The sequence below is a fragment of the Cupressus sempervirens genome, chromosome 3, assembly GCF_028749045.1.
Source record: "Cupressus sempervirens isolate cs-2001-9-10 chromosome 3, ASM2874904v1, whole genome shotgun sequence".
In the NCBI taxonomy this organism is placed as follows: Eukaryota; Viridiplantae; Streptophyta; class Pinopsida; order Cupressales; family Cupressaceae; genus Cupressus; species Cupressus sempervirens.
The window spans coordinates 99292384-99364472 of NC_143120.1; the positions used below are offsets into that span (position 1 = coordinate 99292384).

The window sequence follows — 72089 nt, forward strand, 5'->3', positions numbered from 1 at the left end:
AAGAACGAAAGAAAACTTCATAGCAAGTGTATCTTCTTATAGCATTACCATGATAAAAGAGTAGTTTATTCTGAGCAAGTTGTTCAATAAAGCCAGCCTAATTCTACAAATTCAAATCACACAAAATATTAGTTCACCAAAATTCAGATCAATTTTTTTTTAACACATATAATGTCTAGGTATAGAGATGATGAAAGTTGAAGTATTTAAAAATGCAGAACCAACTGCTGTTCTATACGCATTGACATCTTGAATCATGTGAAAATCAGCAAATTCTGTGTACAATTTAGCATTCCACCCCTGAAACATCTTAAAGAAAACAGTGTTCCAAGCTGAAAGCTCATTTAGATGAAGTATTATTTGTAGAGTGAAAACTATAAAAAGTATTTGGCATTTTACTTACATATGAGTAACTTCAAAGTTGTTAGAATATATTCCAAATGTAGAATTTCATGAGCATGATATTGTCCTGCTAACCATAATAAGATGTAGCATGGTTATATCATGACCAAGTTGCTTCCATGACCTGCAATCTTTCTGGATATGAATGAACGGGTAAAAAGATCAAAACTGACTCAACCAACAACAGTTATGTCAACGATATCTTGCCCCATGCATTTGAAATGATGTACCAGCTAGGTCTCCCTTCTCTTCCTATGCTGTGGGGCAGATGGTCCTTCTTGTTCCTTCTCAATCCCTCCGGATGGTTCCTCATCCTTATCAATATGGCTGGGCTGTTTAGCAGTACCTTCTTTTTCACCCTCGAAAGAGGCCTGCAAAGAAAGATTCAGCACCAGACTGAGAAATGTCTATTTAACTATCCAGCCCAAGTATTTGAAGAATCTGAAAACACTAAAAAGAGCAACTTACAGAGAGAATTTTCTTTCCTCCAAAAATAATCTTCTGGATAACCATGATGACAGCTCCAAAAATGGACACAAAGATACCAATTGTCAAATTAGGGGCTTTCTCACCCTCCTGAATCAAATCCTGAAAGAGCAAAAGCAAAGAATTCACCCTAGAAGTGAAGTCATTTGAAGAATGAAAGAACCAATCTAAAAAGTCCCTCCAAAGCAGAAACAGATCTGAGTTATTTGAGCTATAATAAAATGTGTTCATGTGGACCTTGTTTGAACTTTTGAACAAAGTGAAGAAAAACTTCATAGTGACAAGGGTTGAGCATACCACGAAACAAAAAAATCGTATTTGATGAGCAACGATATGTCTTCGAAAAACATTTTAAGAATCCTGATTCAATTTCTTTACTCTAGAACCTTTCAATTCCAAGCTTCCATGCATTTTCTCAAAGGTAATTTTAATTTATCAACCAATTGTAAATAAAAATTACTCCTAGATTTTACAGGAGAGGTAAATGAATCAGATGTCATTCCTAATGCAGCTCAATTTCTAGGACACATTATCAATAAGGGGAATGATGTGCACTTCTTTTTTATCCTCAAATTGGCACAAATTAATTAATTATCCCACATCTATTTTCAAGATTGCCTTGACCAATGAAGATACAAAAAGCCTTTCTAGCAGTTGCTACAGGGTTAAAAGTATTCACAAACTGACTTCATACAAAGTTACAAACCATATTTCGCAGCAGCTAAAAACCCCAAGTTCCAATAAAGATCAAATCTTCTTTTTATTCTCAACTTAGTTGTGGGCATGAGTTGCAGTCCTGCATTTTTTAACACATGGATGGAAGGGATTTCCTAGGAATGTCATGAGACAGAAAGAAGTTTGTTAGAAGCGACATTATACAAATTTGCAACTCTTTTAAGACAAATTTCTACACAAAGTAAACTGCTGCAGTCACTAAAAGCTTATTGATTATATCATGTAGCACAAAATATATAGTTTTACAATATAATAAAATGCTGATGTTTAATCCTTCACATTTGAAAAAAAAGGTATCAGTTCTGCATCATCTATCAGTGTGCTAACTACTGGGGGACCTGGTACAACAAGAAGCTCTCTGCAGTCCTCCATTGATGCACTCATCTCATCTGTAGCTACTACACTCATATCAAGGATGGATGTTACTGCATCCTCAGCACATCCATCATCCCTATCCATGGAAGTAAACACACCACCAACCACCACTATATGTAGCTGTACTAGATCTGAAGCCAATGTACATTATACACGCTCCAACTCCAGGGTAACCTCAGTCAACTGCAACTGCACCTCCTGGAGAGCCAACTTAGTGCTCTCCAACACGCCAAAAGTCATCTTAAGCTCATGGGTAAGCTCAAACACCTCCTTCTCTTTCCCTAATGATATCTCATAACAAGTACTACCCCAATCAAGAAGGTAATCCTTGTCAGATACCAACTCTAAACAGTTAGGTTTCAAGATCCCAACAGTCTCTCGAAGTGAATGAATCTCTGCTAGTGGAAAGCAACTAACATTGTGCTCCTCTGACATAGGAGCACCCCAACCAAATACAACTAACATCTACCAAATAGCATCATAATGCACAAGAGTTGAGAAGATATCACTATCGCTCACCTTCAGTTGTTTGGTCACATTATGTCTTCATACTTTGGCTCCTACGTAAGCTCTCTCACTCACTAACTGCACTGTGATAGGAAATTGTATCCCCACTGCTCACTCATGATTACTCTTCTCATGTGCACTAACAACCTCACACATGTCCACCAACAAGGCAACTAGGTACCTCTACCAATGCCTCCTCTAAAGAAGTGGAAACTACTGCTATATCAAACTCCTCATATGTCTCTACTTCCCCCTCATCTATAAGTCGCTGTAAATCACGATATTGGGACCTATCATCATCCAACATCTAATACGATATACCGGGCTCGCTGCAGCATGAATCATCATCACATGAAACATTAGAGGTTCCCCACGTCACTAGCATCAACACCATCCAACTTGTTGGTTTCCAAAACCGCTGGTTGCAATCCTACAAGTCTCACCAACTCAATGTTGGGATATCTAACCAGTTAAGGCCAACTTGACGGAACTAAATAATGTAATCTAAGTTCCTTGCGCTTCTGGCTCTACAATGCCAAGGCAGGTGCACCTGATCTTAAACTAGTCACTTGAATCCAAGATTACATAAAGCAGATATGTTTAAATGCAATAAGAGTCTCCAATAATGGCAAGAGATTCTAGGAAACTTCTAACTTGCTCAAATAAGTATAATTTGAATGATGACTTCAAAATATGATTACTTCAAACTTGTGAACGCTGAAATAAGAGAAAAGTTAATGATTAAATAAATTTTAGAATGTTTGAAATGATCATATTTTGAAGTCATCGTTCAAGTTATAATTATTTGAGCAAGTTAGAAGTTTCTTAGAGACTCTTGGCATTACTGGAGACTCTTATTGCATTTAAACCTATCTACTTTATGTAATCTTGGATTCAAGTGATTGGTTCAAGAGCAGGTGCACCCACCTTGGCCTTGCAGAGCTAGAAGCGCAGGGAACTCGGATTGCATTATTCAATTCTGTCAAGTTGACCATAACCGGTTCGATATCCCAGCATCAAGTTGGCAAGACTCATAGGATTCCAATCAGCAATTTTGGAAACCAACAGATTGGCGACTCTACTAGGGGACAGTTGCAAGTAAGCTTTGCAAATCTCTTACCTCAGACCAGTATAGAGATTTGTTTAATCACAAACTATGTAAGTTTTTCAAAATCATTCTTTTACATTAAAAGTTTAAAGTCATTTGTGGCACGCTCTGCTAAGGAAGTACCTAGATGTTTATTTTATTTTTTCCCTAAGAGGGTGGTGACTATTGTGCATTATTCAATCTATTTTATATTGAGGAATTAACCATTGCTCTTAAGGTTTATGTGAGCACGAAGATCAATAAATCTACGAAGATTTGCACAATTAACCATCGAGAGAAAACCAAGAAAGAAGAAGAATAAAAAGCAAAGATCAAAGATGCTTTATACAGGTCACAGAGATCTTCACAAAAGGACTAACAGACAAAATGAAAGAAATAGATCAAATCCTGGAAGCGAAGAAGAAAATTTCAACCGATTTTTCCAAATCCCTAGAGTTGATGAAGAATCACACTACAAAATAACTCAATTAGATGATGACAAGAATCAGGTGGAGTTACTGCAGTGGGATGCAATCATAAAAAAATGGCTGAAACAACTAATCGTAGCAATGCAATATTAGCAAAAGTTCTTTAGATGCAGCTGGATGATATCTTGGAAAAGATAGGTATTGTTGACCTTATGGCCAGACTAGTTGTCAATCAATGTCAAAACACTTAGTCCTTTGGTTGGTTACATTGTTGCCAAGCACCACAGAGTAAACCTTGCAGACAATTTAAACTGAGCTAGTCATGGGAAGTTAACCAAGTAGAGCATAAAGTAGTGTTGACCGAGCTGCAATTGTAACCGAGTTGTTGTAGTGTCAACTAAGCTCTTCAATGCTAACTGAGTCATCAATGTTAACCGAGTTCCACAACAACTCCTGAGTGATCAATGTGGACCAAGCACCAATGTCAACTGAGTGCCAGAGATTGCCGAGTTCATTGTGTTGTCGAGTATCAGTATATATCACTCGAGTGATCTTTTGAACCTAAGTGTTAGCACTGAGCTGACAAGGTGAAGATTGTTCAATATGGTATTGTACCCAACTTCGGAAAGTAATTATTTGGATTGGTATAAATGTGAGTTATCTTGTCAAATCCAAATGAGTATATTAAAAAAACATGTGTAAGAAGTGAAAAGTAGTGAATATGAAGATGTGTTAATGTTTGGTAGCTTCAATTGGATAAACTCATAAGACTAAACTGAAGTTACATATAAATTATATATACTAAATATGCGATATTTATATATGCTCAAATATATGTGTGTATAGTCAATAATAAACTATTATATTAATTAAATGTTAATGAATAGACATGCCCCATGAAGGGACATGTCGATCCATATTTTATCTAATATAAGAGAGATGGTTGTCATTTGGAAAGTATATACCTTACGGGCAATGCAATTACATTTGCAGCGATCCTCATAAAATCCAACATGGTATTAGAGCCAACTGCTAATGTAGGAATCATATACAAGCAATGGAATAGAAAAATCAGATCAAGTCTATTTGTTGACACTCAATAAAAGAGAATGCAATCTGCGATGATATTGAAATTATAAGTAACAAGACACACAATTCAATAGGCACTAAATGATCATTAAGGGAAAAGGAAACAAACTATTGTAAGGAGCGAAGAATATACAGTCAATGTTGCATCTGTAAGGAGGATATATATATATATATATATATATATGTTTTTTTTGGATTGGAAAAGCTCTAGTTATGACTATTGTAGGCCATGAGATGAATGAGCACAATCAAAGCGACTTGTTTTAATAGACAATAAGTATCATACATGCAGCGATATAAAGAATGCACATAGGTTGTAACAAAAGAAGATCTTCTCCCAATTTATTGGTATAGCGACATTCTTGTGGCGGGTATATAATATGCCAGGTTGGACGCATTACTTTTTTGAAAAAACCTAATTGTTGGTGTTCAGAAAAAGAAAAGAAAAAAGGACCAAATAGTGTGTATGAAGACTAATAAAGTGCACGATAACATTCCATATTACATTAAGGTTAGTGGACATGGAATCGAAGAAATTTGTAAACTCCAAGGGGATGATACAATTTATAACATTTGGAAACCATAAGAATAAATTATTAAGAAAGGACAAAGTTAAAGGTCAAGTCCTATTGGTGGTAGGACCCTTAATTCAAAGCTCAGGGATATTCACCTGTCAAGGGTCAACATTGATATATAATAAACTAATTTCAGGAAAAGGAGGGAGATTGAGATTCTGAAGGCGCTTGACATTTCTTTAGAAGGATACCTTAAAAGAGCAGATAGAGAATATGGTTCAGTCAACTTTTAGTGATCTTGGTCGTATTGATTCAAAGGGAGTAGACCACATTGAGATGGATTCTCCAATGATCTATAAATTGTAATAGTCAAGAGGACTCCAATTCATGAATATTCTTGATAACTATATGGGCCTACCCTATATCATGAGGAAGTGACGACTTTCAAATGATTATCACTTGTATTTGCAAAAATTATTGAAAGGTGACAATCTTACAATAACTTGATTTTCTATTATGATGGATATCTTATATGCCTATGCACCTATGCAGATCATGATAGATTATACTTTGCATGGTGGATGTTCATATGGTAAGCGTTATGAGAATGTCTGTACACATACCTTATGAACATTTTGAGTACCTAGTGAATGTTATGTAAATCGATGTTCAAGAGGCCATTACAGTACTTGGTGAATATCAAATGAGTTGACATTCAAGAGGCCATTACTCATAGTACTTGGTGAATATCTTGCAACTTAACATTCAAGAAGCCATTGCTCCAGGAGTACACAGTGAATGTGAAATGAGTTGACATTTAGGAGGCCATTGCTCCCAATATCATTATTATTGCATTGAGGTAATATATCATCATGCGTTTATCCTCCCTAGCTAAGAGGGGGTTTTAATGTTTGGTAGCTTCAGTTTGATAAACTCATGAGACTAAATTGAAGTTACATATATATTATATATATTAAATATTTGACATTTATATATGCTCAAATATGTGTATAGTTAATAATAAACTATTATATTAATTAATTGTTGATGAATAGACACGCCCCATGAAAGGACATGTCTATCCATATTTTATCTAATATAAGAGAGGTGGTTGTCATTTGGAAAGTATATACCTTATGGGCAATGCAATTACATTTGCAGCGATCCTCAAAAAATCCAACAAGATGAAGATTGACTAAAGGCTAGAAATAGTATAAGAGGAAAAGTAGAGTCCCGTCCATCACATTCGGGTGATCATTCTACATTAAAAGAATCTCATTCAGCAAACCGAGTTGCATAGCAGAGATCAGCTATTGGTTCATCCTAACAAGTGCATCAGTCAAATCCTCTAACAAGGTGGACTTAACAGTCTTATGCAAAATCTCCTAACTGAGTACATACTTCATTGTATTGTATAAATCCTTTTACAAGATGGACCTAACGGTCCTTAATGCTCCTAACAGGGCAAATCACCAGAAGTGATCAATTGTAAGCCTTATCAAACCAACTTTATACTACAGTACTAAAGCTTATGAGTATCATCCCCACCCCAATTTTACTTTCTATTTGGAAGGTCATAGGTTATCAAATATTGTGTCAAGTGTTATGAATGTTTTATTGCTTTCAATCTTTCATACATGCAATTAGATCAGATTAGTTTATAAAGGATTCGATAGTGAATTGAAGTAAAAGTTTTATTGGTTCCTGATTCCCGCACCCCCTCCCCTTAGTCACCTAGCCTAGTCTACATTTTCAACAAGGAATATCAATAGAGAATATTATCTCTCCAAAAAGAAAAGCAAGCAATTAGGAAAGGTTGGATAGGTGTAGAGAAGAAAGAACAAAGCAACTCCAAGAAGAGGTGAACACATCATCAAAATATAACCCACCTCATAGGAAAAACTTGGACTCACAATTTGCTACCAGCTATGTAAACCCATTGTATGATAATAGACAAATTAAAAATCAAAATAGCAGTCTTGCAAGACATCAGAACAACAATCACTATGTTGAGAATTCAAGATAGCATACTAAAGGTATCTGATAGAATACTGCAAATCTCTGGCAGCCCTATGGTGTAAATCAAAACAATAGAAATATCAACCAAAATAACCAAGGTTATGCAACACAAAATCAGGGGATAAGAAATCAAGCTATGAGACTACCTATGGTCATTGAAAGGTATCGACAGCTTGATTTTCATGGAATAAGAGGATATCCCAACCCAGTCTCCAACAATTTGAGAACTGCTATTCCAAAGTTTTTTGGGAACGGAGTGGAATCTACCAAGCAACACGTCATTAACTTAAAAAATACAATTGAAGATTTTGAAGACCATGAGGATGTCTTCATGAAGCTTTTTGTCCAATCCTTGACAAAGGACACAATTGAATGGTACAGGAGTCTCCTAGATAGGTCTATAACCGAATGGTGTGACTATGTTGATCAGTTCATAGAGCAATTCAAGGATCATAATGATACATCTTTTGCTTTGCACGAATTAACAAGTATCAGGAAGAATGCCAATGAATCAATTTTTGAATTTAACAAAAGATTTAATAAAGTATTAAACAGAATTCCAAGAGAAACTAGACCAGTTGATTCTTTTCTGATTGATTTCTATCTAAGTGCATTTGACAGCAAGACACATTATGAGATAAGATCTCATAAGCCAGGTTTCTTACCACATGGTTTCAAAGTGGCTATGACAACAGAAAACAACAAAAAAGCGGCTGGCAAGGTATATAAGAGAGATGATGCGAAAGTTATATAATCCTAAAGCACTTAAGAAAGATGAATTAAAAGAAATTATGGATATGCTTAAGGACATAAAGATGAAACAAAGCAGGAATGACAAGCCACTTTTTCAAAGAGATAATAGACCAAGATTGCAGGATATGCCATATACATCACAGCCGTTGAGCACGCCAAACAATCATATCAGTGAAGAAACAAAACTTCAAGTACAAATCAAAGTAATTCTGCTAGTATGTTCACAAAGAATTTACAACACGAAGAGGTGTCTAAGAAGAATGGTATCACAATCAAGCCAAACAAGCAGAGACTAATCAGCCTCCTAATTTGACCAAATAGTTGACCAAGGATAATGGTAAGCAGGTATCTGATTGTCATATTTTTATTAATCATGCATTATCTCAGTGAAAAATTGTTGTTCCACTAATAGAGATGATGAAATTTCCTAACTACAAAGAGGAAACTATGAATATTTTATCTAGCATAGAAGATGTTAGTAATGAGAATGAATCAAGAGATAGTGAAAATCCTCCAATTGTATATTTAGGAACAACACTAAATAAGAATTCAAATCAAGTTGATCCACTCTATTTGACTTTTTTGATTAATAACAAGTTAGTTAAAAATTGTATGATTGATTCAGGTGCGACAGTTAATATTATGTATGCCTATGTTATGAAAAAAATTGGTCTTAAAGTAGATATGCCTTATGGGAAATGTTATGCCAAGGACAACAGATCAATTCCAGTAGTAGGTATTATAAAAATTGAATTTCGTTTTCCTGCATTCCCTCAAATATCATACAAGACTAACATTACTGTAGTTGAGATTTTGGTGAGTTATGGTATGTTATTATCTCAGCAATGGTCAAACTTGGTAGGTGGTCATGTGTAGCTCAATCTATCTTATGCTACTATACCAGTGGGAGGTAAGGAAATCAGGATTGAAAGAGAACCACGGTCATACCACCTAATCGAAAAGATTATAACCCAGATTCTGAAGTTAACTTCTGCCAGTTCGATATGGACAATTGTGTATCCAAACCAGTTTTTAAGGAACTAATCCCATTAAAATGTATGTGCAGAAAGATTATGATAGCATTTGGTAGATGTACTTTGACAAGGCTTGTAGTAAAGAGGGTAATGGAGCTGGTGTTATATTCGTTTCACCATCAGGTAAAACATTTAAATATTCATTTCTGCTTAACTTTGAATGCACAAACAATATTGCAAAATATGAAACTTTAATCATTATCTTAATGTTACTAAAGTTTATGGGATAAAGTTGTTTTCTATTTTAGGGGATTCCGATTCAATCGTATCTCAAATTAGGCACAAATTTGCAACTAGAAAACCAAATTTGAAACAATATAGAAATTATGTGTGGGATTTGATAGAATATTTTGATGCATTTTCTATTAAATGGATAGATAGGTCAAATAACTATTTGGCCGACATAATGGAAAATCTTGCAATTAAGCAAATTGATCTCCCACTTGATGAGGTTGTGCAGGTAGAAATGAAGAATAGACCATCAATACTCGACAATGTGCAAAACAAGCAAGTTTTCGAAGACGATAAGGACCTTATCAGATGCTTGACATGCAAAGATGATTATGAAAACCAAAACATTGATTGGATTCATGTATATTTATATATATACTAAAAAATGAGAGAAATATACATAATTCTAAAACTAAATCATTTCAAAGTATGAATCTATGATTCTAAATCATTTCATAGTATGACTCTATGATTCTGGTACGAATCTAGGGATCAAATCCATAATGATTATGAGAAAATAATCGAAAAAATTATTTTAAAAATCTGGACAAATCCAGCCACGGATCTGGATCCAACCTCTAGGGCACAAATCCGGTAACTAAGTAAAGAATGCTATTTGGTAAGGAAATAGTTTAATTGAAAACTAATAAAATTCCTAAGGGTCTAGTAGCTTTAGGAAGAATCTTTGATGAAAAAGACAATTCAAAACCTAGCAAATGAACCATACTTCAAAATAACATTGAGGAGATTAACTTAGGAAATGAGCACTTGCCTAAGAATGTTTCTATAGGAAAGAAATTGTCCTCCAAGATTAGGTCTGACTTGATTTCCATATTAAGAAAATATAAGCATGTTTTCGCCTGGAGCTATGACGAGTTAAAGGCTTATAGGGAAGATTTATTCCAACATGAGATACCTCTGAAACTGGACACTAAACCCTTTAGGCAAAGGTAGAGACCTAATAACCCAACTTTAGCTCCTAAAATGAAGGAGTTGATTAAGTTGACAGATGCAAGTATCATTAAACCCATCAGACATTCAATTTGGGTTTCCAACCTAGTTCCAGTCAAAAAAAGAATGGTGATATTAGGTTGTGCATAGATTTTATAGATTCAAATATATCATCTTTGAAAGGCAACTATGCTTTGCCAAATATGGAAATCTTATTACAGAAGGTAACTGGAAACGAATTGTTATCTATGATGGATGGATTCTTTGGATATAATCAAGTTAAAGTTAGAGAATTTGAACAGTACAGAACTGCATTCATGACACCTTGGGGTACGTATATCTATGCCAGAATGCCTTTTAGTTTAACCAACACAGGGGCTACTTTCCAAAGAGCGATGGATGATGTTTTGACAGATTGATTGATGTTATCATGGTAGTTTATCAAGATGACCTTACTACTTATTCTAAAAAAGATCATTGCAAACACTTAGAGAAAAATTTATAAGAGCCCTGGAGTATGGAATTTCCCTAAATCCTAAGAAATGTCATTTTGGGGTTACAGAAGGAAAACTCTTAGGACATATTGTCTCTAAAGAAGGCATAAGGATAGATCCTAAAAGAATAGCCACCATTGACAATATTCAAATCCCTAAAACAATTAAGGGCATCCGGTCATTTTTCAGTCAGATTAATTTTGTGAGGAGGTTTGTTTCTAATTTTGTTGAAATCATTAAACCAATCGCTAAAATGCTCAAGAAAGGAGCTAAAATAGCATGGAATAATGAAGCTATAGAGGCATTTGCAAAAATAAAGATAGCTATCAAGGAAGCTCTCATTCTTAAATCGCCAAACTTTAAGACACCCTTCCAAGTCTTCTCATTTGCCTCTTATCATACCATAGCTGTTGTGATGCTACAAAAGAATGAAGAAGGTCATGAGCAGCCACTTGCCTTTTTTAGTAAAAGCTTACAGGCTGCCGAACTTAATTACAATATCAATGAGAAGCAAGCCTATACCATTGTTAAATCGATCAAGTCTTTAGACTTTACTTGGTTTGAGCTAAAATCATTGCCTATGTGCCTAACGCAGCCATCAAAGATATCTTTAGACAATCCGAGACTACAGGAAGATGTAGATGGATAAACCAGATTCAAGAATTCAACATAGACATTCACATTATGAAACTGGTTAGAGGACAAGGACTAGCTAAGCTCGTGGCAGAATCGAATTTGGAAGCGGTGCAAGTTAATCAGATCACTAATGACCACACTAAGGCAAGTATCGAAAAGTGTCCTTGGTATACTGATATAGTTTATTATCTAAGACACATGAAATATAAAGACAATCTGAATAATAACCAAAAAAGAAACATTAAGCTTCAAGCCACAAAGTATGTACTAACTGAAGGAGATTTGTATTGGAAGAACCAAGACGATGTTCTACTTTTCTATTTAGATACATCTCATTCTGAAGTCGTTCTTAAAGAAATGCTCGAAGGAGTATGTGGTGGTCATTTTTCAGCAAGAACCACAACACATAAAATATTGCGAGCAGGTTATTATTGGCCACAACTTTTTAAGGATTGTCATGCATATGTACGAAAATGTGAAGCATGTCAAAAAATTTCAGGTAAACTAAAATGTGATGGTGCCCTCCTTCTAAGGACGTTACAAGCAAAGGAACCATTCCAAATGTGGGGAATTAACTTCATTGGGGAGATTAGTGATAAATCAAGTGGAAGCCATAGTTGGATCCTAGTAGCAACCAACTATTTCACCAAATGGGTAAAGGCCATACCTACTCGGCAATCTATGAGCAAAGTTGTGATCAAGTTCCTTACAGAGAATATTCTAACTAGGTTTGGGGTCCCTCGGAAGATTATAGCAGATAATGGCATGTGTTTGCGGTCTAACGAATTTACTGACTTTTGCAAGAAGTATGGTATAACTGTGTCATATTCATCACCTTATCATCCTCAGGGCAACGGACAAGCTGAATCCAGTAACAAAAATATTCTGAACATTATTAGAAGGATGTTGGACAACAACAAGCGCACTTGGGACTCAAAGTTAAACTTGGAATTATGGGCAAACGGAATCACTGTTAAAAAGTCTACCAATTTCTCTCCTTTTAATTTAGTCTATGGCAAGGAAGCAAGACTTCCTCTTAACAACTTACTTCCAATTTACAAGTTTATTACTAAAGAACAATTAGATGATATTGATTTTATGGAAAATAGATTGAATGCACTGGTTAAACTTGATGAAATTAGAAGGCACGCACAGGAACAAAATATCAATAATCAACAAGTAAAGTTTCTTCATGACAAAAGGACTCAAAACAAATCTTTTAAGGTCGGCGATTGGGTTCTAAAATGGAATGTCAGGGATCAAGAAAAGGACAAACATGGAAAGTTCGAAGCCTTGTGGTCAGAGCCGTTTATTATTTTTGAAAAGACTAGACAAAATTCTTAGTTTTTGCAAGACACTGATGGACATATGCATGATTTCCCAGTGCATGGACAGTATTCGAAGCCATTCTTCCAATAAAAGCATTTGGGGAGTTCTCTTTCTTTTCTTCATTTTCTTTTATGTACTTATTTTGAACTTATCTTGATATTATTGTATGGACTAATTGTTGCTTTTTGTTGTGTTTTACTTTTTGCAGGTCTTCTTCATCCAAAGATAGTTGGATTCTTATTATCGCCACAAGGAGCATATGTCCCCACCAAGAGCCACTAATGGAGTCCAAAATTTTACAGATCAAGAATTTGATTATATGTCATCATGAAGGAAGGTCAAGAATGGTCATCAAGGTACTACTTCAATTCCAATAGGAGTATGTATGGTGTCAACAAGATCTAGTAGGCATACAAAACCTATATTGATAGGCCTGTGGATGGCAAAATTAGGTGCGTCAAGATAATGATTACAATTGTATAGAGACTGCATTGAAAAACTAATCCAGGCAAAGAATATGCCTAGAAATTTGTGTCAAAAGAGGTCTATATGCTGGCATAGATTAATATATTAGTTGCCCTTCTATGTCATTGAATCATTTCATTTTCACCTTCAACATTCAAGTAATCAAGTTGAAGATTGCACCAAGAGATGGTTGACGAACACCAAGATTAACAAGACAAAAAGTCACCAAGACTTTGCAGAACATCTAACTAAATTACATCTCATTCAACCTGGAAAGCATCTAGCAGATGGCATGTTTGAATAATAAAGTTGCAATATGGTAATCTGCAAATGGATGCCAATTGGTAATCTGAGGACTATAGGCATATCACAATCATTTTTTGAAGAATAATAGTGGAGGCGATAAAACTATCGACAGGATAGTTGGATAAACCGATTGCATTGGATGCTAGAATGTCACAATGTCTGGAGCACAAATTATATTTGAAGATGGGTGTTGCTCGATGGTGCCTGGGCTATGTACAAGTCAAATATGGTGTTTGAACACTTTGTCATAGTTAAATATTGTGTAGTCAACAAGATGTATGTCATCGGTAAATAGTGTAGCCGATGGGTCCCTTCGAGAAGGTTCTTGTTATGTAGCCAACGGGTCCCTTCGGGAAGGTTCTTTTTATGTAGCCGACGAGCCTTTTAGTAATTGTCATGTAGCCGACGGACCCCTTTGGAAAGATTCTTCGGAAAGTATTTATACACCTTGGGTCATTGTAAATCATTATAGGCATAATGTAATATCTTTGGCATATGCAAATAATATAAGAAGTTCTGCTATTCTGATCCATTGTCTGTATGCATTGATTTTTTTACCCATACGATAAACATTTGGCGCCGTCGCCCGATGGAGAATGACGACTAATGCCGAATCAGCTGAACAAGAATAAGAACGAGCTGAAGGAAAAGGACGAAATACGCACATCACAAGGAAATCTAATTTTGGCAAAGCAAGCCGAACGCAGGAGGTTTCAGAAGATTGCCGATGGACACAAAAGTGCGGAGGAATTGTTGGAGGAGACTCGACAGCGGATGGAGTTGGTGGAAGAAGCAAGGGAGGAGTTTTTGAATTTGTATTCACCAAGGGAAGAGAATCCAGACGGAAGAGTATCAACTCGCACGGCTCAGAGTGCCAAGGGAGCAAGAGCGTGGAGTGAACTCTTCATCCGCGATACACTTCCAGAACGGAGAGATTCGCTTAACGGAGACCCTTCTTCACCAAAAAGCACAGCTGTCGGAGTACAAAGTGTTGGTGTCGAGATACAAAGCGTTGGTGCCAGAGTACAAACCATTGGTATCAAGATACAAAGTGTTGGTGTCGGGATACAAAGCATTGGTGCCGGAGTGCAAAAAGTTGGTATCGGGATACAAAGCGTTGGTGTCGGAGTGCAAACCGTCAATGTTCCTACACATAAAATTGCCAAAATTTGATGGTGATGGAGCAGCCAATCCGATCCGACATTGTAAAACATGTGAAACGATTTGGAGGGTGAATGGCATAACAAATACAAACGAATGGGTCCGGCTGTTTCTGACCACCCTACGGGGTGTTGCAATTGATTGGTTCGCCAATGTAGATCCTCAAAAATCAACCACTTGGGACAACCTTAAGGAGTTTACTGTCGAATTTCAACTGCTCCACGATGACAATGAAATCGTAGCAGAGATATACAACACAAAACAAGGGAAAAATGAAACAGTCCGAGTCTACGCCAGGAAGTTGAAGGACTTGATCAATAAAATGGAGAATAAGCCGCCTGATGGGTTGCAAAAAAGATGGTTCATTGAAGGCCTACACCCGAGGTTGCGAAAGAAGATGAAGATCGTGCCGCCATTGTCATATACTAAAGCATACAACCAGACAATGAACCTGGAAAGTGAATAGAAGACTAAGTAGAAGAAGAAGAGTAGTTCGTCTGATTCAAATGACGACGCATCTTCAAAAGAGGAGAGCAGTGATGACGAAAAGGACACAAGAAGGTTCACGCCCTCCAAAAGGATATGATTCCGATGATGAAAGAATTCAAGAACATATAGAAGGAAACCAAAGGAAATGAGCTATGGTGCACCGAGTGCAAGAAAGAAGGCCATACAAAGGGATCTTGTCCGAAGAACCAATTTTGCGAGATTTGCCAGATCATGGGACATTCCACAAAGGAATGCCCGTTCAATCTGAAAACATGAAGTCCTCAGCAAGTGTTCCTAACACAGGAGGCTTCTGCGTTAGGAGGCAGTGGGTACACCAGTACGGAGGGTGCCACATCAGGAAGATACAGAAATAATCGGCGAGGTCAAAACAACAACAATAATGGCAGCAGGAGTCGAATTCAGTACGATGCGAACGACCGACCCATAGTTCAATGCCGAGCATGTAATTTGTGGGGTCACTTTGTCCGTGACTGTACAACGGCAAACACACCGAAATTATTATGCAGATGGTGCGGACTCAGCAATCATGAAGATGCTAAGTGCCTGAAGTCGGGAGTAAATTTGATCATCGTCAGGACAGACGAAGAGGAGGTTTTGGCCATTACACGAAAGCAAGCGAAAGTATACCCCGACCCGATGGAAGAAAAGAAGCGACTAGAGGAAGCACAGGCAGAGATCCAGAAAGCAATGTAGGCAGAGATGGCACACCTAAAGGACACTGTCGGTACCTCAGCAAGGAACTGCGCGAAATAGAACATCGTATGGTAAATCTTACAAACCAAAGTACCAGTCAAGATAAATTATTTGCTGCTCACAATGCCTCAGCTCCGATCAGCACTCACAAACATCGTTCCCGCTACTAAACTACCAGGAGAACATGGAAGGGAGCAGGAAAGTGGAGCAAGTACAGCGGACAAAAGGGAGAAGGAAAGTGGCCCAAGTGCAAAGGATCCAATGCTGCTAGCCCTATCATCCGGACGACATCTGGCAGTCGTCGAAATGGGAATTCTTGAGACTGTTTTGATGGACACGATTGTGGACGAAGGGTCTGATGTCAATGTGTTACCAAAGGATACTTGGAAAAGGTTGGGACAACCGACATTGTGGCCACCCACATTCCAGTTGCTAACGGTCGACCAACACGAAATCAAACCATTGAGAGTCCTAATAGCACAACCAGTAACGATTGGAACACAACCATTCCTGCTTGACTTCATTGTGATCCTGCTGAAGAGAAAAGGATACGATGCCATTCTAGGCCGGGGGTGCCTCATTCAAGCCAAAGTTGAACACGACTAGAAGAAAAACACTCTTATCACTTGAAAGCAAATGGCAGAAATACATCATTGATTTATACACCTAGATGGTCAGAAAAGAAGCTCTGTCATCAGATTCTGAAGAGGATGAGGATGAAGGGAGGCAGCGTATGGAACCAAATAAGGAGGGAGTCCTACGATTGGAAGGAGACGACGATTTGGATTCTATCAATAGTCTTTACCACTTGCAAATAGAGGACTACGAATTCTTTTTGAGCTGTAATATGTTAAAGGTGGACGAAGGTGAGAAAGAAGAGGAAAATGAAGGTCCGAAGGAATACAGAGAAGCAAAAGAAGGAAAGGCGGTTACAGCTGAAGCTGAGGGGAAGAACATACAGTACAAACCCAGAAAATGGAAAGATCCCACCGTACAACTGTGCAGAAAGAAAACGTTACATCAAACCACGAATATAACAGAAAGGTGCTGGCAGCACTGAAGACACATTATACGGTCTGCACAGGAAACAAAGAGGAAGGGTTTAATAAAAGCTGCAGCAGTATGAAGTGAAGGTTCTAAAATCAAGAATATAGTTATGGACGGCAAGGAGTGGCAGCCGATGGAATTCATGGTACCGAGTTTCAAGAACAAACTGCACGATATGGAAAACCTGAGGGAGAGATCGTGTAACTTGAATAAACTGGATAAGCAACGATTGCAGGCACAATGGCCCACGAAGGTTACACAAAACAGGCATAAGGCATGGCACTACAAGCACTTGAAGTTGAACAGGTTTCAATCGAGACAACGAGTGCTAAAGTATAATGGGTGCAATGAGATCAGACTAGGTAGATTTAAAATAAAGTGGGTCAAGCCATATAAAATCCCCGAAGTGGGCGATAACACAGTAATAAAATTATGGACGCTCGACAAGAAGTAGCCGATGCAGTGAATGGGTCGAACGTCTACCATGGAATAAATAACGCACCTCCGTGCAACTGAGAAAAAAACGACTGTAAATACTATATATATGTAAATACTGCACATATGCAAGATAAGTAAAGGTAGATAAAAGATAGAATTGAACATTAAAATTTTAGAAGAATATTTGAGGCATTCAGTGTGATGTTTGTGCATCCAAAAAGAGCCCTTCATGTGCAGTGAAGAGTGATTAAGCTCTCAACTGAGCACCGTACGGACTTTGGAAAGGTAATAGATGAATTTTTTTGCTAAGCATATGAATTTTGGCGATTGGCTTCTCTGGTTGGGGCCATACAGCTTTTGGAGGTCTAATTCCCTATGACCGTACAACAATTGGAAGTTTACCTTCATATTGCTAGATTTCATACAAGTCTGGAGATTCAAATTTCTGGGGATTGGTTAAATATCCTGATTGCTGCTATACGGATTTTGAATGATAAGTTGCCTGTTGCTTCAGTACAGATTTGGATTCAGAAGTTTAAGTTCTCAATTGCCGTACGGATTTCAAGAATACAATTTAGTGTACAGATTTCAAGAATACAATTTGGTGTACGGATTTCAAGAGTAAAGTTTGGCATATGGATTTGAAGAGTAAATTGATTGTCTGCTACTGTACAGGTTTGGAGGTTAAGTGTTGCCGTACGGATTTGGATTAATGGTCATACGGTCTTTATATAACACTCATACCCGTACGAAAAGGCACTTCTAATTTCTTTCTTCCCTGCACCGTACGGATTTGAAGGGTCTTCTATTTGGCAATGTACGGATTTGAAGGGTCTTGTGTTTGGCAGTGTATGGATTTGGAGAGTCTTTTGTTTGACACCGTACGGCATTTGAGAAGTCTTGTAGCTGTTCTTGCTCACCATACGGACTTCTCCACAAAATTTAAAGTATTAACTTAACATTGTATGGGTTTCTTGTGATGTGTCTGTACGGTGATTGTTTAAATGGATAGTTGATGCTTTCCTCCAAGGATCTTATGAAAGGACCAGCGTACAGCTTCTCCCAGTAGCCTTATATCTGTATGGAGCCATTTGCAAAGTTGCAAGGTATTCAAGGAGAGGCCATATGGACAGCTAGAGTAGTGCAAGTGAGGGATTGTGTAGCTTTCACTCCAGGAAAGGAAAAGAAATTGTGTAGAGAAATAACTGACCTAAGAATAAATGGAGTTTGCAGGAAAGAGCCAGTGGAGGAAAAACTTAGAGGAAGCAAGAGCAAAAAAAAAACGACAAATTGAAACAGTTGGGAATAAATAACGTATGATGCCGAAGGGAATGGAAAGACATAAACAAGTAGAAAATGTATGTGGTTGGTAGAAAGTGTGGAATCAGAAGAAAATGACAGAAATACTGTGTTCCATGCAATTTTGTGTGGGTTTTGGAGTGCTAGTTTGGTCTTCGCGGCAAGGGGCGCTGCCCCTTGACCCCGCCCTGTATAGTGACAAGGAGCGCGCCTTGGACCTCGCAGGGGCGCTGACCCCGCTGGGGGCGATGCCCCCTAGACCCCCAATCAATGCGGATATCAGTCGTGGGAAGTGTGACCAGTTGATGAGACCTAGAGTTGCTGCGGGCATGGAGTGTGTGTACCAAAGGCACTTGGAGTAGGTGTTGGACGCGAGGCTGTCTTGGTGGATGCATAGAGAGCTCGGGAGGAGCTGATCATCCAGTTGGAGGCAGTACAGCAACACTTGGCTCAGGGTACCCAAGAGTTGGAAACAAAGAAAGCGGCACGGGTGGCTATCAAGGTCAACTAAGGAGACAATATTGTGTTAGCAGAGGCTGCAAATGCAACTTGGTTCGAAGACCAGTTTGGTGCAGGCACGAGACAAATGTGAAAGTGATGTGACAGAAGCAGATTTATCTTGTTGTAGTTAGTCAGTTAATGTATTTTGTTTGTTAATTGTCTCAGATATTTTGTAATTGTCGTCCGAAGACGACTTTTTCTTTTGGGGGGGATGATGTCATAAGTAAATATTGTGTAGCCGCCAGGATGTATGTCATCGGTAGATATTATGTAGCCGATGGGTCCCTTCGGGAAGGTTCTTGTTATGTAGCCGACCAGTCCCTTCGGGAAGGTTCTTTTTATGTAGGCGATGGGCCCTTCGGTAATTGTCATGTAGCCAACGGACCCCTTCGGGAAGATTCTTCGAAAAGTATTTATACACCCTCTTCGGTCATTGTAAATCATCATAGGCATAATGTAATATCTTTGGCATATGCGAATAATATAAGAAGTTCTGCTATTCTGATCCATTGTCTGTATGCGTTGATTTCTTTACCCATACGGTAAACACACTTGATGCGCATCCTATTTCCAAGGAGCCATTCTTGATTGTATGATCATTATAAAGGGGAAATAAGATTTTGAATTGCTAATTTAGCGCATATTATGCTTTCAAAAAGCCTTCATACTAGTATATTTTCAGTAAGTGGTGAATTATTGTTGGAATGCTTCAGACGGCAAAATCATAGAAGGGCTTCAGTGACCTTTGCCAATGTCACCTCAGCATGTGGACATGAAAGCGTGATATATGTTTCAGAAGAGTACGTTGCATGGGTATCTAATCAAGATAATGTTTTATATAATCTAGAGAAGCCCAAAATTTATGAAAAGCAAGAGACGGTAACTATGGTCATGCAACACACTACATTCTATACCAAGTATAGACAGATAGTGTATGTTGTCGCCATTGTCCTATACAAGAAACAAATGTTGTCACAAATAAAGTTCAAATATCAAGCGAAAATTTGGCAACAATATTCAGTAAACGATGATCAAAGCAAAACCATAAAGGAGTTGAGACAACTCATCACTAGTAATTGCCATCGGTTCATGTCCTATGTCAACATGTATCATCTATGGCTAGGAATAAAGTTTTTAGAATCAAGGAAGCATCCTTGATGTTTTACGGCAAATATGCATTTGTTATCGCACGACATGAGTCCAAGAATTATTGACAAGGAGAATCTAAGTGTCGTAGGGAGTTTGGCATGTTTGCAGATTACAATCCCAAAGAAAATATGCACAAATTATGGAGATTACAGCATCCATTCTTCATAGAGCCTCCTAAGTCGGGGAATCATAATTAAGTGATCATTTTCTCTTAGCAATTTATATTTTACTCTAATTTGTTTTGTTGCAGGAGAAACCTGCACAAACTTGGAGTATGGATGTTGTGAGCACAATATAATCATTTCTCGAGGGCAGAGTGATTGGTTCAATATTTGTGCATCCGTATGACTAAAGGAAAATCAAAGGAAAATCTAAGGAAAAAGATCTCCAGCACCACCTCTGCCACTCAAACATCATACTCGTTTGTGTATTGTCGCTCAAACCATTGAGAATGGTTGCAAAATATTAATAACACTAAATTATATTATAAGTTAAAGATTCACAAATATTCAATTATCATTTATGAAAGGGCATGTTGTTTGGCGAAGAGACTTGCATCTCTCCATTGTTTATAAATATCAGATATGACCTCAATGGAGTCCCCTCTTAAGGAAATGCCTTCTATGCACAAAAATTAAAATTAAAAATTACAATTCTGTGCCCCCAATGGAGTCCCCTCTAAAGGAGATGTCTTATATTCACAAAAAACCAAAGGAAACATCTCAAAGACGACGGGGAAACGTGGCAGAGGTGGGGGGGCAACAGAGAGATGTTTTCAAGGAGTGCCCCCATCCCCAAAATGTTCACATCTTGAAAACTTTGAGATTTGGGGGAGGGGGCAAACATCCCTCTAAACACTACTTTCATTGTATAGAAGTTAAGAACTAGGCTTGAACACCAAGGAAGGATAGTAGCACTCAAAGGACATTTCAAATGGAGGGCCTAGAGTAATATAGTATTTGATTAAACATGATTAGGTAGAGTAGGCAATAAAGTATCTCATCGCACCGACAATTCCTACAGTTCAACCAGCAAAAGAATAGTTACCACCCAGAGATATTTAGAGGTTTCTATCTAGGCATACAGGGTGTTTGGGAGTATCCATCATGGAACTCCACTTGAGAGAGGGTTAGAGCATGTTATTGAGCTGGAAGAGGGAGACAAACCACTAATCTCTTCTCATTTTCAGCATCCTAAGAGGCATAAGGATGAAATAGAAACTACACTTAAAAAGTTACTTGAGATGGGGCACATAAGACCTAGCAAAAGTCCATTCACATCAGAAATAGTTTTGAAGGAGGAGGAAACAATGCAGATGTGTATTGATTATGAGGTCCTAAACAAAAAGACAATTAAGAACAAATACCAAATTCCTAGGATCGATGCATTAGTATATTCGTTGGATGGGGCATGATAATTTTTTGACATAGATTTGAGGTTCATCAAACTCGGAGCAGAAAGTATTGAGAAGACAACTTCCAAGTCCAATTTTGGACATTTAAAGTTTTTGGTAATTCCCTTTGGATTAAGGAATGCTCTAACCACTTTCCAGAGTAGTATGAATTAGGTGTTCAATAAACAATTGCGGAGATTTGTTTTGATATTTTTTTAATGACATCTTTATTTTTAGTAAGACTTGGGAGGAGCATGTGCAACATCTTGAGGACGTATTGAGCATCCTATAGAGCTTCAATATTCTAAGGAGTCTAAGGGTAACTTTGGTATGATAGAGCTTCTTTATTGCTCATATCATTAGTGCAAAGGGAGTGAAAGTTGATCCTTAGACTATCAAGGCAATTGTTGAATGGCCTACTACAAATCTCACACATCTTAAGTGATTCTTTCGATGTTGCAAATTCTAAAAGAGCTTTGTTAGGGGTTTTTGATAGACTACAACTCTGCTCATAGATTTAGCTAAGGAGCTTTTGAGTGATAATTCAACACAAAATAGTTTTGAGCACTTCAAGCAAGGAACGTCTACATGGCTAGCATTGGCAATACCTAGTGTTTCCAAATCTTTTGAGTTGGAGTGTAATACTTTAGGGAAAAGATACGAGCAATTATGATGCAAGAGAAGCACCCATCACATTGGCAAATAGAAAATTAAGAGATGAGAAGAGCTACCATACTTATGATAGAAAGATATTGGCCATTATGCATGCCTTGGCTGAATTTAGACTATACCAAGCTGGGGATAAGTTAATCATCAAATTAGACCATAACAACATCAAGTACTTCACAACTCGAAAGGATCTTAATGATAGGAAGTAGAAGTGGGTCATAAAATTGTAGGAATATGATTTTGACATTGTGTATGTCAAAGGGAAGAAGAGTATAGTTGTTGATGCACTTTCGAAGACACCTCACATATGTTCTGTAATGGATATTTTTCTGATTGGACTTAATTAGCTGAGTATGCCAAAGATTCAAGAGCAGCATGAGTTATAGAGGACACAACTCATGACAACAAATACACAGTGAATAATAAGTTGATCATATATAAGGATAGAATTTATATGGTAACTTCTTCATAGTTTAAGGTAAAGATATAGAGGACTTTTCATGAAGTAGCTATGGCTGGTTACCTGAGTTTCTTCAAGACATACAAGCAGATCCGGGAGAGGTTTACTTGGAATGTAATTTCCCTTTTTTAGCATGAGCATGATAGTGGATGGATTTAGCCTATTACGGGGTCCTTGTAGGCTAATACTGGTCATTAGAGGACCCTGTTGAGGGTTGGGGCTCCATTTGGTGGGACTTACTATTTGCAGTCAGTCAGTGGATGGTTCCGATGAGCTCAAATGAGTTAGAGGAGTTGATTGATGCTCTCAGTTTTTTTTTTTGGCTTTTGGTTTGGGCTCCAAGAGCCTTGGAGGAAGTGTTTATTTTTAGAAAGTCAACCCCGTCAAGTTCATTCATCATCTTTCTTCATCAAGATCACTTGTGTCCTGTCAGATTTTGATTTTGATGCTTCTTCAATCATTTTTGCAAGACGGGTGAATTATGATAATTATTTAACTAAACATGCTAAGGTTGCTATTTTTGTTGGTATTGTATATTGGTCACCTTAATGTCATAGCTCATCGGAACCGGGTTAAAAAAATTTAACTCTTGGGCATATGAAACAATGATCTTGTGTATCAAAATATCATGATATTGATGAAAGGTCATTTTGGAGCAAAAGGGAGTTAATAAATTATATTATTCAAATACCTTCCTAATGTTGGAGTAACAAAATCACTGCAAGTGTAATTGTATTGCCATGTTTGTGTTTTTCAAATGCAGCTATCAATATATTTATATGGAGAAAGAGTTATGAATAGACATGTCTCTTCAGGAACATGTCTACTCATAAAATTAAGCATTATAATTATATATACAAATTATATATTATCTTTCTCTAATATATAATAATAAAATATGTGTGGGTGTGTGTGTATATGTATATATACATATATATGTGTGTGTGTGTGTACATCTCATATATATTAAATATATCTACATATCTTCATTAGAGTTTATCAAACCAAAGCTACAAAACATTAACACTCTCTCTTAGCTAAGGAGGATAAACACAAGACACATATTACACCATTGGTAATATTAAGAATGATTTATTTTAAAGATATCCTATTTGATACCTCAAAAGTTTTCCACCATTTGATATTGCATTCAATATCACGAGTATTGGTCTTCTAGAATATCAACACGTGATATTCACCAAGTACTCAAATAAAGTTTGATATCACATCTGATATCAAGAGTATTGGCCTCCCAAAATATCAGTGATATTCACCAAGTATTCAAAATAAGGTTTGATATCACATCGAATATCAAGAGTATTGACCTCCCAGAATATCAATGATAATCACCAACTACTCTTTGAGTAATGGCCTTTCAGAATGTTGAGATGCAAAACATTCACTATATACTCAATTTGTTTGATCTCATAATACAAGTTACTATAAGATCGTCACCTTACTGTAGCTTTTGCAATACAAGTGACTTCATTTGGAAGTCGTCACTTCCTCATGATGTACAGAGGGGGTAGGCCCATTAAAATTACATAGTCACGAGGTATATACATGAATCCCAGTCTTCTTGACTGCTACAATTTATTGATCACTAAAGAATCCATCACAACATGGTTTACTCCCTTTAAATCAATATGATCGAGATCACTGAAGGTTGACGAAACCATATCCTCTATCTGCTCCCTCTCTTTCAAGGCTACATCTATTGAAATGTCAGGGTCCCTCTTGAATCTCAATCTCTCTCTCAATCTGAATTCTATCTTCCTTATCCTACAATAACATTCTTGGAGGAAAAGATCAAGGCACATAATTCTTATAATAATAATAAAAATACCTCTAATAATTATTCTCAAAAATTATAAGAATGTTAAAAATTTAATTGATTTCACAAGATATCAATTATTGTTGACTGAACCTTCATAGTTGAAACTTTCATAAATACTTTCTTAGAAAATATTATATTCATATCATAAAATATTACTCATTTCTCTAAATATTTATACTTTCACAATGTTATATACAAATGTATAATATTAAACATAGAAATGAATATTCATGAAAACGAACATTACCTATAATACCTACATTTATACTTGTGTGAGTCGGCTCTCAAAACCTTGTTTGGTCATCCCTACAATTTCACTTTCTTCAACGTTTTTTTTACATATTCACCCATTGGCTCACTTATTTCCTTATTTGCTTATTATCATTCGCAAGGATCTTCTTCTTGTTGGGCGGCTTTTATTGTTTAAATACTCTTTTCTTATTGTTGACCGGTCATACCCATTGTAGATTATATTTCAGGTTGTTTGTTGTGCCGATTGTGTGTGAGTGGGTTTGTAGTTTGCAATGCCTTCACAAGGTTGGACTCGTCCAAGTCCACATCCTTCCATTCACCAAAATTCTCCATTCCTTCTTCCCATCTACTATTTTTCCCGACAACATAGTGAAGGAAATGGTTATCAAAGAGATCTCCGCCGAGAAAAACGGTTATTTTGAGACAATTATTGAACGATAAATTTTAATTTGCAATAAAGCCACTCGTCAATATTCATCTTCCCTGAGAGACTCATTAAAATGTATTTATTTATCCTGTACATCAATGATAACAAATGGTGAGAGGAACCACTGGCATGGCACAAACCTACTACCATTGTTTTTTTGACAAGGTGGTCCCAAGACAATCAAACTGATAAACGATGGAAAAAAAACTATTGCATAGGAGATTTTGTCACAAAACACAATTATATTTAGTGGTTTCCATTATTCTTTTCTTCATTTGTCATTCTCTACATCAGTAATAATGTTATCCACTTAATCCATTGCTCAGGATTTTGTTCGCTCTCTTCATATCTCAAAATCCATAAATTCCTATCTAAATCATTTTTGTGTATACATTGCCTTAGGCTAGTCTAGTTGATTTGCTATTTGTCAACTTCTCCAAGTATCAATAGATCTTCATATGGCCAAAGAGACTCTTCTTTTAAAATATGAATTACCATAAATGTTTGTAAATCTAGAATAGATAAAAAATAAGTCTCCTTATATTTTGTTCTTCCACCTTTCACATTTGCAACCTAGCTCTGATACCATGTTGGAGTAACAGGATCGCTACAAGTGTAATTGCATTGCCATGTTTGTGGCATATGTTTTTCAAATGCAGCTATCAATATGTTTATATGGAGAAAGAGTTACAAATAGACATGTCTCTTCAAGGACATGTCTACTCGTAATATTAAGCATTACAATTATATATACAAATTATATATTCTCTCTTTCTCTAATATATATATATATATATATATATATATATATATATATACGTCATATATATTAAATATATATGCATATCTTCATTAGAGTTTATCAAACAGAAGCTACAAACCATTAACACTCCCTCTTAGCTAGGGAGGATAAACACAAGACAGATATTACACCATTGGCAATATTAGGAATGACAAATTTTAAGGATATCTCATTTGATATCTCAGAAGTTTTCCACCATTTGATATTGCATTCAATATCAACACGTGATATTCACCACGTACTCAAATAAGGTTTGATATCACATCCGATATCAAGAGTATTGGCCTCCCAGAATATCAATGATATTCACCAAGTACTCAAAATAAGGTTTGATATTACATCTGATATCAAGAGTGTGGGCCCCCCAGAATATCAATGATATTCACCAAATACTCTTTGAGTAATAGCCTTCGAGAATGTTGAGATGCAAAACATTCACCATATACTCAGTTTGTTTGATCTCATAATACAAGTTACTATAAGATCGTCACCTTACAGTAACTTCCACAAATAAAAGTGACATCATTTGGAAGTCGTCACTTCCTCATGATGTACACAAGGGGTAGGCTCATTAAAATCACATAGTCATGAGGTATATACATGAATCACAGTCCTCTTGACTGTAACAATTTATTGATCACTGAAGAATCCATCACAAGATGGTTTATTCCCTCTGAATCAATATGATCGAGATCACTGAAGGTTGAGGAAACCATATCCTCTATCTGCTCCCTCTCTTTCAAGGTTGCATCTATTGAAATGTCAGGCTCCTTTTGAATCTCAATCTCCCTCCGATTTTGAAATCAATTTTCCTTGTCCTACAATAACATTCTCGGAGGAAAAGATCAAGGCACATAATTCTTATAATAATAATACCTTTAATAATTATTCTCAAAATTGTCAAGATAATGATGATAATATAATTAATAGAACAAATGAAGCGGGCATCTAAAGGACACAACCCTCACGATATCGAGGTATATATAGGTGATTATACAAATCAAGGAGGGGTCAATCAGTTTATTTATACTTCATATGAGTAAGGAGAATCTATAATAAAATCGACCATCTGGATTATCAATACAGCAAATTCATAGGCATACCAGTCAGTAATAAAAAGTCTGAAGGAAGCAGCACATAGTTATAACAGATATAAAGTCAGATGTACATTCGTGACAGAAAGATAACATAGAAAACTGTTATTTACAGACTGTTAGATTTCACATTGCGTAGACATCAAGTACAGTTACAGAATCTGCTTGGGAGAACCTAACCCTATATGAAGGATGGAGAAGTACATTTCCAATTCAGAAGTTATTTACCATCAAAGTGAGATAGAGTTTGGGCCATCACCGCTTACTTCACAAATCCTTTTGTATCCAAATCCAATCCAGAATGATGCTCTTTAAAACAATTATTTTCACAATGACAAAGTTGATAATATACAATTTGGCATCATAGTAAGAGACAGGATATAATTAAGCCCAAACAAGGCTCACAAGTATTATTATTATAAGCAATATTGGAAGTACATGACCTATTCATAAAGTATACCATAATTATAATCAGGTGCAATTCTTATAAACTTTGCAATCCATCAGAAAGTCCAGATTAAATAATTCAGGGATCTTCACAAGTCCTAAAATATACAAGTGACTAAAGTCATAATCAATAACAGTAAATAAAGATTTTTTGTACATTTCCCTTACAATCTAAAATAATTAGACAACTATCCCTATTTCCCAGTACAATTAGGAAAGTGGACATTACATAGGGCAGCCACTAGACCTATCTGCAGTTATGATGTTAGAGATTCTACACAGGGACATGTGGATGTATTTGTTTCATTAGATGACAACAGCATTAAGTTCCAGCAGTTTGAGGATTCAAGATTTAGTGATTCGGAAAATGTTTAGGACATGCTAACTACCTTTGCTGGCAGTCTTACAGCCTTTTATTAAGAGCTCTGTAATCAATGCACATCCACATTTTCCCTAAACCACTGCTGATACAAAAGGGCTTTTTTTGGGTCTAATGTAACCCATCTCAAGTAGCTTCTTAATAGCTAACTCTATCTCATCCTTATGCCTTTTGAGATGTCTATAAGGTGTAGTAATTAGTGGTTTAGCATCCTCCTCCAATTCTATGACATGCTATATCCCTCTCTTTGGTGGTGCTTCAAGTGGATACTACCAAACACCTTGCTATGCTTCAAAAGCAACTTTTGAATATCTGGATGATAGTTGTTCTTTTGCTGATCTGTAACTCTAGGCATGATGAACACCCCGCCTGATCGTGTCCAATTAATCAAGCAATCCTTTTGAGGAAAACAACTCTAGGACCCCAAATCAGATAACCCTTTGGGTACTATATTTTTACCATTTGATTCAAACTTCATTTCCATTTTTGGCATGCTTAGATTAGAAATCTTACAAGTACAAGAAAGCTTGTACCCATCAATTATAATGACACCCAATCCATCACATTCCTTCTATTTATAGTCCTCTCCTAGCCACAAAACCCTCGTCAATGAAGTTATGAGTGGCATATGCACCAACAAGTGTTATGATTTTCTGCCCCTGCAATACTCCTTTAACCTTGAATGTCACTGTATATTGTACACTTGAGAGTTTGGTAATGGTACCATCACACTTTTGTTCCTCTTTTGATAACCTTTCTCCATCCTTCTTCTCTTAATCAAATTGCTGACCCAAAGTTTCTAATGCAGTTTCTTTGACTATAAAGTACTAATTGTTTTTCTTTTACCTTCACACTACACATTTGTGAGACGGGTCCCATGGCTCCCTACAATGGAAGAACTTATTTCTCCGAAGGTCATTTAGTTGCTCGCCGTCCAACCTGTTGGACTCATTCCATGTCTGATTTGATTTCCTATGAAATTGTTTCAGACCGGTGGTCTCGTGGATGTCATTAAAACCCTATAATTTCATTTCATTTCTTATCCTTCTTATGAGGGAATACCTTATACAAATCTTTGCTTCTAGAAGCGAAAGCCTCCATGTCCCTAGCCATTTTGATGGCTTCCAACAATGTAGGTCGAGTGAGTGCCTTAATCCAACCTCTCAAAGGATTGGTCAAGCCATCCATGAAAATAACCAAGTGTCTTCTCTCTGTAATATGTATGACTAATACAATCCTCTGAAAATTAGTCGCAGAGGCATCTACAGAACCCCATTGTATTAGCTAAGCTAACTCCTTGAAATGCGACTCTAGATCATGATCCAATGTAATCATCCATGATGCCACCACTCGTGTGCAATGTCATCTAGGTGTATTGTTGCATACTTGATTGCTTCTTCATCTAGCATTAGATTCAGCTGAAAATAAGTGTCCACTTTTTGTACCCAAAGCTCTAGCTGAAGTCTTCCCTAAACCATCAATCATATTAGGAAGACTTAGTTTCCCAACTTTTTTGGCAAATCATAGTTTATGTTATATCTCCAGCACAGGGTCTATGTTTCAATTTGACATCAATAGAGTCTCTAACCGATATGGCATCCTGAAAATCAAGACCTTCATTTGTCCAATGTTGCATGAACGGATTATGCATGAATTAATGAACTGAACTTATAATAGATTAAAATGCCCACAACCATAAAATAAATAAAGGTACAATATATCATCAAATTGAGAGATGCCTGGATGGAGATAGCATTAACAGTACAAAATCAGACATACTCATTTTCTGATTACAACTCATACAGTGAATGCTGGCAAAACCCAGCAAACTGGTATAAAAAGAACTAGACACCACCTCCAAGATTGACCTCCAAAAGGTGAAGACTAAGTATGAATATGTCATCAAACCCTAGGTACCCAAATAAACTAAAGAAATTTGCCTGCAAGCTCAACATCACTCCAAGAAACCCTAGACACCCCCCAACAACCTGTGCAACCAGCCTTGACATGATGTGACCAGAAAATAGAATGGTATGTTAACAAATAAGGAGGGCAAACAGCAATAAAATCTCGAACTCTTCTCAAGTCGCCCTCTTTCAATTCTGCTCTGAAGATAATTTGTGCAAACTGTAGATATAAATAAAAAATGGAGCCGTCCCTCCAAATTGGATCTCTCACCAACATGGAAGATGTTCTCTGCAAGGTTTTTTGTCCTCACAAAGCTGCAAGTTGGACAAGTTCAAACAGCAAGAGAAGTCTCTAGAATATCACTTTACTAGGTTCTCCAAAATCCAGACCCCATAAGTGTTGCTTGTCCAAGCTTAATGAAGTGAGCTCCCAAACCTCACTTTAATAGGCTCTGCACAACCCATGCCCTCAAACAAGGGCTAATTTTTATTAGATTTAAATTCTTATATCTCCCCCATAAAATGATGCTTATCCTAATAAGGCCCCCTTTTGAATATTTGCACTTTATTCTTTGGGTGCCCATATGGTCCTCAATTAAATAAATTAAGATAATGATAAAGTTAAATATTAATTTTAACTATATAACTTATCAAAATCAAAAGCTCAAGACTATATCAAATATCAAGATAATTACATCTACTAACAAATCTAAAAATAGTAATACTGATGACTGGCATAATCCATACCCAAGATGACTCGCTAAAAATAGTATGGGAAAACTGCCTTACAAGTCCCAATCGCCTAAGCTGAAAGAAACATGTCACTCTTGGGTCAACTATCATCATGAGTCTGCTAACTCTAACGAATTAGTCTACAGGAACCTTCTGAATAGGCTAAATAGTCCATCAAGTTGAAGCGCTTAAAAAGGCAAGAATATCTTTTCTTATTCTGCTTTTGCAAATTTATGGAAATGCTATGGAAACAAACCTAAAGAGTTCTTCTTGGGATTGTCGAGGACAAAAACATTTTGCAATTGGGGCAATTTTGATGGCGAAAGATCCAGCCTAGCTGGTTGTTGGATTTTCAATTAATGGTTATTTACAATTTCTAACATGGTGTAGATATTGATGGAAATAAAGATATATGAGGTTTCCTTATTAGGTTTCACTATTTTAGCATGTACTGTTCATTTCTTGGATTGTTGTGTGAGTTTGCAAGTCTTGAGCATACTTCCTAGTGTCGGCCATACAGTTCCAGCTACATAGAGAACCATGGTTTTGGACATTAACTCGAGGAGTTATTTCTCATTTATGGGTATTGATTCCATGGATCCCTAGCAGCTGGGTGATGCAATTTTATATATTCTTTGCACCATTCAGTGCACATTTAATTTTATGATTGAAATTGCCCCCTTACAGGTTACAAGAGAAGTCATTGTGAAGGTTTCTAGGTGGTTTGGGGCTGTTGGAGTTGAGATTAATGGTGTTTCTAGCAAACTGTCCAAGTGTAGAAGGTTAATGAATATCTAGAACAGATGATCTGGAAGGTATCCTAAGCAATATCCAATCGTAAAAAGAGTCTTTCTTGCTGCTATACATTTCTGATCAGTTTTGGAGACCTGACTACAACCTTGGAGGTGAAATTGGCACCAAAGCAGCCTCTTGGATGTTTACCGTACAGGTAAAGAAAATGATCGCATACAGACAATGAACACAAACAGCAGAATTATATTCACAATAGTAGATGAATGATGATTTACAATGATCCCAGACGGGATATAAATACTACCGCCGAACCTTCCCAAAGGAGTCCATCGGCCACAATTATTCTATCCGCTACAAACTATTTACCGACGACGTCGGCTACAGAATACGGAAACACCGCCGAACCGTCGGCTACAGAATACAGAAACACCGCCGGACCGTCGGCTACAGAATACAGAAACACCGCCCACCGACGATGCCTTTGCAATGTTCGCCTGCGCTTCCCCCACTTTTCTCTTTTCCTCCGCTTGCCTCCGTGTAATTGCCAGAACCTCCTCTACATCCGTGCCAACAATGATCAAGTTTACTCCAGCCTTTGGACACTCGGAATCTTCGTGATCGCCAGGTCCGCACCATCTGCATAATAATTTGGGTGTGTTTGCCACTGTACAATCCCGCGCAAAATGACCCCACAAATTACATGCTCGGCATTGAACGATCGGCCGTCCGTTTGCATCATACTGAGTTCGACTTCGGCTCCCATTATTATTGTTATTGTTTGCATTGTTGTTATTTTGCCCTCTGCTATTATTCCTATACCCTCTGGATGTGGCACCATCAATGTTTGCATTTCCGTTACTGCCCGATAGGGAAGCCTGCTGCGTAAGAAGCACCTGCGGAGTTCCTCTTGTCTTCATGTTAAAGGGACAGCCCTTTGTCGAATGGCCCATGATCTGACAGATGTCACAGAATTGGTTCTTCGGACACGATCCCTTAGTATGACCCTCGGTCTTACATTCCGTGCACCACAATTCACTACCTTTTGGCTCTTTCTGCATGTTTTTAAACTCCTTCATCATTCGAACCATATCCTTCTATAAGGCACGAACCTTTTTGCTACTACCTTCGTCGTCGCTGCTATCATCTCCGGCAAGCTCGTCGTCATCAAAATCAAAGGAGCTAATTTTCTTCTTCTTTGTCTTCTGTTCACTTTCAAGGTCCAGTGCTCTATTATAAGCATCCACAAATGACGATGGTGGTACAATTTTTATTTTCCTCCGCAACTGTGAGCGTAGGCCGTCCATAAACCACCTTTTCTGCAATCTGTCCGCCGGCTTGCTTTCCATTTTGTTTATTAAGTCTTTTAATCTCCTAGCATAGACGCGGACAGTTTCGTGCTTCCCCTGTTTGGTATTGAAAATCTCCGCTACAATTTTATTATCATCCCGCAAGAGTTTAAATTCTGCTAGGAACTCCTTTTTAATGTTATCCCAGGTATCCAGCTTTTGCGGATCCATATCCGAAAACCAATCAATTGCGACACCCCGTAGGGTTGCCGGAAATTGTCTCATCCAGTCGTCTTCATCAGTTATGCCATTTGCCCTCCAAATCGTTTCACATGTCTTACAATGTCGAATGGGATTGACCGTACCATCGCCTTCAAATTTCGGCAGCTTTTCTTTGGGTCCCGCCATCACCACACTGGAGGTCTGCACTGTCACACCGGAGGTCTGCACTCCTACACCGACGGTCGGCACTCCCACACCGGCAGTCAGCACTCCCACACCGGCGGTCTGCACTCCCACACCGGCAGTCTGAACTCCCACACTGACAGTCTGAACTCCCACACTGACAGTCTGAACTCCCGCACCAACGGTCTGCACTCCTGCACCAGAGGTGTCGACAGCTGTGAACCTTGGTGAAGAAGAAGGATCCTCAAAAATTGTTTCCCGCGGAAGTCTATCCTAGACGAAGAGATCACTCCACGCTCGTGCTCCATCGGCACTGCGAACCGTGCAAGTTGATGGTCTTCCGTTAGAGTTTTCCTCCCTTAGCGAACACAAGTTCAAGAACTCCTCCCGCGCTTCTTCCACCAATTCCACCCGCTGCCGAGTCTCCTCCAACAATTCCTCCGCGCTTCGGTTTCCGTCGGCAATCTTTTGAAATCTCCGTCGACGTTCGGCTTGCTGTGCCAGAATTAAATTCTCCTGCGCAGTACGGATTCCATCTTTAACCTTCACCTTATTTCAATCCTTGTTAAGCTGATTTGGCATTAATCTTCATTCCTCCCACCTTCCAGATTCATAAGGCAACGGCGCCAAATGTTTACCGTACAGGTAAAGAAAATGATCGCATACAGACAATGAACACGAACAGCAGAATTATATTCGCAATAGTAGATGAATGATGATTTACAATGATCCCAAACGGGATATAAATACTACCGCCGAACCTTCCCGAAGGAGTTCGTCGGCCACAATTATTCTATCCGCTACAAACTATTTACCGACGTCGTCGGCTACAGAATACAGAAACACCGCCAGACCGTTGGCTACAGAATACAAAAACACCGCCAGACCGTCGGCTACAGAATACAAAATACCGCCGGGACCATCCAGTCGGCTAACATTGGAGTCTTATTTTCAATTCTAGAAGATATGGCATGTTGACGTTATTGATTGTCTTCAATCTGTCCTTTGCATCAGACTTGTGATGACTGTTATGGCTAAAAATTAGAGGTATTTAAATGATGCATTGACCGATAATAATTAGTTTAATGTTGATACTGTCAATTCAGTTTTCGGGGATGAATAATGTTGTTCCCAACAACATATTTTGCTATGAACAAATAAGATAAATCAGATCAGTTATTTGCAAGCATTTGCATTTGTATTGGCAAAAGCATAGTTTGCAAACTCTCCAAGTACACACCGAGCTGCCAAGTACTGTCCATTTATTTTTTTGTTGGGTGAGTACTCACAAGCTTAACTCTCGCATTTTATTAACACAAAAAACCATGGGTAAAAATGTCAATGCAGGTAAAATGCTGGTTAAAAAGCATTTTTCACATGCTCTTTTTGCTATTAAACCATGCATTTTCTCTTTCAAGGTATCAATTTTTTATTTACTACATTTTGAAATTGAATTTTACAAAAAAAAAAGGCGTTACTGTGAGAGATTTTTTATTTTTAGTTCTTTCCAAGTTGCCAAGTTTTTTCTGAGTTTAAAATTTTGGGCTTGCTGAGTACTCTCCAAGTCCACGTCTGTAAACTATGGGCAAAAGCATTGTGTGTCAAAATTACTTCAACATTAAAATAAAAACAAAATCAGAGGTATACATTGCATGCCTCTCTGGTGAATTTGAGTGATCGCATATGCACCTAATTTCTACTGTATATCAAGATTATACAAGTTTGAAACTTTGAAGTGCTTTTAGTTTTAAGTAAACAGATAATTATTGATTTTCAAACCCCATTCAAATAAAAAAAATTGGTAAAATAATGTGACACTTTGGAGCCACACCCATCTACTACTTTTGTAAAAAAATCATACTGATAACCCCTGTGATTGGGCAGAAAATTCTACACATTATTTGTTACAACAAGGGAGCTCATATAGCAAAATTGGCTCATGCAACTGTATTTCTGTCTATCCTGCTGTGTTCAGCTACTATCTACCATTTATAAGATATCACATACATTTACAAACAATAGAACTACAAAATTCCATCCATTGTAGTTACCCTTCCTCAGCGTTGTTCACCAAGGAAAATGACCAGCTTCTATCTCCAGCTGCAACCCCTTCTATGCACCCATTGAGAAAATTAGTTCCAGCCCACATATGCTTTCTTCTTACAATCACGTCTATTCCTACTCCCCAAACCATAAATCTGCACCAAAGGGTCGTACTCTTCCATTCCAATCTTCACCCAAATTCATTCATCCAACACCAACCCTGTCTCGAAATAGTGTGCCGCAGGTATCCTTTCAAACCACCACACCTGTCAGGCCATGATAGCTTCCACCATTTTCTCCATCTCCCCTGCATCCAGCAGCATTCCCAAAAACATCAACACAATATCCATGTTCACTAGGTATATTCCATTGTCCAATAACATTAAATTTCTTACGTCCATAATAGTTGTATTGCTGTTTCTGGTTGCAACTCTGTGAGATTTTTTTAGCAAGAGCATTTTGGATCACACTCTGTGATCCTTCATCCGGATGAATAAGAAAGCATAAGGAGAAAAGTGATCACAGAGCGTGATCCGAAACATTGATCCTAAAAAATCTCACACAGTTGCAACCAGAAACAGCAATACAAATATTCCATTGTCATTAATATACTCATCAACCAAAACCATATGCAAGGTATGGTGGACAACCGAAGCCCTAGTTTTGAGTATTCCATAAGCCTTCTCTTAGATACATCCCCAAAGAAAGCCATCTGTCACTTTCTTGACTTCAAACACAACTGCATCAATTTCTCCTCCCTGGATGTTTACAATGTAGTGATGCCCATCTGTTTGTCCATAAAAAGGCCGGAAACCATCATTAAACTGACTGTCTTTGTACACTCCATTAACTTGATTATATTTCATTGTATCTGATGTCCTTTCCATTTGGCTCAACCATCAATGTGAGCCTGTGAACCCACAAATGTTTTGCAGAACTCATGCCAATCATTTAGTGATTGACCTCAATATCCTCTGGTATCATATCAACTGCCGTCTTAGCAACATCATCAACTAACATTTAGCCCTCTCTAAACACACTGGGTATTACCAAATCTTCATAAACTTAGATAACATCCTTTATCTATTTAAGCAAATTGCCAGATTTCTAATTTGGTGTTTGCCCAGTTCAGGTGGAATTAACTATAAGTTACAAGTCACATTCGAAATAGACACTGCAATATTTTAAACTTCTTCCGTTTAACAGCCCCAGGAGTGCCACTCAAAAATCTGCCTCATTATTGGTTGCTTTCCCCAACCTCCTCCCTACCATCATTGAGTTCTGCCTGCTCTAGTTTCCAATTACACATCCCACCCCAGCCATTCATAGATTGTTATGTGTTGCCCTGTCAAAATTGACCTTAATACATCTTGCATCCAGGCAAATCCAGTTTATTAAATATTTCCTTTTTGACTGCCACAGGAAGATTAAACTGCCTGAATCCATAAAAGGGGCCTATTTAAGTACAATTTAAAAATTTATGCAATCAATGCAGATTTATCTGCCCAAACTAACTGAGCAAACATTAGTTACACAGTCTTAGATTCCACCCAACCATATTAAAGTATAGTAGCATTAGCTGCATCTAAAGCTAATTTAATAGTAGTACTAAAGGGACTCTGTTCTCAAGAGCTAGAAACTAGTGATTACCTCACTTTCAAATGTTTGTTCGTGTTGTGCTTTCAAGTTGCACCATTCCAGATCCACAGATCCGAGGCATTATTAACAAAACTCACCAGATAATGCCATTCAACTCTACCACCATTTAACAATATTTCAACAAAGTTGGATTAAATAACCAACAATAAATAGCATTTAGACTATGACTTTTAGTTGCAAATCATTGCTATAAAATTATAAATGCCTCAGCCAGTTTCTAATTATCTAAATTTTCCAGATATCTTTGAAGTTTTGGCCTTTTCATTTGCCAATTATATCCACTCCTATGATATGAACTTGAGAAGCATGTTGAACATCCTTACATTAGCTGAGGAACATTAGAAACCAAAAAAATAAACTTAGAATTTCTTGTGAGGGTGCTGTGATTGCTACGAATGTAACCAGACAAGGAGATGCAAAGAAAGATAACATTGTAATTGGCTGGTAATTCATTATTTGTGCATTATAACAGAATTCAATTAGAATAGAGATATTGCTTCCACATAGAATTTACAAGTGTGCCTTCGTAGGAATCTAGGTGACATCTTTCCCGTAGTGTTTGAGAAAACTGTCAAACAAACTCATTGCTTGTCAAAAACCCTTTAAAACCCACAAAAGATGTATGTTTAAAAGCTTACAATGATCTTTGTATTGTATGGTGCTATGAGTGGAATAGCTGCAATCTTATATAAGAAATCAAAAACCTTGCCCTGCAACAATAATTACATTGTCAATGATGGAAACAATTATCACAAGGTATTGCTACCACTGTAACAACGAAATAAATTGAGGGAAATAGCCAATGATGCAAGATATTGAGCCAAACAATTACAGAAGCATTTGCAAATTCTAATAATAGAAGAAAAAATTCACTACTTTGAATTCAGTAAGTAACCCAGGTATGTGAGGGTCAACATCTTCCTCTCCCCCCTGTTTCTCCTTGTCAGCCTCAAACTTTGGTTTCCAGTATTTGTCCCTGTATTCCCGAGCAATGGAAACATCATTGGCAATCAAAATATTGTCAAACAAGAGACCGGCCTGCATGGTCCAGATCTCAATTCCTATAGCAGCAATTGCTTCCATACTTGGATGCTTCAACTCAGAGTATGTCGGATTTGGAATGTTATGAGGTTTCCAGAATCCTTTGCAGTTTGGATTGTCAATCATAGGTGGATGCCATTTACCTTTATAGTTAGGATTCCTCTTAAAAGGCATTTTCCATTTACCACAACCTGATGCCTCCTCACACTCTGGATTTGTAATTTTATGAGTCTTCCATTCCCCATCTTTTTCATCATCCCAATCATCAGGTTTTGGGGAGTCTGGATCATCTATTTCGTTGGGCTCATCTTCTAGCCATCCTTCTGGTTTCTTTGCATCTAAATCCTCAATTTCCTTACGGGCATCCTCATCCCAGTTATCTGGTTTTTTGGATTTTGGATCTGGAACCTTAACACGTTCATCCCATTCCTCAGGTTTCTTGTCATCAGGATCAGGTATTGTCATAGGTGGAAGAACAGGAGGATCAAAGTCACCAGAAAGAAGGTTAGCTGTCTTTTTTTCTTCTCCATCTATCAGAATCTTGAGTGTGCTGTTGGGATAGATAGCTGCAGTGTATACATGGGTGACCTTATCAGTTACAGGTAGTGGGGAATACTTCAAATGGTGCTCAACATATTTATTTGTCTTTGGGTTTTTGAGGCAAAAAATAAAGTGAACTTTATTTGTAGCTCCGCATTTGTCAGGCCCAAACATGATAGAATAAGGAGAATCATAGTCAAAATGTTTTGGATCCCATCCAGCATTCTGGGCAACTAGATACTTTAAATATGCACCTCCACAAACCAGCCCATTCTGTGCCTTGAGATCATATTGCAGAACCACTGGATCATCTTTCAAATGCACTTCTGGTATGTTAACCACTATAGCATATTTCCTTGCTGCTTGACTAACAAGCAATCCATAGTCGTCGTAAGCATCATTCTTTTCATGCTTCCATTTTCCTGTAAAAGGAAAACAAAATCAACATGCTTCTAATCAAGTTCAATGAAATTTGTAGGATAATTGTACTACTTGTGAGAAGCTTTCACTTCAAATTTGCCAGTCTGAAACAAGAAAACTTAAAAGTTAAAATTCAATTTAGTCATATTCAGCCAGATCAAAGCAGAGGATTACACAAAATATTAAAGTAAACAAAGCCTACAATAGTTCACTATGATGAAACATAGATGCCTAACCTTGATAATCTTCCTTCTCAGAAGGAATCCAGCGACCTTTCCATGGCTTATCGAAAGACTCAAAGAACACCTGAATCCAAATATAATCTGCCTCAAAAGCATGCTTTTGAACCTCTCATCAAAAACAATTGCAGCCAAGCATGAATGAAAGGATAAAATCAATAAAGACAGTAACGACAGACCAAGAGCTAAACATAGGTACACTTGGATATGACCTTGGAGAAAGCATAGACTATGTTCAAAAATATGAATATACATTTACAATAATATTAAATAAATAATGAACTGAGCCACTAGTTCTGCAGTAAACAGAAGACAAGCTAAAAAAATAGTGCCCAAAAAATGTCACAAGCAATAAATATTTCTCAAGTAAAACATGCTACAAGAATATTCCACTTAATCATGGGACCTATTTTAAATTGTGTTAATTTGTGTTAATTCCTACGGAATCAAAATTTCCATGAGAGTCAGAGGTACAATGCAAAGATGAGTAAAGCTCAGAGGAGATGTTGGCTCTCAAAGTTGCAAGCTCCACACCTCTGGAGGCAAGACCAATCCTCAAGGGAAAGGGAAAATATCATGAAGAGAATAAAGCAAGAACTCATCAACAAAGTGTGGTCTGTAGACAACTACGGGCCAATTTATGAGAGTGGATGAACTCTCCTACTTTAGGCTCTAAGGGGCTAAATGGGCTATTCCTAGAGGTATCCAAACAAGAAAATGGAAGAAAAACACTGGCCCTTAGCAACTATTGAGAAACAAGGTAAAACTACTAAAATAAAATATTCTTCAAAGTGTACACAAATCTGAAAATAAGTTTCTTTATACAATATCACCATAAATATTATTACGTAGATGCATAAATCAGCAACAATATTAAATCAGCAAACCATAGAAATACAAGATTTACATGGTTAAACTCTTTCAAAAAAAAACTCCACCAAAGAAAGAGGGAAAGTATTAATATAATATTAGAATTTTGTTATAATGACCATCTTAGTTGATATTTAGAAACTTCCTTTTATGTCTTTCAGCATTAGTTCGTTTAGGAAGTTTCCTTTCTATATTTAATGTTTCTATTCTCAACTCATTTCAATTATGGAAAGATGGTGTTGTGTTCTCTATTCAAGCAGCTTTGGTCTCCTTTGTAGTTATTGAATGTCAATCAATTATCATTTCATGGTATTAGAGCGGGTTAAGCTTTTTGACAAATTTCTTTTTAAAAAATCGTGTATCTACTAGGGATATTTTTCCAGAAATTTTTTGAATAGGTTTTTAATGAAAAACATGGGCTTTTTTTGATATTGTAGAAAAATAGGGTTTTCTGATTTTTTTTCTCACAAAAAAATCGTGGTTGGAGGGTTTTGTGACTTTTTTCACAAAAAAATTATGAATGAAAAGGTTTTATGATTATTTTCCCACAAAAAATCATAGGGATTTTCCATCAGTTTGTTCCAAAAAAGATCATGGCGGGCTTCCTCCAGATTTTTGAGTTTATGGGGCTTTCGAGTTTTTCCATGATAAAATCTTTGAGGTTTTTTGCTGATTTTTTTATAATAAAAATTGTGATCGTGGGTTTTCATTTTTCGCATGATATTTTCAGACAACAATCATGGATTGTTAACATATTGGAAGGTTTTCTGATTTGTTCGCCCAAAAATCATGACTGATGTTTCTAAGTTTTTTTGTTCTTTTCCAAAAAAAATCATGATGAATTTTCCGATTTTTACTTGCATAAAAAATCATGGGAAGGTTTGTTTCATTTTAAAATTAAAAGCACTGTTCCATATGACATCATGCTAAGTGAAATGGAGGCTGCGCCTATTGAGGCACTTGCTATGGTTCGCCTTTTAAGCTATCTAAAAAGAATCGAAAAAATGGAAGAGGATAGATGGCCGAAAGTTGTCTTTAGTGACACACTATGTAAGCGAAAAAGGACATGGATGCAACAAAACATCAAGTGGATGAGTAAATGGAATATTCATTTCAATATGTGCCCCACAAGTAATAAAGAAATAAAGGTCTTTGTTATGGAGAAATTCTACAAGAGAAATTGGGGAAGTGAGATTGGGAGGAAGAAACTATATTATATAAATGAGTTCAACCCCACTTGTGATCAGCTCGAAAAAGTGTACATAGGAGCCAACATTTCTTGGAGAGCTAAAATTCTTATTGCTCAGCTGAGAACCAACTCTCACCAACTTCGTTGTGAGACCGGGCGTTGGAAGAGGCCAAAGGAGGCTTGGGAAGAGAGAATTTGCAGATTTTGCAATTCTGGGAAAGTGGAAACTGAACAGCACTTTATTCTAGAATGTGAGGCCTACAAGGATAGCAGGGATAAGTTTGCAGATACTATATGTGACAGTTCTTGGCATAACCTGTTCAACGAAGAGTACATTGAGCAATTGGGGGGGCTCATCATTAGTCTACACAAGAGGCGAACAGCGCTACTTAAGTCTGCTTGAGTTGTCTTGCTGTCCCATAGGCTATTTTTGGCCTCGTGGACGTTAAAATTTTATCTATCTATCTATCTTTTTCCCATAAAAATCTAGGAGGGTTTTGCATGACTGTCCTAAAAATCATGGTCTTTTGTTTTTTTATAGATTTTTACCCTTTTTCCACAAAATCAAAGGTATATGGTTCGATCATCACATTGAGGGTTTGACAAGTTTTACACAATATCATGTTTCCATTTTTTTGCCAATATTTTTGTCAACAAAAATCGAATCTTTTTAAAAGCAGATCTCAGTGTCTCAGGATAAAGGGAGGTATGGATTTGTTATCCAACACCAGGTTAGAATGATCATGGTAAGCTTCGTCATATTCAGAAGTACTATAGAACCAGGGAAGGACTCAGCAGCAGGCTCTGTGTGTGTTTTATGACACAGACAACTCAAAATTAAATACTAGGGGTACTCTATCCTCTCTAGAACAAAGTCTCCAATGTACTAAATAGATGAAATTTGTGACCACAAAGATGACTCCAAGGTTCTGAATGTGTGTGATGTTATTGTTTGGGATAGACTCTCATGGTAGGATGATCTACTGAAAGCCTACAAGGGGACTTAAATGGTTACTCAAGATTGTATCCTTAGAAAAAAATTTCCTTTGAGCTTCTGGATTCAACTTCTACTAAGATCTTAAAAAGGATAAAAGATTAAGGCTTGAGGAAAATTAATCTCTTAAAAAGGATAAAAGATTAAGGCTTGAGGAAAATTAATCTAACTCTAAACTAGACCTATGAACATAAGACTGCAAAAATGGAATCTGAAACCTATCCTTGCTTTGCAAATTCTATAACTCCACAAGAACAGTGTTACCACCTAAGGTATTCTAAGGATTTTCACATCACAGATATTTACAAACATTCGAACAATGAACATTGAAATGCAAGTTAAGTTGTCCATCACAAGTTCAGACTAACTTTGCCCAATAGTTGAAAATCATCCAACTATCAAAAGTATAAACATATTGATTCCATAATGAACATTCTTATCAAATCCTTCATTCAATCTAACAAATTGGAAATAAGATTTACTCTCAGTAAGAGACAAGAAACCATGTAACTTGCAAAAGATATTAAATTCACCAACATTCGAACAATGAATTTAATTAAGAAGTGCTTTATTTAACAATCTTTGAATCTTTGTTTTACAAATGAGAGGAGTGGAGCTTATAGAGGAGTTCAAACACAAATGAAGGGCCCATGATGGCAAAGATTAAGACAACTATACTTTAATTAGTGTTCCTTATGTAATGAGAATCAATGAAAAATAAACAACTCTTCTCATCAGAGATGGATTCGTGTTGAATCACTACTCATGAAACATGGGTCAATGAATTTGACTCAAAATCAGAGAGTTAAATCCTGATAGCAATATTACAATTTGACTTGCTGTAGAAATTATCTCCTATTTATCAACTCATCCATTGCATTCTTCTAGAAGAAAACATCTTAGTTGTCAATTCCGGATACGAATCCAATTCAAGCATGTGAATCAGATCCGTAGATTTGTGATTTTTTTTCCCAATTAGGATTCACGGAGGATTCATGAACACACACACATACACACACAAATATATATATATATATATATATATATATATATATATATATATATATATATATATATATATATATTTGTGTGTGCATACATACATACATAGATACATATATATGTGTGTGTGTGTGTGTGTGTGTGTGTGGATGTATGGATGTATGTATGCGTGCGTGCGTGCATGGATGTATATATGCATGTATGTGTGTATGTGTGCATAGATATATTTATGTATGTATGTCTCTGTGTGTGCATTATTTATACTAAAAAATGATAGAAATATACATAATTCTATAACTAAATCATTTCAAAGTATGAATCAATGAGTCAAAGCCATTACGATTATAAGAAAATAATAAATAAATAAATAATTTTAAAAAGAATCTGGACAAATCCGGATCTGGCCTCTAGGGCATGAATCCGGTAACTAGGGAAAATATCTCTTATCCCGATGGAAGAAAAGATCGGGTTCATTAAATTTGGACGCCTTGTCATGAAAATATTTGATTGGTGGAGATAGGTGGTTACCAACTTACCACCTCATCATGCTTATCTCTCAAGCTTCGAACAATTCTTCTTCAATTTTGGTAATTTGAGATTTTGGAAAAATAAATATTCCCAAATTATAACTTTCTTAAGCTTGGAATTTTCTCCTTTTTGAATGTTCTTTTTTGACGCAATATTTTGGGCTTGTTGATGTGAACTTTGAATTGGAAGATGTCTTTGAAATCTTCCCGTGTTCATCTATCCTTCTTTCTATCTTGGGATTCTTTGTAGGTGATGAAGTCCTTGCTTGTGCTTGTTTTTTTCTCATTTGTGAATGTCATCTTTTCTTAAATACCATTTGAAACTCTTCCTTTGATCTTGATCATTGGATATCTAGGTTGTCGTAGCATCTCTTTCAGCTTTGCCTTTAATCTGGACACGGCCTTATGAATTTTGGAAATAATGAAGTTGCGTCCTCAGGTCTAATTTTAGGAAATTTTGCATACTTAGGCAATTTGAAGTCATCCTAAGATGGGAGGGATTTGCTTGTGCTTCTGGATTTTCTCACAACATTCCTTGGCAAATTTCACTTGAAATAGAAATTTTATACTTCTTGGTGGACTTCATGCTCACTCACTTAACTGCAGTTGCAATGCCTTCTTGATTTAATCAGATTTGATGGTGGATTGAGAATTTTCTCGACACTTGGCCAATTTCAAAGCTCCTTAGTTCAAGCAGACTTCAACTTGGAACAAAGAACTTCCTTCTTAATAGGGGTTGCCTTCATATGAATTTGTGGCTATTTTCCACACTTCAACAAATTTATCATCCTCCTTTCAAGGGAAATTTCATAATCATTTAGGAATTCTTCCATGTTGGAGGGTAGACTTCAGATTTGTTCAAGGAACTTCAAACACTAAGCAATTTTCTAAGACTTATAAACTTGAGTGGAGCTCATGCGTGTTTGTGGAATTAGCCATGCCTTATCATATTTTCTTTGTGCACAACTGTTTCATCCTTTGATTGAACTTCATCATGGATTGAGGAATTTCTTCAATTTTTTGCCAAATTTGCAATCATCCTCTAGGTTGCATGGACTTGGCTTGGAAACAAGAATTTTCCACAAGGAAACTTCATTTAGAAATAGGAATTTCCATGAATTCTTGAGTGGATTTCATGCTGATTTGAGAAATTTTGCCATGCCCTAGACAAGTTCTTCATGTTGGAGCCGACTTCCTGTTGAAATAAGGATCTTTGAAGAAAAGAATTGATTTCTTTTCTTTAAACTTCCAAAGTCCATCTCCGCTTGCTTTTCTCTTGAATTTCATGTTTATTTCCTCATTGTCTTTAGTCTTAAATCTGAAAAATACTGCCATAGCTGCAATTTCCTGTAAATATACCTTAGTTAGAAAGGGCTTTCTTTCTCTAAGTTAATTTTTTATTCCAAGCAGCTTTTATTTCAAGATTTGTCCTCAGTTTTCTAAAACATCGAACTTTCAATCAAGAACTAGAGATGAAAGCATGAAAAAGAAAGAAAAAACTTGCTCAGCACTTAGACAAATTCATCAAATCTGTCCTAATTCTGAAAGTTTCAAACTGAAATTTTGAAACTTCATGAAGAACTTCCTTTGAAACCTGCATGAAAACTCACTTAAATATGTTCATCAAGTTAAAAAAACTTGAAAATCATAAAAAATCTTGAAAGAAATTCGAGCTGTGATTGAAAATTATTCATAAAACTGATGAAAAATCCTTCCTTGACCTGCCAATATGTTAGTTTATGCTCAAAAACTCTCAATTAATCTTCTGAAAATCAGAAGAAGAAAAATTAAAAATCGATTTAGCTTGAAAAACATGAACAAAACTGATTGAAATCCTCAATGGCAGCCATAAAAATCACCTTGAATTCTCACTCTTGCTCCTGCAATCAGGAAATTTCTCAAGAATTGAACTCCAAATCTTGCTCTCCAACTTAAGCATGAGAAGAATGGCAAACCTGTTGCTTATATAAACAATTTTCTGCTTTCAAGAAGAAGTCGATCCCTATATTGTAGGCTTTGCTTTTTTATATTTTCCTAAATTTAGGAAACATAGGAAACTCGCTATTTTTAGCATTTATAATATCCATAAATAAGGCATAATTTCTTTGGATAAGAATTTATTTGTGATATTGCTATCGGGATTTAACTGTGTGATTTTTGAGTCAAACTCATTGACCCATGTTTCATGAGTAGTGATTCAACATGAATCCATCTCTCATGAGAATAAATGGAACACTTAGCACTCATTGGATCTAGGTGATGCTCACAGGGGTGAAGCACCGAGACTTCCCAGGGACTTCCCGGGAGGTCACCCATCCCAGGGGTTAAGCGCGCTCAGGCGGGAGTAGTACTGGGATGGGTGACCTCCCGGGAAGTCCAGGTGCTTCACCCCTGTGAGCATCACCTAGATCCAATGAGTGCTAAGTGTTCCATTTATTCTCATGAGAGATGGATTCATGTTGAATCACTACTCATGAAACATGGGTCAATGAGTTTGACTCAAAAATCACACAATTAAATCCTGATAGCAATATCACAATTTGACTTGCTGTGGAAATTATCTCCTACTTATCAAAGAATTTATTTGTGATATTGCTATCGGGATTTAACTGTGTGATTTTTGAGTCAAACTCATTGACCCATGTTTCATGAGTAGTGATTCAACATGAATCCATCTCTCATGAGAATAAATGGAACACTTAGCACTCATTGGATCTAGGTGATGCTCACAGGGGTGAAGCACCGAGACTTCCCAGGGACTTCCCGGGAGGTCACCCATCCCAGGGGTTAAGCGCGCTCAGGCGGGAGTAGTACTGGGATGGGTGACCTCCCGGGAAGTCCCGGTGCTTCACCCCTGTGAGCATCACCTCGATCCAATGAGTGCGAAGTGTTCCATTTATTCTCATGAGAGATGGATTCATGTTGAATCACTACTCATGAAACATGGGTCAATGAGTTTGACTCAAAAATCACACAGTTAAATCCTGATTGCAATATCACAATTTGACTTGCTGTGGAAATTATCTCCTACTTATCAAAGAATTTATTTGTTTTGATCTTGTTTTTAAATTTTTTTTCTATTTTCAAAGTTTTATCCTCTCCTTCATAGTTTGAGCTTCTAGAATAAAGCACAATTTTTTTTATTTTTTTTATATAATTTTTCCCTTTCTTGTGCCTTCTTTCTTCTAGAATTTCCTCAAGACTTGATCTTTTTGTATTATCCTAGAATTTTCTCAATTTTGAATGCCATTCCTTGAGTTGAAATCTGAAATTCCATCCTTGACATGATACATCTACATATGCCACACGCACACCTTACGGATCAAGGTCACATGCCATTCATCAAATCTGTCATATGGACTAAGTCTCCACTGTACACCATATTTCACTCCCACCAACTGTAAGCCCTAACATTCAATGCATAATTTGTCTTCGCCGATTTGAATTGGACAGTAACATAGGCATCTAGCACAACGGCATTGAAGCAAGGAACATTAGACCAAGAAACTGTATCTTTGGAGGTTGAGATTTTATGAGAAGAACATTGCTTCACTCGGAAGGCAACGTATCTTAAGAAACTGATTCTGTAATGGATAGACCCAAATATTTTTGTCGATGTCCTGAAAGACATTATAAATCATATTCACTTCTTATGATATCTACTAAGGTGACAATTATTCCATTATATTAGATTTCATGAAGGCGTTATAGATCATCATGTATAGCCTCATAGGTCTTTGTAAACCTTTGTATTAGCCATCTATTTATCTATTTAGCATGACACCTTAGAGAGAAGATACAGAGTATATATATGGGCAGACAGCAGCAGGAGTACCTTGCTTCTGCTTGCTATTAAAAAACCTTCATTCCTTGTCATCGAAGTCTCTCATGGCTTGCATTAAAAAAGTCAGAAGGAACTCAAATGTCGAACTGAGAATCTTTGTGAGTTTGAGCAGCGAACTGAAGAAATCTCTCCATTTACAAAAGCAGTATATCCATTATCTACATCACTAGCAAACATTTATAGATGGACTTTCAAACTTTGCTATGAGGCTATCATGCATATCCTTACAGCCAATACACTCCAATTCATCATTTACGAGATAATGGGTTATGAGCAGGTTGAAGAATATTAACAGGTTTTGTATATCTGATTTAATCTAAAGGAGTGAGACATCAGTATGTACCTATCAGAAGTCTACTCTTCTGGTATGTATAAGCCATAATAATAATGCATGGAATTCTTCAAAAGCCATTGGAATGAAAAGTTCAGTTGAAGATTATTATGACGTGGAAAATTGACTTATAAATGGTGTGTTATATTTCGCACTGGAACCATAAATTTCATTGTAGAAGAATAAGTATTTTTAAATAGAGATTACTTTGATTTAGATTGTTGCGTATGCTTATGCTAGTATGACTAGCAAGTAAAACCAAGTGGGTTTTGGAAAGCGATGTGAATGATAGTTTGCAAAAAAGTGATTGTGCTGAGAGAGTTATATAAATCTTTGTAGATACATGTGCAAGCAAATGCATTCGAAACACTTAACAATGGAACAATGCAGCAAGTGTTTGGTATCTACCGTTTTGGTAAAATCATTTACGATTTTGGCCTCTTCTTGCCTATAAAATGGAGGTATGAGATAGTGGTTTTATATCATTGTTTGGAGGATCACAAATGGTGTTAGAATTTTGTTATAGAGTAGAGAGTCAATGTTGACAATGTATCATGTACATTGAAAACTAATACATTTTTCCTCTTTCTTTGGTGGATTTTCTTCCCTGAAAAACATTCTACATGTAAATCGTGTCTATATGATTTGTTGATTTATGCATCTACACAATAATCGTGTATAGGAATTATTTCAGCATTGCATGCACTTTGAAGAAGATTTATTGCTGTAATTTTATGTCGTTTCTCAATATTTGATATCCTTGATAATGCTTATGTAAGTATTATTAGGTCCAAAATTACTCAAAGGGTGGGGGTGAATCAGTAATCTATAAGATTCAAAAATTTATCAACTTGATACCAAATGATTAACCCAAATCAGATCTACTCAATAAAACATACAAACCACATTCATCCAATGTTAGCTTATGAAGCAAAAAGCAAATCAACACATGAAAGCATCCACACAGTAACACAATAACACCAATATTTTTCACGTAGAAACCCTTGGTCAAAGGGAAAAACCACAGTGGGAATAGTACCCACAAGTAATTTGCACTCTTCTGAAATGCACCTAGTTAAAGGACTAGCCCTGTGCTTACAATAATGCCAGGCTAAGAGCAGACCTTGTTAGGAGTCGCCCAATTAAGGGATTTGCATGTAGCCCTTTTAGGATATTTACCCTATTAGGTGTAACCTCGTTGGAGGATTTCTAACTCAAGTTAATGAGTCACCCACTTAGGGGAATTGATCTTCAAACCTGTTAGGATCCTACTCACCCTGTTAGTAGTGACCCAGTTAAGGGATTTAGCTTGGAAAACCTGTTAGGATTCAACAAGAAGGATGATCTAGGCATAGCACTTCTCTCTTGCTTTTACAGATCCAATTAAGCTCTAATTTTGTTTCCTCTTGAAGACATTCAATCAACTGCTTGACTGCATCCACCATTCACAATCTACAACCTTGCAAATACAGCTGACTGCAATAAAAATATACACTTCACTTGTTAGGGCGGCCATTGCCTTAACCAAAACGTATTACATTTGAATTTCAAAATTGGCCCACCAAAATGTGTTGCCAACCCCTAATCCATCATTTACCAGATCTACTCGACCGCCGAATTGAACCACACATCAATTTGACAAAGAACATCTAGCCCTTCTCAATTTTTCCAATAATCATGCATAACTTCAAGAAATTCGATCACAAGGATTGACGCAAGGCCAAATCATTATAACCCAATAATGCCACATCATTTCAACACCCTTGATCTTGAAAAGGTTCGCCAGAGTTGGCCACAACATCACCAACTAGTTTCAAACATAAATTGCTCTTAGTGTTCTATGAACTTATCGCAATGTGATCTTCAATCAATCCAAATCATGTCTTCCAATAAACAAAACACTGTGTGATCTATACATCAATGCACAACTAAGTCTAAGTTCATATATCCAAAATCACAACATATGATTCATCACAGATTTGATAGACCAATCAAATCATTCACCTTCTGTCACTAATTGTTCTTCCCAATTGCTCTGTCTCGCTTCAATTGATCATAACTTTGTCCAATCGTATTTCCAGTTTGTGCGATCACATACACTACATCTAGAGGCAGCTCTGAGTATCCATTGCCAACCACTCACTCTAACTCTTACTGCAACACAACTATAACATTGAATTCCACTCTACTTGTACTAGAACAATGCTTCTGATAGACTGCCAACCAACAAGACTTTAAGTTAACATCAATGACAACACAATACCTAATTAATAGAGCATCAAACATGTACTACAACCTCTCATCAATACAATTTCCATCAATTATGCCAACAGCTTATACATACACATGGATTTATTGTACGCGTGCTAAATTTGGAGTTTTCACAAAGGAATTTGAAGCCTAGGTTAAAAAACAAACAAATTATAAGTCTTGAGATTCGACAATGGTGGTGAATATTGCTCTAGGGAATTCGGTGAGTATTGTAAGTGCTTACTGCTATACTTGGGAATTTACATACATGAAATCATACAAATGGTAGTTCATACCAAATATAGGAGTAAAATATATCTTTGTAAGCTCATTCATTCATTACAGAAAATAAGACCAGAGATGGTTGGCCAAGGATTACGATTTACCTGACAATACCATACCCACTACCTTTGTGGTACATGACATATTAAAAGGACTTGATAATTGCCAAGAGGGACACAATTGTTAACCAACCGACAAGACAACTACTCGAGAGTGATAACAAACAAAATCCAAATAATTAATTCATTGATGGAAACCCAAAATTATCAAACATAACAATAGGCATTTTATGCCAACTGCATTATCCCCCAAAAGAAAAAGTCATCTTCCAGACAACTAAGTATACATCAACTAATATCCAAGAAGACTAATGACAAGAGTGTAGATGATAACTAGCATTGTGCAAACTGAAAGATAAAGTGTACTTCGAAAATAAAATGAGGGTCTGGGTGCAATGACCCTACTGGGGTTGAGGGTCAGCACACTTGCCCAAAGACCAAATTTGTAGCTTGAGAAGCACGAACAACTCCATGACGTGCATCATTTTCATATTTTTTAAGATGCTAAGAATAATGTTCAAGGAGCCCAAATATAGAGATTTTATGTGAAAATTATGTTGTACAAGCTACAAGAGCCAAATCAACTTATGATCCTACAATTACCACATCCATTGGCCCCTCTTGTCAAGGTGTTGCCTCACTACCAAGTTCTTCCACAATGTGCCACATGGTTCACCCATATAGACATCCTAATGCCATGTTGCCAACCATACATTAAACATAAAATGGTACTTCATACCTCATTTAACAAGTGGTGAATTCAGTACAGTGTAGAACAAGCTTAAGGAATGGCATGCAAATGTTGTTGGTCATACGTTGTGCGTTGGATAGAGATTTATTACTAAGCTCGTACTTTGTACAGTAGGGACGACCTAAAGACCCATACGAACAAATGATCCAAAGGGTCATATGTATGAAACCATTAAAACACACTATGTTTTCCTTGTAAAAAAGAATGATTCTGGAATAACTATACAATGTACAGCATAAAACATCTCCATACTAACCACTATTAAGGTCATACAATTGATTGGATGGCTCATACAGCATACAAACTAAAGGCGTGTACAATTCTTTTGAGGGTTTATAAGAATTGTGGGCATGACTATACAATGCTTGAGACGATTGTTCATGATGAACCATATAGTTGATTTTCCCTTAGGTGGAGTTGTCTATACATAATGGACTTCAGTCTATACATGATAAACTTGTCATAAGGTAATGACTCGAACAAAATGTTGCAAGTGTCATAAAGGGATTGATGTACCCATACAGTTGATGTACGGTAAAATAGAGATGAAAATGTTGCATAGAACACAAAGGACATATGTAAGGACTTGCAAATTGGCAAATGACATAGAGAACATTGTGGAAAGTAGGACCAAGGATTACTATGTACGATGTTGTACTACTAAGAGAAAGAAAAGGTACGGTGTGGATGTCATCTAGAATGTGTTGTATGGCATGTAATTCTCTCAGACCATACATTGTGTTCAGTGGTAAAACTGAAGCACTTTAATAGGATGTAGGCGTCTGCTTTACAAGGCACCGAGCCATTCAAATATGTATGTGTGAGGGAAAGGGGTATTTTTAAGTATGATTCCACTTATGATCCGAATAAGATTAGCTAGGACCCAAAGGAAGAAGGGTACTAATACTAAATCCGAGTTGTAAAGAGGAATGTGATACCAAGAAATACACTCTTAGGCCCTTGATAGGATAATGTGAATGTGAAATTGAACTAATTGCTTAGGAAATGTAAATCTATATGCTATGTGAATACAATTAGCCCAATTAAGATACAAATATAGGGTAAAGATATGAAATGAAATGAAATACAAAAGACTCACCTTGAAATGCATAGAGGAAGATATGTTTATGCTCAATTACTTTTAGATATGAATCTTTTCTGAACTTTGGTCTGCGATTCTTCAAATGAAACGACAAAAGGAACAAAACCTAGAAATCTCCCCGGAATCTGAGACTGAAGGATTAGGTTGACATGGAAGGACATCCTACATATAGGTTGACGTAGTTCGCAACTCCAAAACTAGCGACTCTAGAAAGCTTGCGAACTATAGGTTATAAATCTACAATCCTTTCTGCTCCCAACACAGAGGACATTTGTAAGGACTCGCAAACTAGCAAATGACATAGAGAATATTGTCGAAAGCAGAACCAAGGATTACTATGTACAATGTTGTGCTACTATGAAAAAGAAAAGGTGTGGTGTGGATGTCATCTAGAATGTGTTGCATGGCATGTAATTGTCTCAGACCATACATTGTGCTCGGTGGTAAAACCGAAGCGCTTTAATAGGATGTAGGCGTCTGCTTTACGAGGCACCGAGCCATTCAAATATGTATATGTGAGGGAAAGGGGTATTTCTAAGTATGATTCCACATATGATCAAAAAAGATTAGCAAAGACCTAAAGGAAGAAGGGTACTAATACTAAATCCAAGTTGTAAAGAGGAATGTGATACCAAGAAATACACTCTTAGGCCCTTGATAGGATAATGTGAATGTGAAATTGAACTGATTGCTTAGGAAATGTAAATCTAGATGCTATGTGAATACAATTAGCCCAATTAAGATACAAATCTAGGGTAAAGATATGAAATGAAATAAAATACAAAAAGACTCACCTTGAAATGCGTAGAGGAAGGTATGTTTATGCTCAATTACTTTCGGATTTGAATCTTTTCTAAACTTTCGTCTATGATTCTTGAAATGAAACTACGAAAGGAATAGAATCCAGAAATCTCCCCAAAATCTGAGACTGAAGGATTAGGTCGACATGGAAGGACGTCCTAAAACTAGGTTAACGTAGTCTGCAGCTCCAAAACTGGCGACTCCAGAAAGCTTGCAAACTGTAGGTTCCAAATCTGCAATCCTTTCTGCTCCCAACCTACAAATCACCACAAAAAAGAAAGGTTTGGGGGTTGGGGTTAATGAGGGCTTGCCTTGGTCAAGCCCTAGGTTAAGGAATTGACCGTAAATGAGAAATGTAAATGTAAAAAACTATAAAGAACAAGATAAATGTTAGGATTCACCTTGCCAACGTGTATGTAATGTAGGTCTTGAATAAGGAATGTAAGGTATCTCCACAATTTGCAATGGATCTATCATAACTCTATCATGGTGTCATGGATATGGATATGCATCAATGAAGAGGATGAATGCTTCAATGTGGATCTCCTCCCTTGATGGCCAACAATACTCTAAATCTTGAAGAGGAAATGCTCACAAAGGATTCTCCAATGATAGATAAAATCTCCTTGCTTGAATGCTTGAATACTTGAACTCCTTGAATGCAAAAGGCTGAAAATCTTCACTAGAGAGCAGAGTTTGAGAATGAGATGCTTGATGTTCATGAGATATGGATGAGATATCAAAATGAAGCCTCCAAGTCTCCTTGTATATGAATTTTCCAGCGGGAAAACAATATAGGCCAATTGGATAACGATCATAAACTAATTAAACCCCCCAGGACTTTCGAGCCCCGAAATAAGAACTATCGAGGATTAGGTTGACCTGGGTCGACCTAGTCCAAGACTATGTCAATCTAGGAGGACTATTTTAACCTAGGTCGACCTGGTCCAGGAGGACAAGTCCTGGGTGCCGCAGAGAGCTAGGGCGGATGCCAGAGAGATAAGGTGGAAAGATGAAAGAGAGAAGAGGAAAAGGAGGAAAAGAAGAGCGAGCATGAGCATATCCATGGTCTAAAGAGGGAATCATGAAGAGGAATAAGCTCAACAGTCTTAGAAGGAAAGTACATCCATTTTAAGACGTTACACATTGAAAGGAGTGAATTATTGACATGGTATTCTCACATGATGTTTTCTCCAGGCTACAAGTAATGCCAAATTTGTTCTCTTCTTTCCACTCCTTATAGCCAAGTCTCTGCCAAGATAAAAACAACCATACCCAAGGCAAGAATGGAATTTATAAATTTGCGCAGAATATGAATTAAAAAATGGCCTCTATATAGTCCTCATTATTTTGTGCTTTTAATTTTCCACCTTTGTATTGAATGTTATTTACTTTCCATTTCCTGTCTCCATATTGTTATATGCATGGTCCATAACTCAACACACTTCCATCAATTTCTCTTTCCCAAGAGTTGTAGCTTCAAGAAAATTACTCGTTGGCGTAAATACCTCATTTTGCCAATGGAATAGTCCATTGAGAGAGCTCGTCTCATTCTCCAAACAGCTTCCAAGTTCCAACACCCCTTCATCATTGGATTCCATTGTCCTTCCTTGCTCTATCCTAAACTCTCTACCCTCAAACTCTAATGCCAACTATTGGCTCACTCCCTGGCTCTATTGGTAAATGACCTACTTCCTCCCATCACTCTTGATGGAAAATGATCTTCCAATTGTGGTTTGCCTTTACCATGAGCAGCCACCCTCTTCCAAGAAGGGCACTATCTTCCTTCTTTTCCAATGGAATGGCCACAAAATCCAAAAAGAAATGTTGAGTTCCAATAATGATCTTTTGTGTCATGAGCATCTCGAGTAGTCTGATGTGGAGTTGATCAGCACTTACAAAGTAGAAGGTTGGCGGTCGAAGTGTTGGCTTCCTTAGGCACTTCCAATTTTCCTCTAGCAACACATTGACTCTCGAGCCTCCATCGACAATGGTACTTGTCAACTTTTGTCTCATTATCTTCATCTCAATGACAATTGGATTCCTCCCAATGCATGTCGTCAACAACATCAGGTCAATGGCTAGACTCTCTTTTGGCTTCTCCGTCGATTTGTCGTGTTCTTGTCTAATTGTATCTTTACCAACTACGTAGGCAATGGCCATCTTAGTTGTGGCATGGTTTAAAGAAGGTCGAATACTCATATGGTACAATGGCTTGAGTTGTCTCATTATAGTTTTATACGATTTCAACTATAGTAGAGTACTAGTAGCATCATTTAGGGCTCTTCTCTCCTCCACCATTTCCCATTAAATGTCATCCTTGGCTTCTCAAAGTCCTTTCTTCTCCTTACAAGGGCAGGATATACTACCTTCTTAGTTTGGAGCTTGATGATTGCCAGTACTTCCATGTATTGCTCCTTCACGTCCAAAATATATACTCCCTTCTATTTTGGGCATTCAATGTCGTCATGGTTCCACAGACCATGCCAATTGTACAAAAGACTCTTGTTGTTCTACTCACTTTAGAAATCTTGTGCAAAGTGACCCCACTAGTTACACGTTCAACATTGTATGATAGGGCATCCTCTAGAGTTGTATTGTATGTGATTATGTCACTAATTTTCATGGTTATCTTGCGACACATTTTGGAGTTTAGATGGAGTGGACTCTCCTTCTATGAAGAGTACTTACATTCTTTTAGTCTTCAAATTATATAGAACTTCTATGGCAAATCTCAAAAATATCAATTTAGGACAATTACCTTTTATGTGCCCTTCAATTTTGCACTTCGTACACCATAGTTCATTACTTTCTTTATTGGTCCCTTTCTTAACTTTTAGTTCTTTCCTCATTCTCATCATATCTCATTGTAGGGCCTACATTGTTATTGATTCATCATCACTATTACCCATAGTGCTATCATCATCATGTGTCTTCCACTTCCCTCGAGAGGATGTCTTGTTTTCACTCTCAATGTTCATCGTCCAATTGTAGGCATATATGTACGAGGGTGGAGACACCACTTTCATTTTCTTAGATAGGGAGGGAATCAGCCCCTCGATGAACCACCTCTTCTTCAATCTGTTAGTAGGCTATTCTCCAACTTTCCCAACAATTTCTTGAGCCTACGATAGTAAGCACGTACACTCTCGCTCTTCCCTTGTCTAATAATATAAAAAATTCCAAATCAATCTTATTGGTGTCTTGTAGCAATTTCAACTCAGCCTAAAACACCCTCTTGAGTGCGTCCCAAGAAGCTATGGATGAAGCATCTAGTTTTGTGAACCAGTCGATGGTTGTACCCTATAGTGTTGGTGGAAACGCTCTCAACCAATAGTCTTTGGCATCCTAATTGTTTCCTACCGAGATAGTCCCACAAGTCTTTGAGTGTCTCATAGGGTCTTCTAACCCATTCTCTGTGAACTTCGGTAGTTTCTACCGATCCACATTTGAACTTGTCAAAGGAGTCACCATATTTCTTGCTTGATTGCCCTCTTGTGCATCTAACTTGGATGGACTATTTCGACCACTATGTTCTAGTGTTTTCCCTACACTCTCAACCATGCACGCATCCTCCAAATGTCCACCTCTAGCATACCCAACACCTCGGGTACTTCCAAGCCTTGACTCATACTTGTACTTCCTCCTTTTGAGGGTCTTCAATTCAGATCTTCTAATGATGGGTTCTCCTAAGATGGATAGTTTCTCAATGTATGTCAATCATCCTTCATACCCCTCATCCGCCAAAGTTTGTACAAACAATTGTCTTGCTTGGTGGGCAAGGTATGTTTCATCAACTTTTGCTTGTAATCTTCTTCGTTCTCTTTTTTTCTACAATTCTTAAAGATAGCCCAATCACTTGGTCTTGACCGCTCAAAGGCATGAATCGCATAATGCTTACCCGATTTCTTTTAAGGCAACAATGCCAAAATATTTACCGTCGTACCTGGGAATTTACATACATTAAATAATAATGCAAATGGTAGTGTGTACCAAATATAAGAGTAAAAGATATCATTATAAGCTCATGAGTTCGTTACAAAGAAGAAGACCATAGATGGTCAACCAAGGATTACATTTTACCTAACAATACCATACCCCCTTCCTTGGCAATACACGACATGCTCAAAGGACCCAACAATTGCCAAGAGGGGCATAATCATCAACCAACCGACACAATAACTACTTGAGAGTGATAACAAACTTAATTTAATACATTGACATATAACCAATATTAACAAACATAACAATAGAATGTTATGTCGACTAAAATGAGTATGCAATGTTTTTTGACAAAAAACTAAACTTTACACACCCAACGAAATGGGATTGTACAAAGTTGGACTAATGATTTTGGGTAGAGATTGAAACTAATGCTTGTTAATTGATTAATAGATCTCTTTGCTTGATTCTTGTTATAAAATTCCTTATGAAGTGTGGAAAGATAAGGTGCATTTTGTTTCACACTTCAACTTTAAACGTTTTTGCCTGTGAGGCTTTTATTTATGTGCTTCAAGAAGTGTAATCTAAATTGTGTTTAAAAATATAGAAATACATCTTTGTAGGTTATGGCAAGATTATAATCTTCAGAATACTCTTACTCAAAAAATTATCTATACTATAGATGTGATTTATAGAAAGGTCAAATTTTTTTTTAGGTCTAGACCAATTGAAGGAAAAAAGATAGGATGAAAACAAATGCATTTTGAGACTAAGGAGCAAGCAGATGATATGCAAAAGCAAAAATAGATGGATATAGGATGGCGAGCAAGAAGAGATTTCAAATGAAGATATGTAGGATGAGCATATTGAAGAATCGGTAAAACCCCTTAGTCCTACTTTGATGAGGTCCACAAGAAAAAAATACAGTTGATGGGTATAGCCCACTAGCGTTTTTGTTGTGTGTTTTTTTATCGAGTGCTAATGATGAACTTAGATCTTTTAAGGAGGGCATCTCAGTAAAGGATGGTGAATCTTTCATGCAAGAGTAGATGATGGTTTTGGACAATTGTAACACCTAGGAACTTGTTAGTTTGGCCTGAGAAAGAAAAGTCATTGGTTGCAAGTGGGTGTATAAAAAATCAAATTAGATGGCTAGTTAGAGCAGTACAAGCCCATAATGGTGAGGAAAGGCTACTCCTGAAGAGAGAACGTTCATTTGGTCAATTTTTCTCTATTGTTGCTAAGTTAACCTTTATTAGATTTTTATTATCTATTGTCATCATTAGTGATTTTGAGATTGATCAAATGGATGTTAAAATTGCTTTCTTGCATGTGGATTTTGAGCATATTTACAAGTGACGACGATTTTGTTGTGAAGGGGGAGGAACACTTGGTTTCTGAGTTGAAATGATCATTGTATATTCTATAAAGTCACCTAGTATGTGGTACCAAAAGTTTGATGTTTTTATCTTGAGTATGGGCTTAGTTAGGAGTAAAGAGGATCATTATGATATGTTAAAATTATTGCTGATAAGATTCTAATCATTGTCTTGTATGTCAATGATGTGTTGTTTGTTGGTAACAACAAGGTGATGATTAAGAAGCTCAAAACTCAACTTTTTGATGCATTTGATATAATAATAATAAATTCAAGGCTGCAAAATTCATTCTCGGGATGGATATTAAAAAAAGATTGAATACACAAAAATAGGTTAAATCAAAGTAAGTATGTTGCTAGCATTTTTTAGGGGTTTAGTATGCATGATTGTAAAGTAGCGGTATTCCATTTTCTGCTGGCACTAAGTATAGAGTTGTAAATTGTATACCCTTGCAATTTCACAATGAATAGTGCTTCCATTTGGCTCTTTGATATAGAATGTTTTAATTGCAAAATGTTAACACCGAAACTTTCAATCTCTAGCAATTATGTGATGCTCTTGGCTTTTTGAGTCTGATTTTTTCAGATAGGAGCATTATGTGTGGCCGAAATTAATGTTCTTGCATGCAATTGTGTCAAAGAAAACAATCTAACTTTCTATTTGAAAACCAAGGGAAAAAAAAAACAGAAAGTAGATTTTCTAATTTTCACGTGATTGGCATTGCAACTCTAGAAGCAACGATTTCATTCTCACTATGTACCAAGAATTAACTTTGATGCGTGGCTTGAAGCTCTTCACTTGGTATTCTCGTGGGAATGTCTACAACAGCATCATCAAAGCAATAACATTTTCCTTGAAGGTTTTTCATAGCTTCCAAGTGATATCATTCTATTTAGTTGTTCCCCCTCTATCTTCTTTACCATTCTATGCTCGCGATTGAAGAATTTTGATGTTACCATACCGTATGTAGATAATTTTTCACTATAATCTATCATATTTTTTAAGCTACTCTACATATACTAAAATCTATGCTAACTGAAGTCAAAATCAATAACTTTGAGTTAAACAGACTGCAAAATCAAATAATATGCCCGTAAACAGACGACAAAATAAATAACCCTCCGTTAAAACACAGCCAGATTAATAAGTTTTCGTTAACATGCAGCATTCGTCGCTTGATAAATTTTGCAAGCCAAAATAAATAAATGTTCGTGAACGAAAGGCAATTTCAATAGCTTCTTAGTTGACAGACAGCGATTTGTATAAATCCTAACTAACAGGCTGCAGCCTTTATTACGAATTTGCTAGCAACTTCACAGAAACTACAAATAAACCAGATATCAAAACAGTTACATGCTATTCAGATGACTCTGATGGAGCAGTGAAAAACAACACTATCGTAAAGCAAAAAAAAAGGGGGAAAAAATATTATTTACAAAACGAAGAACTACTGCACTCACTGGTGAGGAGAATGTAAGAGAAGAGAATATAGTAAGCATAAGCCACAGCGTAAAGGAGCAACTGAAGCCCGCTTTCAGCCTCAGGCCCATTTGAGCACCCTTTATGCAACGTAATTCTTACCGTTTAGGCCTGCGCCTGTGCTCCACATCGTGTAGCCCGGGATTCGAAACCAGGTCGGTTGATTTGAACGTGGTTAGATTTTTATACTAAACAAATAAAGTGGATACGATAAAAATGATGTAACGTAAGTCCCAGTATTGTAAGTCGAGTGAACATTACCAAAACTAAGGTTGATTGATTTTCTCTTTAAAAGAAACAAGAAGCAACAAAACAATTTCTTTTTCAGTTGAAATCTGTTGAGATTGTAAAGGAATGGAAAAATTTGGTAATCGACTTCTATAACACGAAAACCTGTGGTGCAAAAAGAATTCATGGGGATGGGAGGCATTATATTCTCTACAAAATAGATGTAGGAATGTAGAATTTTGGAATTGGAAAATCAAAAAGATGCTCTTTACTTTGTTGGTTACCCATGATCTTTTATGGATGCAAAATTTGGGGCAACAACATGGCAGATTAGAAGCGGAGACAAATGGAAAGAATTCAAAAGCATTTAATTATCTGCAACCACAAAAAACCATAGTCCCTTACAAGATCTTATTACCGTAAACCAGTATATTTCTCTTAGAGGCGACAACCATGGTTTGAATATTATGATATTTAAAGAAACTCAAAGAATGGAGAATCAACAATGGCCTAAATTGATCACAGGAGAAAGAATTGACATAAGAAAAACTATGTGGGTGAAACAAAACATCAAAAAGATGGAAAAATGGTATATTAGTATGCAAGAATGTCTAGATAACAATGAAGGAATAAAAAAGTTTGTGAATGAAACACAAAAAATAATATTATATCAAAGAATTTAACCTAACAAGTGACCATGTGGGGAAAGCACAACTTCTTTCATTCAATGTTTTCTCACTATTGACATCAACAACACTTATCCCCCATAGGAGATTTCTTCTATGCAATCTCTCCCCCATTCATACATAGGAGATGTCTTTTATGTATACTTTTCATTGTGCTTAGAGGATCTTCTCCCCCATTCATGGTACTTCTCTCTCCCCATTCATAGGAGATGTTGTTCATGCAATCTCTTCCCTATCGACATTAATGACAAAGGCTTCATTATGTCAATCATCTGTTGCAAGTCTTCAATCAGCTCGAGTGTCGAAAGACATTGTTCTATACCAACTGTAGAGAGTCCTTGATGACTCTACTCATCTCAAATACTCCCCCATACATGAAGCATCATCATTTAGTCCAATCAAACAATAGTACTTTGTATCATTGGACTAATGCACTCTATGCATCATCTACTCAGAAGTGGGCAGGGGCATAACTCTAAGCATACCACGTAAGTACTCAAATGTATCTTTAGGCAAAGGCTTTGTAAAGATATTTGCAATCTATTCTTTTGTACTTGCATACTCTAATCTGATCCCTTTATCTCTCAAAATATGATCCTTAATGGATATATGCTTAGTCTTAGAATGCAACACTGGATTCTTAGACATACTAATTGTACTTGTGTTATCACAATAAATGATAACAAGATCTGAAAATTCTATCCCAATATCTTTCGGCATCTACTTTATCCACATCATTTGATTATAGTTGTTTGTTGCTGGCACATACTCTACTTCTGTTGTACTTTGTGAAATACAACCATGTTTCTTGCTTAGCCAAGAAACTAATCTTCCTCCAAGGAAAAATGTTACACCACTAGTGTTTTTTCTGTCATCCATACTGGTCTGCCCAATATGCATTAGTATAAGCACACAAAGTGAAATCACTTGATCTATCATATCACAGTCCATAATCAAGTGTACCCTTTAGATAGTTTAATACCATCTTTACTATTGCATAATGAGATTCCTTAGGATTAGCTTCAAATCTTACTACTATCCCAACTGCATTTTCTATATCTGGTCTAGTGTGAGTCAGATATTGCAAACCTTGAACCATAGATCTATACTTCTTCTGTTGAATTGTAGGTGTCTCATCTTTGCTAAATAACTTGTGACCAGTTATCACAGGTGTACCAACAGACTTACAATTTTTCAAGCCAAATCTTTTCAACAAATCTTTAAATACTTAGCTTGTGATATGAAAATGTCATCTTTGTTTTTGCACAATCTGTAACCCCAAGAAAAACTTCATCTCATCAATCATACTCATCTCAAATTCATTCTTCATTTCACCGGCAAACTTATCACTTGCTTCATCATTACCTCCAAAGATTATATCATCAATAAATATTAAAATGATCAATAATTCATTCTCAATTTCTTTCAAATATAAGTTACTATATGTCATACCTTTAGTATATCCTAATTTTGTCAAATATTTGTCCGAACTTGTATACCAGGTTCTAGTTGCTTGCTTTAGACCATATAATGCTTTCTTCAATCTGCATATCATGTCTTTTCCTCTCATCAAAGAAAATCCTTCAGGCTTCTCAATGTAGACTTCTTTAAGTTCTTCATTCATAAATGTTGACTTTACATCCATCTGATACACTTTAAACTTCTTATTTGTTGCATAAGCCAAGAACATTTTTACTACTTCCATTCTGGCAATAGGGGCAAATATCTCTTCATAATATATACATTCTTGTTGTAAATATCCTTTGCATACTAGTCTAGCTTTATTCCTCACAACTTTACCTTGTTCATTCATCTTATTTATGAATACCCATTTAGTTCGTATAGCATTCTTGTCTTTAGGTGCAGGAACCAATTCCCATGTCTCATTCTTCATGATATGATCTTGTTCTTCCTTCATTGGTTGAATCCAATGATCATCCTTACATGCCTCATTTGCACTCTTAGGTTCAACTTGAGAAATCAAACATAATTCTTCATGTACTTTGTTTCTTGTCATTACTCCTTTATCTTTGCTTCCACTAATATGTTCAGCAGGGTGATTATTTGTCAAATTCTTGTTTGGTGTAGGAGTTGCTACCTCAACTCTAATTCCTTCTCTTGGTTCTAATCTCTTTTCTTTTCTTTGTTCAACAATTTGAACATCATTTTGTAAATCATTGTTAGTCTCAAAAAAAACTTCAATATTTTCTTGATTAGTCTTTGGATTAGCCTCTTCATTATAATTATCAATAATAGTTACTAAAGTTGTTTCTTTCTGTTGAGTTGTTATTTTACACAATGCTTAATGACAGGAATCTTTTCGAACTCCTCTCTTGAAAAGCTGATATGGGATCAACTCCAAGGTTTCAGGTGATCTTGCGACCTACTACAATCTACTCAGTTGAATATAAATGTTTTTGTTCACAAAGAGGCTTTTGTTGGTTCGAATCAATTTCGGATAAGATAATCAATCTACTTGTTGTTTCAAAATTAACCACAAAAAGAGATATATTTTTAGTATTTTCTATTTCAAGTTCTGGAATTCGCCGACACATGACAAACACCAAAACTAAAATATTGCACAATCAAATCAACACAATAAAACTATTGGCTCCATTATTATCATAAATAAGAATCCACAAAAATAACACACTCTGGCAGGAATAACTACACTCAGAATGAGAGCACTAAAAGCATACATTATTACATCAAAATAACGGCCTGGAATACATATTACATTCTTAAATTTATGAGAAAACTTATCCTCAATTTGTGTTGAGAGTGAGAGATATCTTTATGCAAACATATGCTTCTAAACTAACAAAACAAATCTATTTATGTACAAACTGACTCTCTGAAAGGTGCTACATAGGACTCCACCCTTGTTTTTATCAATTAATGGGTGCATGAGCCTTTACATGTCTTAAATCAAAGAAATAAATAGTAGATAAGAAGAAGGAAGTTGTAAGAGGATCTGGGAGTCACTGGAATCTCTAAAAATGGAAGCTTGACCTTCTTTAGGTGTTTCTGGGAGTTGAACTGTCGTCAAAATGCATTTTCGGCACATGGAAAGCTCTAAATTTGAAATTGGCAGTTAATTTTTGGCATACCTCTAACTTCTTCAAAATTCCCAACGCACCTCTGGAGTGGCGCACCATTGGAGAGGCACACCTTCCGCACCTTTGGAGAAGTGCACCTTAGTGAAATTTGTGTAAGGTTCTCGATTCACCAAAAAATTAAAGTTCTCAATTTTGAAAATGGTTTCTAGGTTTTTCTCAAACAAGGTCTGGGAGCACTCTAGCGTACTTGCATTACCCCTTTTGATGATTTATACCCTCTTTATAGACAAACACTCTCATACAGTTAAACTCCTTATGCTTCTTCTATCTAAAATGCCAAGGTACATGTGTTGAATCTTATCATTAATAGTTTCATAAGACGAGGAACCTATTCTAGTTCATGTGTTCAACCTCTATATCTTTGATCTTTAGTGAAAATTCATGAATCAAAACTTGCTTGTGACACCTTTGAAAGTGAAGGTTACCAGCTTAGGTGAGATCTCTATTGCTGCCAATAATGAATATGCTATGATGATCTATGCACTTGCTTGTTATGCGCCACACCTTCGTGTTATGTGCACCTTCATATTATGCACACCTTCATGCATTGTGAAGTCCATTCCTTGATTTTTTCTTCTCTTTGACTGCTTGATTCTTCTCGATCATAGACTGGGTGATCCAGATTATCCAAAACAATAAAATGTTTGAAACTTTTCCATATCTTTTTTAACAAGATTTTTAAAGCATTTTTAACTGGCTTTTTCAGAGGTCTTGTGCTCAAAATTTCAAGTTGAAACTTTCAAAAGTCCCTAAAATTGGGTATTTTAAGGACTGAAATTATATTTTTAGTTCTTTCCAACAGTGTAAATGGTTTTGAATTCAAAGCTCTAGGTCAATTGTTATGACCTCGACAAGTTAAGGATGTCTTTTTATCTGCACAAAGAAGTAAACATTAGTCTATAAAGCTAAAAATCAAACCCTAAACAAACCCTAATTGCTAAAAAATAAAACCCAGAACACCAAGACATCACAGAAATAGTAAAAACTCTCAAAACCCCTATTTTGTGCCCTTTTATATAGTTTTTAGCGCATCTTGAGGGTGCACTAGATGCACTCAATTGTACTAAGGGCATAAGGAAACTATGAAAATTGAGGGTGTGCATGCGTGCAACCCAATCCTATGATGAGGATTATCTAAGTATGAAAAATAATGGTGTACATCTGTGCACCATCATTTTGGAGTTCATTGTTACTTATTTGAAAGGTGTGCATATGTGCACCTTTCACTTAGGTGAGGGTTCTTAGTTTTTGAATTTGTGAGTAAAAAGGTGCACACCTTAGACAAGTGCACAAGTGTGCACCTTCTAACTTGGTGTTTTGTGTTCATGTGTGTGGGTTTGAAGATTCAGCGCACCTCTGTGGGTGCTGAGGTGCACTCGTTGATGACTGGAGAGTGAAAATGATTGCAGAGGAGGGAGGGGTCTCATGCTTTTATAGGCTTAGGATGAAGCACACCCTTTGGAGGTGTGTGCATTTCCAAAGGTAAGCACCTCCACACTAGCATTTTTAACGCACTAGCCCACCCTGAAGGGTGCACATGTGCGCTAGTGTGCTCCTTGGCATACAAAATCACTCTTTCTCACTAAAATTTCTAAATTCTGGCACATGGGTTTTTCAGGAAAAGGGCAAAGAAGGACCCGGACTCTAAGTGGAACCCTAAAAATGACTCAAACCCCAAACTACGGGTTTGGGAAAGCAAAAAATTACTAGGGGGTCCTCATTTCTTAGGAGAAATGGAGCATGCATTATGAAACCACAACACTTCCATTACTTCCTCTTTCTCAACCAATTCAAGCTCATTATCTTTATCATCGCTATCATTCAAGAATATTTCCATACTTTCTTTAAATTTTTCTTCATCATTAGGAAGAGAATTATTTCTAGTTTTCTTTACCCTCTTAAGACATTTGGACAAAAAATGACCAAATTCTTTACATGTCCAACAAACAAAAAAAATCATACCTTCTAGGTCTCTTTTCATAAGCAGGTCATTCCTTCTTTGATCTTCTTTTCTTCTTCAAATCTAGATCTGTCTTCATTTGTGCTTCTATTCTTTTGTATGCAATAAAAAGATTATGGATCTGGAAACTCAATCTTATGTTATATACACAGTTCTGATATCTCACCAAGGAACTCTATCTTCTGAGTATCAAAATTAGCTGCATCAAACTTTAGACTTTCTTTTCTAAAGTGACATCAATCTCACAAAATTGTTACACTTTCTCTTCAAGGACCTAATGCTCTAATACCAATTGTTAGAAAATAAAGTCCACCGAGATAATTGAGAGGGGTGGGGGGGAGCCAATTATCTAACTATTATAACATTTATCAACCTTATTAATCCTTAACCATGTGAGCAATATAATCAACAACCATAAAAAGATACTCATACACAATAACACCAGATATGTTAACTAGGAAAACCCTTGATCAAAGGGAAAACCCCAGTAGGGATGGTACCCACAAAATGTTGTACCAATATAAATATTCCTTGTTAGAGGATGGACTCTATTAGGAGTCAATCAAATACATTCAACACATATCATTCCCCATTAGGAGACTTTGAATCCCTGTTAGGAGATTCCAACCCTATTAAGAGTTGTAGAAGATAGATAGACCCACTGTCCAAACAACTTCAATGGTAAGATCATTGAACCCACTATCCAATTGATCTTTGTATTATTCCTTGCAGAAAAAATAGAATAAATTGTATTTGTACTTACTCTTCCTCTTCCTCTGTCCTATCAACTAGACCAATCCTTTATCTTGATCTTGATACCAGATCACCAACTTCACATCCAATAATCACTTGAATTGCTTAGTCACATTCACCAAATACTCTACTCTTCTACACACAATCCACACTTCATAAATCTCTCTAAACAAGGAAAATATCCTTCATTTATATCATGTCCTTCAAACAATTCCTTGAGTCGACCTTGAGGCTTTCCCAATTAATTATAATAGGACCTCTTTAAGATAATTATTTTTTTTATAATTACACAACACTGTCGACTCACAATCTTTACAACTTCTCACACATGCAACCTCAAGCCTTACACACTCGCTGACATCATCAACAAGTTGTCTACTGTCATTATCTAACCTCACACGTCACAATTCTAGCTCTGTTATGAAATACAATCCATACATTAGAAACTACTTCTCAGGTACTTTGTTTATATACTATCCTTTATAAATCAACCATATCTTCTACATACCTTCGACTTTCTTGATGCGCACTTAAACCATGTCAATAGGACATGGTGTAGAACACGTTCTTAACTACGCTTGACCTAATCATCAATACTTTGATCATACAACCTTGTTCTTTCTCTGCTATCTTGTTAGTCTTCACATAAATACTATTATATTGACATCAATAACAAACACAAACATGAATGCAACATGTCAATCATAAACAATCTCTCCAGTGTTTAGGATACTCCCCAAAGGAATACCATCAACATTCATGCTAACATATTGTTATATGTAATATTTCAAGAGATCCCTATCATATATATTTTATAAAATTTTATTGATTTTTCCATTACCAAGGTTATTCTTAATATGGTAGAATTATTGTACTCAGGTAGAAATAGATTCCAAGAGGCTCCCTTTTGAACAAAGTCCATTTTGGGATTCTTCTCCTCACTGTGCCCGAATTACTCTTCCTTTGACAAACTCCCTACTTTGAGATACTTTAATGATCGATAGGTAAAGGAATTTCATGCCTATATAATTAGAATTTTTTAATACACACATTTGCAAATTTAGAATTTTATGAAATATTTCCATATGCAATTAAAATGATTTATTATTCACTTATTACAACTATCTTCAATTACAACCTTATTTCTCAATAATGATAATATATTAAAAATCTCATGACAAAATCCCATATCAAATTTTGATTTATAAAAATATTTATTACTTCACTCAGAAAATCCAAATAACATTAACATTTGATAATAGAAACTCTTTTAACATATATATTTATATAGACTATTTTTTTAAACAATACCTTCCTTCAATTTATTTAATCTTACTAATTTCTACATAAACTATCCTTCCTTTATTCTCTTCTAATTAAGATCGCCTAATTATATTCAATTCCTAGAATGTAATTTACCTTTTATATAAATTGGCGTTTTAAGTGCTCTAATTACATTCAAAAGTATAAAAATAAAACTCTACATAGGGGGAGTATTAGGTACATACCTTTAGTGATTCCATTATAAATAATAATAAATAATGATAATAATAAAAATGAGACATTCTTTCTATTTTACTTTAAGACTACCATTGCACTTTATCTCTTCCCATGATCATTATTTCTATTCAAATAATTGGTATTTTCATTTATGTCTACGTGTATGTGGTTGCCCTTACAAATTCACTCTTTTAGTCTATTTCTATTAATTGACTTTTATATTATACATTCCTTTCTTATACTTTTTTTTTGTATGCTCCGGATTGTTTTTTACCATGCTTTCCTTATTTTACTTACCATATTTTATATGCTTAATACAATATGAGTCATGTCCTTAATAATGGTTGCTAAAATTCTTTCACAATATTTAGTACTAACTAGCAATCGTACCTTTGTGTGCAATAGGTATGCTGAAGAAACTTTGAATTGATTTTTTTTAAAAAAATTGTTAACAAAAGAAATCAAAATAATCATTGAAATAAAAAATTTCCATAGTATGTAATAATTGTAGGATATGCATTTTCTCCACATACTAAGGAAAAAACAACAACAAAAATTAACTATGAACAACAACCTATACTCCATATCTTAGGTCAGTAGTATTTGGTTCAAAGCTTCCAAAGCCTCTATGATACATCCATTTTGTAAATATTATACAAACATAACATCTCATTAGGTGACTTTTTTGTTGAGGCATTTTATCAAATAGTATAGGAAGACATAATATTTACAAATATCCCCAAAAAATGTACTTTATGTTTATTTTAAAGATATTTGGGCTAGGCAGGGAGGATGTTTGAACTAAATAGCCAAGAAATTAAGGTAATGACTTGATCTATCTAGATTTTGTGTAGATCCATACTGAGAGATTTGTAAATACCAAAAAAGTGTGGATTTTTAATCTTTTGTTTTATGTCTATTTCAAGATCCTTGCCATAAGGAGGAGTATTTGAACTACAAAACAACCAGTCTAGAGTTTTTTGAGTTACATATATAGTGATTTTTGGATGTTTCTCAAGCTTAGTCCCATAGATCCACCAAATTAGCACAAGTTTTTCAACTTTCAAGCACATTGTTGGGGTACATGCTTTGATATCCAAAGTGAGCTATTAGAGATTTATAGGTAGTTGGATCTCAGATTTAAGAATATGAAAAGGCATTATATTATACATTATTATGCAATACAATTATTCTATCCATTTTCTTTCTCTTTCAAAAAAACCTTGGAAGTGAAATGAAACCTCTACAAGAAACATCTCTTGTAAGAAAAATTCAATTAGAGTTTAGAACATACCTTTCTTTACTCTCTACTTCATCCAGCGAAATCTAAAAACCTTTTATTTAGCAATAAAGACAATGTAGTTGTTCACATACGAAGCAAAATTTTCTCTGTAGATTTTTGCTCATAATTCAGTTCTATATTTTTCTAGAATGAGAAACTACGAAAGCATCCTCTTGTTGCACATAAATACTATTTTTTCTTACGATTTTTTATTTTGTATCACACAGATTGTAACAATCTGGTGCAATGACTTTCTCATTTGGTAGATCATCTGTATACCCATCCTTTTTGTATCCTTGTACAAAGTGTTTGTGACCTTCATATTCTTTAACAAACTCTCTTCCCATTACCCCTTCTTTGCAAAAGCTCTCTCTCTCTCTCTCTCTCTCTCTCTCTCTCTCTCTCTCTCTCTCTCTCTCTCTCTCTCTCTCTAGATGCTTAACTTTTAGGTTCCAATATCAAATGAGTGCTATGTGTTCCATTTATTGTCATGAGAGATGAATTCATGTTCAATTACTACTCATGAAATATGTGTCAATGAGTTGAACTCAAAAACTACATAGTTAAATCTTGATAGCAATATTACAATTTTACTTATTGTGAAATTATCTCCTACTTAGTTTTATTAATTTTCTTTAAAAAGTGCTGTTAATTTTTAAAATTTGATTGTGTGAATTTTTTTCTAAAAACTTGACTTAATTCTTATTCCTATCAACTTTTTAAAATAATTAGGAACTATACAAAATACAATTATTGATATTAAAGATATATATTTTAATGTAGTTATTGTAGACACCCTAAAAATGGCAAAGACCTAAAACAATGTGAATTTCAATCAAACAATTAAAATTAAAGACAAGATCATATAAATGAGGAAAATAACTGACTTTCAAATCAATTGCGACATCAAATCGTTTAAGTGGTTAATTAATGAATCACCTATCCAATTCAAAAACATCAAAGTCACTTTTAAAGAGCAAAATCAATTCATAAAATCATAAAACCAAATAAAAAGGGAAAAAGGTAAAGACAAAAATTGAAAATAAATGCAACATTTAATAAATCAACAAAATAATTTATCCTCTCAAAAGTGAAATCCTCCTTTTTGGAATTTAAAAGAATTGAAAAATCTCTATTTATCCTCACAAACCAAGTCTATTGGACTATTTTTCTTAGGGCTTTGTGAGATATTTTTAGTTTCACTCTTACCCCTAGTGAAAAGTAAAATCTAGATCCTTACCGAACCGCCTTCTAAAATCTTATAAATAGAAAGGAAAATCAAGAGCAAAAGGACCCAAGTTTTTATGCATCTATACTATAGGCATATTAAAGTTATCATTTTATCATTCATTTAGCATCATTGTTAAAGAGATTTAATGTCATTTTAGTATTATTTAGCATTACTTAACATTTTTTAGATCTCATGCATGCACAAGTCTAAGAATTTCCATGTTATTGTCTTCATATTATGTGCATTTCACATAGATCTCATATAGACTCTCGTAGATCTGCACTAATATCATAGTCTCGTTCTAGAATTGTCACTAAGATCTTGGTCTAAGAGAAATTTTAGCAGTTATAGTTAGGAAAACATGAGATGCTCATGGACTCTTTATTTAACAGTGATTCCTTTGGTCTAGATTAGTTCATTGTTATTATGATTGCACTCTGCTCTAAGGTCTCATGAATACATGATTCCACCATGTACAAATTGGTGCCCACCGTGGAGCTTTCATTCTAAAGTCTCATCGTTCTTTAACTTTTCATTATAATCTTTGAATCTCTTCGAAGATCTGTATATTACTCTTGTTTCTTGTGCATATCTGACTTGTTATAGGATTTACAATGTTTAGGAAGACTCATAACAAGAGCAACAACCTTGCAAAGATGTTCTCGAGCTCACGAATATTGGATCTGAGATTTCTCCAACATTTTAGCACTTTTGAATATTGTTTCAATGCTTTCGCATTATTTTCTAATGCATTTGAAGTGTTATATAATGCATTTGCATTATTCTATAGTGCATTTACCATATCTTTTCACCTATTTACATGTTCATCTGGCGCTTTTAACTAATATTATAACACATCTAAACAATTCTATAATGCATATGCAAAGTTCTATAATGCATTTGATCATAGCTATAAACTATCATATTTAACTTGTAGATCTAATTGTTGGCTATTTACAGGTCTCTTCTAGACTAGACAGGAACTCCCAGGTCACTAAAATTATAGATAAGGAAATGAAGACAATTAAAAATGTGTCTAGCCTTTGCTAGCATCAAATTAGGTAGGCCTAAAATCCTTGTCAATTAGATTGTGGCATTTTCAA

General features: G+C 36.2%; 1 protein-coding gene across 2 annotated transcripts; it reads right to left on the bottom strand.

Annotated features, from left to right (window-relative positions):
* Positions 1 to 203: 203 nt before the first annotated feature.
* Positions 204 to 60575, bottom strand: LOC149564974 (calnexin homolog). 2 transcript variants are annotated; one of them, XR_016361986.1, is made up of 6 exons: positions 60209 to 60439; positions 39423 to 39492; positions 38062 to 39188; positions 37824 to 37895; positions 871 to 1018; positions 204 to 773 (listed from the first exon to the last, which is right to left on the bottom strand). XR_016361986.1 is itself a non-coding variant. In XM_089818513.1 (6 exons), the coding sequence occupies exons 1-6, from the start codon at positions 60296 to 60298 to the stop codon at positions 636 to 638; spliced, it is 1617 nt and encodes a 538-aa protein (XP_089674639.1). In that variant the 5' UTR covers positions 60299 to 60575; the 3' UTR covers positions 204 to 635. The 2 variants fall into 2 exon arrangements, 1 of the variants encoding a protein (XP_089674639.1); XM_089818513.1 differs by having other exon boundaries at positions 871 to 990; positions 60209 to 60575.
* Between the last annotated feature and the right edge of the window lie 11514 nt (positions 60576 to 72089).

What these genes read in the sequence shown, in the direction of transcription:
- LOC149564974 (XM_089818513.1), bottom strand. Translation starts at nt 60,298, where the DNA reads ATGGGCCTGAGGCTGAAAGCGGGCTTCAGTTGCTCCTTTACGCTGTGG. An exon ending in TGAGAAGGAAGATTATCAAG is followed by an intron (nt 39,189 to 39,422) that starts GTTAGGCATCTA and finishes TTCCTTTTACAG; the next exon opens with GAAAATGGAAGCATGAAAAG. An exon ending in GGTTACTTACTGAATTCAAA is followed by an intron (nt 37,896 to 38,061) that starts GTAGTGAATTTT and finishes TTATTGTTGCAG; the next exon opens with GGCAAGGTTTTTGATTTCTT.